Here is a 65,943-nt window from a genome sequence, read left to right on the forward strand (position 1 = left end):
CGAAACGTGGTCGACTGTCCCTCGAACACGGGATTGAATGCAGGGGAAGCTGATGACATTGCTTGGGGAACCCATTGGAAGGTGGTCGGGGTCTGGGCTACCAGTTGTGGAACCGGAGGCAAAGCTGGCTGTTGCTGCTGAGGTCTTTGCTGTTTGAAGGACTTGGCTGGACGGGAGGAAAACCTTGACTTCTTCGCCTTTCCTTTCGGCTGAGGGCCCTCATCCGGAGAAGACTTCCTCTTAAGGGACAGGCCCCACTTCAGGAGAAGATTGCGGTTCTCAGTGGCAGCCTTGTCCACGATCTCTTTGACCACGTCCTTGGGAAAGAGATCTTTACCCCAGATGTTGGATGAAATTAGCCTCTTGGGTTCGTGCCTCACTGTGGCCGAGGCAAACACAAACTCCCTACAGGCTCTCCTTGCTTTAACAAAGCAATAGAGGTCCTTGGTTACTGTGGCCAGATGGATTTTGGCCATAACCATGAACATCTCTGGCATCTTGGGGTCGCTAGCCATCGTCTCCATGTTGGTCTGGAGAGACATCGAGGCTGCCAGGCGCTCCTTTGTGTCCAATTCCCTCCGTAGAAGGAATTCCGACAACTTGGGAAGGTTTTCGCCGAACTGCTGTCCTGCAATGTCGGCGTCCAACTTCCCAACCGAGAAAGTAAGGTGCACCTCCTTCCAGTCCTTGTTATCCATTGGCAATGCCAGCGATAGAGGTTTACATTCCTCCAAAGACGGGCACGGCTTGCCAGCTTCAACTGCCTTGATGACGGCCGCAAACCCCTTTTGCATAAAGGGGAAGGCCCTAGCCGGGGAGGAAACAAAGGAGGGGTGTTTCTTGCTCAAGGCGGCAACCTTCGAGTTTGAGAACCCCCTCTCCTTTAAAGCAGCTGTCAAAGTGGCTTGAGCCTTGGAGTGATCCAGGATAATCACTTCCTTTGGTTCCGTCTCCTCCTTCGAAGCCGGCTCCTTCTTCAAACGGACATAGCAGTCCGGGTAGGCCCCTCTACTGGGCCAGAATTCCACCTCCTCAAGGGGAACTGAACCCAGTTTCTCCGACATGACGATCTTCCCAATCGTCATCGGCATGTGCTCGGCATATCTCCACGGGTTGGCATCCGAGCACAGAGGAAGGTCCTTAACGTTGAGCTTCTTTGGAGGTCCACGTGATGCTGTGATCTTCTGCATCTGGAGCTCCAAAGTAGCGGCCTTCTGATTATTCTCCCTCTGCATCTGTTGGATCATACCAACGATGGAAGAGAGAGCCTGTCCAAGCTCTGCTGGAAGAGCGGACGAGGTAGAGGGGATAGGTTCAGGGACCTGAACCGGCACGTCTGATGATACGGGAACCTCTTCCTCCACAGCAATAGGATCTCGATCCTGCTCCTCGCCCTCTGCGAGGAGATCCTGCTCCGCACGATCAGACAAGTCGGACATCTTGTCGTCCAACTGGATGTCCTGCAAGGCGTCAGCGACATCCTCCTCCACTGGGATCTGGATCAGAGGGATCTCCGGCCGAGGCTGGGGAACAACAGCATCAGGGGAAGCCTTGGGAAAAAGGTATGCCCTCATCTTCTCGTTAGGAAGATAAGGTCCAGTGGTGTTTTTCTGAAAACCCCTTACCCATACACGAAGCCTCTCCCTCGCTGCATCTCTTGACTCCGCCGACCTAGGGGATTCAAAAGCCTCTGATAGCAGGTTAGTACATACAGCACATACCTGCGGATCCCAGTAACGATGTTCATCATTGGAGGCTGCACAAGCCGCGTGCCTCCTACACGAGGTATGTCCGCAAAAGTTCTTACTGCGGACATTGCAGAAGACACTATCACACTTCGGATGCTCCTCCTGTAAAAGAAGAAAAATTTCCATGAATATCAAGTGAATTTTAATTCACATGTAACAAATGAGTATTCAACAAAAGAATAAGGGAAAGACACCTACTTGTGAAACCCACACAAACACCTGTGGAAGCCCACCAGCCAAGTCACATAGTTAGTCTTTACTAGAATAACCAGAGAACGTATTTCCAAAGGAAATTAGGTGTAGCTCACACCTAAGGTAAAATAATACCATTCTGGCCAGGAATAAAAGAATTATCTTTTATCCTTGTAAGGCGACACCAGGTGATTATACCAGTAACACAAGTAAGATAGAAAAGACAGTGTTGTAACCTACTACATCATGAACTCCCTTGGTTGAATATACCACCACGAGAGGACTGATACAGTACCTGAGGGTGGTGTGCCAGCCGGCTATTGCCGCTCAGCACCCCCCCCCCTTTGTTTTCGAAAGGTAGATCTCAAGTACACAACATCAGATCACCTTTATTGGGGAGAACTCCAGAACCCATGCCTGAACCGGCCGGCAGTGGTTGCCAGACCGTAGCCACCCGGTTTGCACTGAGTTGCCGGCCATCATATTTAGTGGCCGGCTGACTGGGCAGTGTCGCGGGCCGGCCGGCAGCAGTAAACAAACCCTGCCGGCTGGCCCCCACACACTAGGCAGCGCTCGGCTGCCGGCCCCACTTGTAGTGGCCGGCAGATGAGCAATAGACCGGCCGGCAAAGGTATACACCCAACGCCGACCGACAGCAAGAGAACTGGAGAACACCCCTCCCCACCGACGGCCGGCCTGTAGGCCGGCAGACGGCAAGGACAACACATACTAAGACAAAAGAATGAGTGCCGGGTTAAGAGACTATAAGTCTCTGGGCCCGGCACCCGAAAGAGTGCCGAAAGGAAGGGGAAGACACTAAGTCAAGCTTCCTAACCGCTGCCTACTGAATTTTCAGACGGCAGCGATAGAGGGACCAAGAAAGGACCGGGCAGCACTCACAGTAATGGTCTCTGCCGGTCGGCACACTTTGCCGGCCGACAGGAGACCACGTCAGTTCCTCATCCCAACCTAGGCTAGGCAAGGATGCAGACGACTGACACAATGAACGGAAAAAGAGAAGGGAAGGACAGAGGGTCCTATCCAACCTTACCTTGGTTAAGGGTCATTCCCAACTAAGACAGTTCATCTCAGTTAGAGAAAGACCCGAGAGGGAGGCCGGCACTACTGGCTGCCTCCCACGAACCACGGCAAGGAAGGAATTGCCTTTCCAGAAAAGGGAACATATCCCGAGACCGGAACGGCAAGGACAGTCTGATGAGTCACCGAGTAAAGGGATCACTACTGGAACCCAACAAGGTGGACTAAGGGGGGAACCCTTAGTGCCCGAGTCAATCGGCAAGGGAGACTCTGCCCCATGCCAGACAAACCGGGCTCAGACTAAACACTGTTGTACTGTCACCCTCTGAACCAATACTGTTGGAACGGGAAAGTACAGTACTACTCCAGCATAGATATATTTGAAGATTAATTCAAATAAACCACTAGAGTTAAGCCTAAGGCTTAAACAGAGGGAAAGGGTTTGCCCCTTCCCCAAAGAGAAGGGAGCAAACGGGGAACAGATAATATTATAATGACCTAAGACAACCTAGCCTAGGCACTAAGAGAATCGATTACCTAATTCACCGAAACTCACATCAATACTATCTTGGAAGGTACTCGAAAAGGACTAATATGTATAACGTTGCCTAACGCTTAAAGCAATAATTTCACATTTGGAAGACTAATTATCATGCAGGAAGTACATAGGCCAACAACTAGCCTACGAAGACTAGTGTTGGAAGCCTGGTAATTTCGCCAGGCACACTATTATCGCATCATAATAGAATTCCTAAATAAGCTAAGTAGCTAATATTTAAGCGCAAAGGGGGCTGGGAACGTCGCTCTTGCTAACAAATAAATCCTATTCTAGCGAGCGACAGCATCCATGATGCCTCCAGCAGGCAACAGCTCTTGTATCAAAGATAACTCTTTTAATAACTTTAATTCTAACCAAGAGCCTACATTTATACATAAAAGAAATAATACTCAACTTATCCGAGGCAGAAGAAGTTGGAGAAAGCATTATTAACGAGAAAATTCCAAGATTGGGTAGTAAACAGGGAAAATACACCGAGTCGTAGAGCTACGCAAAAAGGAATACAGATGGCGCCGTGAGCGGCGCAGGGCACGCTTTCGAAACGGGGAGGAGGGATGCCTTATGAACGGCTCCCCCCTTTCTTATTGTTTTCGTTTTCTTGCCATTTTACCCCTACGAAGTGTTAACTCTATTCGGGGTATAGATTGCTATGAGGCGTGTCAAGAATACGTCCACTGATATTTACGATATCCCTAAGGTCTTTTTTAGGGATACTCGCTCCAGGAGTTAGAATTCTGGGTACCTGAAGGTAAATTCTCTGGGAATATCGCTGTAGTTGTAATATACCCTAGGAAGCTGCCTTTAAGGAACTTCCATCAGGACGACATGGCTTGAGCCCAAAAATTCCCTCTACTGGGGAAAATAACAGCTCATAACAGCTCACCAGTCAGCTTTTAAACTAATCAAAATATGCGCTGTGAAGAAACATTAAACAAATTTGCCTTTACTTGTAAATAATCCACAGGCAAAAAGTATTCTACTCGACTTGCTATACTCAATTCTCGTCGAACTGCGTAGACTAGGGAAGACACGGATGCAACAATGCAAATGCCTAACCTAGAATTATGAAAAAAAAGTGTTCATGTTTATATGCAAAACACTTAAAACAGGCTTGCTAAAAAAATTCATATAAAACACTGAGGAATTTTAAATCATGAGCTCCCGGTTTCGGCCTTGTGACGGAAGTGAATCATAAAATGTACAGTACACATTACAAAAAATAAAAGGGAAGAGAAACTAAATTCTCAAACAAAAGACACCACCAAGTACTCAATTTAAGCGGAAAAGCAGAAGTAGAAGCATCCATGATCAAAATCCACTAAAAATCTTTGTGAAAAACAAAGCAGAAACTCAAATGCGCCATCCAAAATGGCGCTGCAAATAGGAATGTCGATCAGCGTACATAATTACATTAACACACTGGTATCAGAGTTGTAATGGATCTCCCAGATTACCGATCCAATCCCATATCTTTCTAGACAAGGTTAACTCTATTCGGGAAAGTATAGCTTGTATTTAAACAATTCCCTGTTACATACACAATACCTTCCAGGATATTCACTCCGGGGGTAGTAACCCTATGATACCTCTACAGTACAGTTAACCCTTTTACCCCCAAAGGACGTACTGGTACGTTTCACAAAAGCCATCCCTTTACCCCCATGGACGTACCGGTACGTCCTTGCAAAAAAAATGCTATAAAATTTTATTTTCTTCATATTTTTTATTATTTTTTGAGAAAATTCAGGCATTTTCCAAGAGGATGAGACCAACCTGACCTCTCTATGACAAAAATTAAGGCTGTTAGAGCAATTTAAAAAAAATATACTGCAAAATGTGCTATGAAAAAAATAACCCCCTGGGGTTAACTTAAGGGCTGGAAATTTCCAAAGAGCCTGGGGGTAAAAGGGTTAAATTCTCTGGTATATCACTCGCAGAAATATCCCAAGTAGAACTGAATTAGGATATCTGGATGCTGAATGTAATGACAGGCCTTGAAAAATCTTCTAGTGCAATTTGAACCTCCCCTATAGAGAACATCAATGTACAGAAGGTCCTCAATTTACGAACTTCATAGGTTCCAAGAAGCTGTAAGTGAAATTTTGTTAAATTTTACCCTAGGGTAGACCTAACCTGACTCCTAAACCTACAATTCCCAGCTATAATAGTCAACGAATCGTCCGGTTTCATATGAAATATTGCAAATGATATTTTGCTTACTGTAGTAACCCTTTTACCCCCAAAGGACGTACTGGTACGTTTCACAAAACTCATCCCTTTACCCCCATGGACATACCAATACGTCCTTGCAAAAACCTATTTAAATTTTTTTGCATATTTTTGATAACTTTATGAGAAACTAAAGGCATTTTCCAAAATAATGAGACCAACCTGACCTCTCTATGACAAAAATTAAGACTTTTAGAGCAATTAAAAAAAAATATATATTGCAAAATGTGCTTGAAAAAGAAAACGGCTGGGGGGTTAAGGGTTGGAAAGTTCCAAATAGCGTTGGGGGTAAAAGGGTTAAGAGAGAGAAACTATGGAAAATTTAACGTCCTCACGTTCTAACTGGGATATCTGTACATCCAAAGTCATTCACATAGAGAAATAGGGGTGAATGTAGTTCGTTGGGACAGGGGTAAGATAAGAGTAGGGCAGTCTAAGGGGTGTCCGGGGGGGATTAGCCCCGAGTGAGTAAATATATAAGGATATGGTTCTTAGGTTAGGTGGAGAACATTAGGTTAGGTTATGTTAGGTTAGGTAAGGTTAGGTTGGTTTGGTTAGGTTGGGTTGGTTAATATAGGTAAGGTTAGGTTGGGTTGGTTAATTTAGGTAAGGTAAGGTTAGGCTAGGTAGGTTAGGTTAGGTGGGGAACATTAGGTTAGGTGATGTCCTTATGTCTGTATGTAAAATGTGGGTTTTCACTCTGTCCCAACAAGCTACAAAGGCTCCTAAATAATAAATAATATAACTTACTTTCTTTCACCATAATTTCTGTACATGTTTTATAAGATATTAGAAAAAGCAGCAATTAAAAATAGAAAAATAACCCACTAATATCACGATACATTACTCATATACAAAATCAGCACCGAACCTTATAAAGCACAAGACTATCGGCGGAAATAACTTAGAGCTAAGTTTTATGTATTTAAGTTGAGCTAAGTTATTTATATTTTCAAATAAAGTCCAAAGTCAGCTTATAAGATCATACACACATACCTTATTACCTTTTACACCCATTAATATGGCGCTGAATATATTTAAAAAGGTATTTTATGGCTGGACCAGACAGTTCTTCCTTCTTTAAGTTGACACGTGAAAACAGTTGTTGCTATATTGGTTAGTTACAAAATCCCCAAAACTCATGATAAAAAATCCCCAAAAAACCACGCAAAAATCCACATTTCCAGAAACATATTTCATTTCTGATCATGTAGGCCTTACTAATATAGAAATTGCTAACTATACTTCATGTAATTGCAAGCAAACTAATTGCAACAATATAAAGGTTTACACATCTTTGTTTCTTCATAGAAATTTGTACAGAATATCCCACGCCAGACACCCAAAATCCCCAGATCTAGGGATAAATCCCCATATCCGGCAACACTGCTGGAAATGACAGCTGAGAATGTAAACAAACTCTTCTTCTTCTTTAAATTTCCTTTAGGAATTCTACTCTTGAGGAAAAAATCCTCTATAATTTTTTTTTCTTTTTAGGAAAAATAGAGCCTTCATATATTGAAGCAATTTAATAGAGCCTTCATATATTGAAGCAATTTAATAGAGCCTTCATATATTGAAACAATTTATCTACTTCATCTTCTAGATCATGAAATAGAATTTTTAGATGATAGCATCTATTAAAACTAAGATCTATACTTTATAAAATATCTTTTTCTTAAACTTCCAAAAGATGAAATTTTCTCTCAAATCAATAACTTTCCTGTTTCATATTATCATAGTGTGAACAAGGTCTTAAAATGATAAAATTCTTTGGAAAACAAAATCCACATTCAAAACAATATTAAATTCTCAAAATGACAAAATTCTTCAAAATAATATAAAGTTTTTGATAATGAAATTTTTGTCCTAAAACAATAGCCTTCCAGTCTCTAATTTACTCCAATTATTAATGAACACCAAAAAGAAACAAATTACTCCTCTTCATCACTATCGGGAACTCTCTTCGTCAGCTCTGGGCAGCTCCAGTTACGCCCGCAGATGCAAGGGTCGACCGAAACCACGTGTTCGCAGATGCCGTCGCACTTGCACTCCTCGTCTTTAACGGGGCATGCAGGTCCAACACCTATTGGGTACAATGAAAAAAATTATAAAAGATGCAAACACCTGTAATTTAGAAATATCTCTTCCCCTCTCTTGGAGCCTTATCTATTCAAATGTGAACATCTACGTTATCTATTAAACGGCAAATCATAAGCCTACAAGTCAGGAGAACGTCTCTTAAAATTTGGGGCATATAGCAAAGTACCAAGGGCTGGGGAGACCATTCAACACTGAAATGGAACTGGGTAAAAATAGTTACCCTACCAAGTAAAAGTAAGAGTTTGGACATAAAGATAAAAAAGGGGGTGCACTCCCAAACACCTTGGACCATATCTTGTTTTCCATACTGTTAAAATATGTTAGAAGTATTTCATTTTCAAATGAATACGGTAACTTCAATCTTGTTAGATAAAAATGATATATCAACTTGGGCACCAGCCGCCCGTTGAGATACTACCGCTAGAGAGTTATGGGGTCCTTTGACTGGCCAGACAGTACTACATAGGACCCTTCTCTCTGGTTACGGTTCTTTCCCTTTGCCTACACAGACACCGAATAGTCTGGCCTATTCTTTACAGATTCTCCTGTCCTCATACACCTGACAACACTGGGATTACTAGACAATTCTTCTTCACCCAAGGGGTTAACTACTGCACTGTAAATGTTCAGTGGCTACTTTCCACTTGGTAAGGGTAGAAGAGGCTCTTCAGCTATGGTAAGCAGCTCTTCTAGGAGAAGGACACTCCAAAATAAAACCATTGTTCTCTATTCTTGGGTAGTGCCATAGCCTCTGTACCATGGTCTTACACTGCGTTGGGTTAGAGTTCTCTTGCTTGAGGGTACACTTGGGCACACTTTTATATCTAGTTTCTCTTCCTCTTGTTCTGTTAAAGTTTTTATAGTTTAAATAGGAAATATTTATTTTGATATTGTTACTATTCCTAAAATGTTCTATTTTTCTTTATTTCCTTATTTCCTTTCCTCACTGGGCTATTTTCCCTGTTGGGGCCCCTGGGCTTGTAGCATCCTGCTTTTCCAACTAGGGTTGTAGCTTAGCATTTAATAATAATAATAATAATAATAATAATGATAATATCTAATTTCATATTTTTCTGAAGTTTTTAATTTTTTCCCTAGATCTTTTAACATCCTGTGCTTATGATAAGTAACTATACTCAATTTTTTTTAATGAGGCACATTTGCACCGACTCACAGCGGTGCCTATTTAGCTCGGAAAAGTTTCCTGCTATCTGATTGGTTAGAATTATCTTGTCCAACCAATCAGCGATCAGGAAACTTTTCCGAGCTAAATGGGCAACCCTGCGAGTCCGTGCAAATCTGCCTCACTAAAAAGAACTGACTATAGTTTGACAATTTTAAGGGTATCGTCAACCATCGTTTTCACACAACCGTTAAGATATAATTGCACATGCAATAACCACTATAATTTAGACACCAAATTGACTGACAATCAAACTCAAACCAATTATGTAAATCTTTACTCACAGTTCTCGATCTCTTCCGTGGTGGTCTGAACATTACGTTCTGTCGTGGATAGGGCCATGGCCTGATCAAAGGTCATTAAGGCCACCAGCGTCACTGTGATGAGGGCCAGCTTCATAATGTAGTGTGGGGGTGATATCTTCAGGCGCCTGTGTTCAAGGTTAAACGTTATAAATAAAAAATTGATTTTTCTAAAATGTTCCATAATGAATCATTATTTTTTTCTAAATAGTTTAAGTAATTTGATAGACAAAATGGAAAATAATAAGGTGTTCTGAGAAAAATAAACATATATACATAAAATACAGATATTGGATTAGCTTTTTTAATCTTACTTTTCTTTATATTTTTTTCACAAAGGGACTAATTTACTTTATAGAAAATTAAATGATTTTTCTATATGAGAGAGAGAGAGAGAGAGAGAGAGAGAGAGAGAGAGAGAGAGAGAGAGAGAGAGAGAGAGAGAGAGAGAGAGAGAGAGAGAGAGAGAGAGAGAGAGAGAGAGTGTAAACATCAATAAAACCAAAATTAACACCTTAACATCTACATATCACTTAAGTTAGCATTAATATAAAAAGTAAAAAACTTTCTTGTAGAAAATAAATAAAAAACTTGGAAAATAAAGCTTATTTCTAATAAGCAAACACAAGAAAATGGCAAAAATCAATTTTAGCAACGTTATAAAAAGTGAAAAATATTAGAAAATGATTGTTAAAGAAAGGTCACTTGGAAACTGGATAAAAAATATCTTTAATAATAAAATATAAAATGCAAAATTAGATTTCGGAAAGATTACTAAAAATTCTAGCAATAAAAATGAATGGGGAACAAAACATTAACTCGAATAATGTCAAGCAATTTGGTTAGCATGAAACAAGAGACTTTTATAAGTACTCACAATACTATCTACGGCTCCGAGCGTTCTGTCAAATCCGGGACACAGCAGCTGACTAAACGAAGGCAGGTAGATGTCTCTTAATTCATGCAGATACTCTACTTAGGCCACCCCTCTCCCGTCCCTTATTTGGAGAGTGCCTGAAATCAGTATTGCAAAGGTGTTATGCAAATACACTGTCGCATCTCGGCTGGGATTAACCCGACTACTGATAAGATGACTCAAAGACACCAGGCAGTCCTCCCATGCTTACAAATGAGGCTTCATCTTCTATTTCTTTATTCGAGTCTTGCATCATTCGAGTCCTCAAAAGTAAAAGGTTGTGTTTACGAGGAATCGCTTCCACAGAAAAACAAGACGGTGCATTTATTCAAATGTATTCTATATAATCTATACAGTACATACACGTGTAGACTTGTACATATGTAATCATTCTGAGTACAGTACTAGTTACATAGAATGATATATTGTTAATTTATTCTTATCTTTTATCTATTTCCTTATTTCCTTTCCTCACTGGGCTATTTTTCCCTGTTGGAGCCCTTGGGCTTATAGCATCTTGCTTTTCCAACTAGGGTTGTAGCTTGGCTAGTAATAATAATAATAATAATAATAATACCGTAACGTGGTGAAAGGGTTTCTGTATCGCCATGACCGGCAAAGCTGTACTGTAATAACCAGGTCCAACCATACTGGGTTGGTTTGCTTCGAGTGATCGGGCAAGTCTCCCACAACCACCGATCTGCAGTTGGCCGGAGTGGTGGTGAAAACTGGCCAAACTCCCAGGCAAGTCTTCCACCACCACCAATCCACAGTTGGCCAGTGTGGTTAATCAGAAAAGACCAAACCCCAGATAAGAATAAGGACTTATCTGAGGCCTTTGTCCTGCAGTGGACTAGGAATAGCTAAATTTGTTGTTGTTGTAGACATGTAGCATATTACAAGAACACAATACTTGGTCAGTGTCCAAGCACCCCTCTCTTAACCCACTCAGGACCAGAGAGAACCAGACAATAGCTGCTGATAACAAGTTATTATATATTAAATTATGTTGGTATTTAAGCCCTAAAACCTGGCACTGATTTTGTGGAGTCTAATCAGTTTGAGCAAGGTTTAAAGGCCGCTCATGAATGGCAAGGGAAAGTGACATTGCCCTATCAAGCAGGACAATGCCCTAGAGACTCCCCATATATATGTACATATGATCAATGCCCAAGCCCCATCTCTCCACCCAAGCTGGGACCAAGGAGGGCCAGGCAATGGCTGCTGATGATTCGGCAGATAGACCTATAGGCTCCCCCTAAACCCCTCATCCTTAGCTCACAAGGATGGTGAGGTTGCAGCGACCAAAGAAATTAACGAGTTTGAGCGGGACTTGAACCCCAGTCTGGTGTTCACCATTCAGGGACATTACCATATCGGCAGCTGAAAACCTTAATAGTGATATCTGTGACAGTGAAGTTCAACTATATGATATTAATTTGTTTCCTCTTCATTTACTGTTTTTATCATCATCTCCCGTCTCAAACATTCTCGTCAGGCAAAATGATGCAACCCTTCTCCAGCCTAACAATACATTATGCAAAGGGCAAGAAATAAGGCGATAATGTCTTCGCCTAGTCAGTCGAAACTCGTTCAGAGCAGAAATTGTGTTGTGTAACTCACTCCTATGACCCCCACTCTCTCTCTCTCTCTCTCTCTCTCTCTCTCTCTCTCTCTCTCTCTCTCTCTCCCTATAAGTCCCGAAGGCACTGCTGGAATGACTAAGCAGCTGAAGGAACAGAGAGTAAACATCGGGAAATCCAAAAATCTTGTTTTCACATGTCACCTAATCAGGTATTCTATGCTATGTAATAATAACCAGATTGGCTTGTATAAACTAGTTACAAATTCTAAGACAAATTCAACATGGATTTCAATGCAAGACTGAGAGTTGTTATTTTCTTTGTTCATAATTTTGTATTCTGTTCCCGTAAGATTTTTCGACTTCGAATTACTGATTGGATTGAAGTTTGCGCTTCAAAATTTTAAGACTATTTACTATATTTTATTGTTTCCTATTTATTTTGATATTTGGACTTACAGAATTTTTTCCATATGACTCAGGACTATGAAATAATCACTGTAGTTAAAATGAGATTGGACAACACGATGGAGAAAATGAAATGGCTTAAAAGTCACAGCCCAAGTAGCTTCTACAATAGGTAGTAGGTTGCCCAAGGCACCAGCCACCCATTGAGATACTACCACTAGAGTTATGGCATCTTTTGACAGTTCATTTTCCCCTTGCCTACACATACACCGAATAGTCTGGCCTATTCTTTACATCCTCTGTCCTCATACACCTGACAACACTGAGATTACCAAATAATTCTTCTTAACCCAAGGGGTTAACTACTGCACTGTAATTGTTCAGTGGCCACTTTCCTCTTTGTAAGGGTAAAAGAGACTCTTTAGCTATGGTAAGCAGCTCTTCTAGGAGAAGGACATTCCAAAATCAAACCATTATTCTCTAGTCTTTGGTAGTGTCATAGCCTCTGTACCATGGTCTTCCACTTTCTTGGGTTAGAGTTCTCTTGCTTGAGGGTACACTCGGGCACATTATTCTATCTAATTTCTCTTCCTCTTGTTTTGTTGAAGTTTATATAGTTTATATAGGCAATATTTATTTTGATGTTACTCTTCGTAAAATATTTTGTTTTTCCTTTTTTCCTTTCCTCACTGGTCTATTTTCCCTGTTGGAGCCCCTGGGCTCATAGCCTCCTGCTTTTCCAACTAGGGTTGTAGCTTAGTAAGTAATAATAATAATAATAATAATAATAATAATAATAATAATAATAATAAGTCCCTCTAGGTCAGATATTTCAACTAACAGCAAATCTTTGTGGCCAGAACTAGCCAAGTCTAATGCTATTTTCCCTTTTGGAGCCCTTGGGCTTATAGCATGCTGCTTTTCTAACTAGGGTTGCAGCTTACCTAGAGGAAGTAATAATAATAATAATAATAATAATAATAATAATAATAATAATAATAACTTGACTCAGTGGTATGGCTAAACCACTTACTAAAGGGATTTTGACATAGGAAAAATCTATTTTTTGGGTGAGATAGCCATGTTGTCCTGATGGAAGTTTCCTTTGGCTGCTTCCTACTGTATAATATTTCTGCGAGTGATATTACCAGAGAATTACCGTCAGGTATCACAGGGTTCCAACCCCCGGAACGACTATCCGTAGATATCGTGTATAATCAGGGTCGTATTTGAAGATAACCATAGGTATCTGCACCCCCAATAGACTTTACCCAGTCTAATCCACTAAGGGGAAGGATAAGTGAGGAGCCGTTACATATCCCATTACCTTTCGGTGCTCTCACTAATAAACAAGAAATCTTCATGGCAGTTTTCATCTACGATAATAGTTAAAATACCTTGTAACTATATAGGTCTGGGCTGTAATTTAGTTCGGACAAGTGTCCTACTTTCATACCCTTGCCAGAATGGTTGTTGCTACAGGAAAAACCCCACGGCTGTATTATTATTATTATTATCTGCTAAGCTACAACCCTAGTTCAGGATGCTGTAAGCCCCAGGGCCCCAACAGAGAAAATAGCCTGGTGAGGAAAGGAAGAAAGGAATATAAAATATTTTAAGAAGAGTTAACAATATTAAAATAACTATCTCCAACATACACTATAAAAACTTTAACAAAACAAGAGGAAGAGAAACTAGATAGAATAGTGTGCTCGAGTGAACCCTCAAGTTAGATAACTCTAATTTAGGTAGATGTACAGCAAAATGGCATAAAGAATACAAGAACAAGGGTACATTAGAAAAGCTAGGGGACGAATTGATTATGAGACTTAGGTTTATGTGCTTCCAATGCAAGAGCCCGTGTCACATTTAATGTGGGGTAATCAAAGTACAAACTAAATGAAATTTAGGCTCAGCACACTAGAACCCAAGGGTTCACTTAGTAACTCGGTTATTTTACAAATAATTACTTTATCAAAGATATGTAAATTCAGGTTATAACTCCCTAATATGACTAACTTCACATAAGAGATGCATGAAGTTACTCAATAATCAAACAAGCATTAAGAGTTATAACAGCTATTATATTTGAATATTATTATAAGAGCCAATGACATTGGTAGGATCCACATTAAGGCTTCAGGTCTCCATCACTTCGATTACAAAGGCCTCGTCTTTGACGGGCTAGAGTCTTTATGGAAACATAATACCAACGAAAGGAAAATCTGCTTTACACTGATATAATTTCTCTTTAAAAGGCATCCGTGAGTACATTAAGTGACTTACCCTTAACAGGGAAAATAAAACTGCTGTAGCAGCCATAGGGGATTCAGCATTATGAAGCTTCATCTGTGGTGGATAATGTGGGAGGGTGGGCTGTGACACCCTAGCAGTACCAGCTGAACTCTGTTGAGTCCCTTGTTAGGCTGAAGGAACGTAGAGAGTAGAGGTCCCCTTTTTGTTTTGTTTCTTTGTTGATGTCGGCTACCCACCAAATTGGGGAAGTGCCTTTGGTATATGTATGTATGTATGTATGTATTAAATTTTAAGAGAAACTGATGGACAATGATCAATGGAAGGACTCATTTTCTCATACATTTTATTGCTGGCAAATATTGGAGAAGACCATGCTTACCATTTAATGGTGTAAAGGCCACGCACGAATGGCAGAGGCAAGGGACAGTCACACTGTCCTAGCAAACAAGACAATGCCCTAGAGATCAATCATATAAACATATGATCAGCACCCAAGCCCCTCTCTACCCAAGCTAGGACCAGGGAGAGCCAGGCAATGGCTGCAGATGAGTCAGCAGCTAGACTTATAGGCTCTCCCCAAAATCCCCATCTTTAGCTCACAAGGATGATAAGGTTCCAGACACTAAAGGAACTAACTAGTTTGAGCGGGACTCGAACCCCAGTCTGATAATCACCAGGCAGACGTTACAAATAGATAACATCAACACTAATCTAAGTTCTTTCACATTTGTATGAGGACCACGACTAGCTCCTTATGCAATGAGATCATGTCTAGCTAATAAGACTCGTAACAAATTCATCATTGAATTCGAGATACCTACGCAAATCAAGACCCAGCAGATATGGAAAAGTAACTTTTACACGATTATCCCAAGCCAATCATAAATTCCTTGAACAGGATGAAATAGGCATTAGCATATGCCATCAAATCACATGATAAAATTACTTCCAGGTAAGGTAGAAGCCGTCTCGGGAGATTTGGCCATGACAGTCCACTCTGCTGTATAACCAAAGAACAATCACCACAGATAAATAAACGGTTAATTCCACCATATAATATGCAACCACCAGTAAATATTTCTATACAGGAGGGACTAGCTTGTTCCATTGCAGTAAATATTTCTATACAGGAGGGACTAGCTTGTTCCACTGCAGTAAATATTTCTATACAGGAAGGACTAGCTTGTTCCACTGCAGTAAATATTTCTATACAGGAAGGACTAGCTTGTTCCACTGCAGTAAATATTTCTATACAGGAGGGACTAGCTTGTTCCACTGCAGTAAATATTTCTATACAGGAAGGACTAGCTTGTTCCACTGCAGTAAATATTTCTATACAGGAAGGACTAGCTTGTTCCACTGCAGTAAATATTTCTATACAGGAAGGACTAGCTTGTTCCACTGCAGTAAATATTTCTATACAGGAGGGACTAGCTTGTTCCACTGCAGTAAATATTTCTATACAGGAAGGACTAGCTTGTTCCACTGCAGTAAATATTTCTATACAGGAAGGACTAGCTTGTTCCACTGCAGTAAATATTTCTATACAGGAAGGACTAGCTTGTTCCACTGCAGTAAATATTTCTATACAGGAGGGACTAGCTTGTTCCACTGCAGTAAATATTTCTATACAGGAAGGACTAGCTTGTTCCACTGCAGTAAATATTTCTATACAGGAAGGACTAGCTTGTTCCACTGCAGTAAATATTTCTATACAGGAAGGACTAGCTTGTTCCACTGCAGTAAATATTTCTATACAGGAAGGACTAGCTTGTTCCACTGCAGTAAATATTTCTATACAGGAAGGACTAGCTTGTTCCACTGCAGTCTTGGAAAGTAACTAATTTTTGGTATAAATGTCAGGAACTACTGACGATGCCCTTGTATGGTTGTAGATCAACTGGTTGAAGTAATAGCCGAGGGAGGAGAAACAACGGTAGATGATAGCCCTTCCACCAAGCCTTAGGACTCCCTGATCCAGTCCTTCAGGAATTGAGAGGGGCTGGCTCACATCGGAGGTAACGCTAGATTACCTTGATGGAATCTACTCCCCCTCATCTTGCCAGTAGAATCAAGCATTGGATATGTCTCCGTCCAGTTCAGAGTTGAAATAAGAAAATCCTCTACAAGTGGCATGGCCTGGATCACAGGCTACTGGCTGGACTGAGGTTTCCTCCACCTTCCCTTATGCCCCTTGCTAAGAGAGAAAAGGCTTTTGGAAGAATCTTCATCTTTTAACCTAGTTGGTCTCCCAACACTAGCAGATCATACAAGGCATCAGTTAACACTTCTGGTTGGCTGAGACTATGTAAGGGTTCTATTCAGACATCACGAACTATACTAATATAGCGTGTATCTAATGTCCGTCCTCATACTGAAAATACCGTTCCTTTTCCTCCTGAAAATAGTCCCATCAATCTTCTCAGTAGAGTACAACCCACCATCAACTTACACTCCTTGGTTTAACAATGAGACTACCTTTATACACTTTAACTTCCTAGATGGATCCACAAGCACATCCAGGAGGGCATTCAGCAAAGCTTGGACTTAAGGCACTTGTTTGGTACAGTGCTGAATATGGTCTTCTGTAACTTGACATACTCCATCAAAATTTACTAGTTAGAGTGGGGACTGACAAGGTGCTCCCCCTTTCGGGAACTTCCTACACCTCGCTCACCCTCTGCAACAAAGGCTTGAGTGAGATTTTTGTAATTGACAGTGCATACAAAACCACGAATGGTACACAGACATGTAATTTTCACAAACCTTTAGTAGTATGTAAAAAATCCATTAGCTTTCAACTGCAATTTTCAGTGTCTGTCTTTATTCCTTAAGCCCCTTCCACAATAGGGGCAAATGCATGGCGGCCAGGCACTTACCAGTTTTGTGGTATGGGTGCCAATCGCGATTACATATGATGTCATATACGAGAAATCCAAGGGCAAACCAGCGAAGTGCCCGCCATTGAGGCCCCGGATGGACACCTGACTACGAACAACACTGCCAGGCACAACACACTCCAATTTGCCAGGCATCTGGTCCAAGTTATATGTTCGCCTGCCTTGGGCTGTTTGATGCGGTAACACTGTTCCAAAGTAAGAGAACTGCGAGCAACTTAAAGAGTACCGGTCCAGCACTTGTTCCTCGTGTAAAATGGGCTTCAGTTACATTGTCAAGTCATGAGCCTGACAGCTATCACAAGAGGGTTAACATGGCTTCTTTGATAAAACGTTGCTATAGGATAAAGCTTTGTTTTAGGTGAAGTTGACTCGTAGAAGCAGAGAGCAAAGTTTTGTATAGGTTTTTTCGTACGATTACCGAAGTAACGAGAGCTATGCTCGTCGATGGTTAAGACATGGGAGGTGTCATTACCTGACTACGAAGTTGCGTTTTTCACAAATGCCAATACGATATGACATTTCCATAACATCTACTGTAAAGTATAAATGTCAAAGTTTTATTGGTCTTGCAAGGTAACTTTAAAAAGTTGTGTAAACATCACCCTATCAGTCATTGTAATGCAAGGGCCAATGTTCAGATCATGATGCAAGAGTTGCAGCAATCTCTAAAATAACTCAGGACCTTAATATCAAATGTTACTGAAGAAAATGTGAAGCAAAAAGCAGCATTTCTCCACATTAATAGACGAAAAATATCTCAAAATAGCAAGTCGAAGAAATTTCTTCTTTTAAGACTCTATAGTTCTCTGCAAGTTTTGGGTATAATCTTATGCTATCTTTGCTTGGAAATCCTTGTTGTAATGTGTATCTAAGGTCTGTAGTAACATTCTGTTGACAGATTTCGTAATGTTACTTGTAACACGGCTTCAACACAAACTTCTCGTTATACATATTCTGTTTGATGATTGTAAGTTCCAGTTTCGAGACAAGATTGTAAAATTTATGTGGATTCATTCTCAGTAATTTTTGAAATCTTGTTCAGATTCACTTTACAACTCCTGCAGTATATTGTAACTTGAAAAATTTTCTTGCCTTTGCATCCGCTTTGTACTAACTTGTCTTTTTCTAGCACATAATAATACAAGAGAATTTTATATTTCCGTGCAACTCCATTTTCTTGTCACTCTTACAGCAATCCATCTTGCTGCCGTCACCCAGCTCTTGCTGCTCAACTGTCATCACTTGGACGGTACAAACAGCTGGGGCTGTGGCTGTGGCACCCTAGCAGTACCAGCCGAACTCGGTTGAATCCCTTGTCAGGCTGGGAGGAAGGTAGAGAGGATATGTCCCCCTTTTTTTTCATTTGTTTGATGTTGGCTACCCCCCCAAAATTGGGGAGATGCCTTTGTATATATAATATATATACAAACAGTGTTCGTAGGGAATTTAATCCTATGCAACATAAGCAGGTCTTCCAGCTAAGTTCAATCCAAAATTAAATAACTGTTCTCTAGTCGTAAGTAGTGTCAGAGCCTCTGTACCAATCTTCTTCCATTGTCTTGTTATAGTTTTCTTGCTCGTGGGTACGCTGAAGCACATTATTAAACTTGTTACCTTTCTTCAATGGGCTTTTTCTCATGTTGGAACCCTGAGCTTATGGCATCCGGCTTACCCTAAGAGGGCGGTAATTAGCAAGTAAAAATAATAAGTATATTTTTGGGCTCAAGCCATGTCGTCCTGATGGAAGTTCCTTAAAGTAGCTTCCTAAGGGATTTATGTACTACAGTGATATTCCCAGAGAATTTTACCTTTAGGTATCCAGAATTCTAACTCCTGGCACGAATATCCTTAAATTTTCTCTCAAGGATATCGCATAATATCAGAGGACGTATTCTTGACACGCCACATAGCAATCTGCACCCCTAATAGCGTTTACACTTCGAGGAGGTGTGGCAGAATAGAAGGGGAGCCGTATCAAGGTTACCCCCCCCTTCTCGTACTACTATTGAGTATGACAACAGCGCCACCTCCACGATGGCGGACATTCCTTATTTTGTAGTGATTTCGCTGGGTGGAATTCCCTGTTGATCTAACTTTGATCGTTTTGCAAGGATTATAATTATGCTTTCTCCATCTTCTTCCGTCTCTGGAAAGTTGAGTATCAGGTCTTTACAATGAGTATATTTTAGCTCCTGTTTCACAATGAAATTAGAGTAATTTATTGTGCCTAAGAGCTAGGCCTGTTACTGGAGGCGCCCTGGGCGCCGTTGTTCGTTAGGCATGTGTTATTTAGTTAGCAGAACGACTTTCCAGTTTTAAATAGCATTAATTAATTATTTTATTTAGCTATTTAGGCAATTATACTTGTAAAGATATTGATAATGTGCATAATTTTCCTTTCCATGTTGATCGTATGGTTAGAGTTTCGGTGATTTAGGTAACCGAGATCTCGACTCACCTAGGTAACCTAACCTAGGCGTTTTATTATACGTTCAGACATTTCCCCGGTTACCCTCGTGTATTGTTTTTCAATTCAAGTGGAGACTGATACCTCCTAGAATTATATGAAACATTACACGTCTCCATGGAGATTTAAGGGTGTAATCTCTTTTCCCCTCTGAGTGTAGCTTCAGGCTACAACCCTAGTGGTTGTGCCATGAATTTTATTCAGACATGACTAGCCTAGGGTTTTTCCCGTCTCTTCCCTTAATCGCTGGTTGTGGTATACCAGCAGGTTTTGGTATTCAGTCAGAATCTCAGTGTACTTAGTCTTGTGTCGGCGACCTGCCGGCAGGGTGAATGGGTTGTAGGATACCATCATTCCCCTGCCGGCTAGGCTGCCGGCATTGGAGGCTAGCCCTCCCTAGCCGCACTTGAAGTAGTGGTAGGATACCATCTTCTCCTTACGACTAGAAGACTAGTTCTGTGCCGCAGTCCCCTAGGCTGAAGAGTAGTATTCTTCTTTTGCCTAGGATGACGCGACACTGGAACTCTGTTTCTCCCTTGTTGAGAGGAGGTAGCAAACCATCCCCTTAACTGTATTGGCAGTCTCTAGGTTGGAGAACTGAGACTCTCCTGTCGCCTAGGATACTGCCAATACTGAAACAGTTTCTTTTAAAGAGGTGGTAGGGCTGACAATTTTGCCAGTTCCTTTCACACGCTATACAGGACCCTGTTCCCTACCCCTCTGTCCTCTTTAGATGGCCGAGCCATTGTCTTTCATTGGGCCGGCATCCTGCAACCTTACCGTTGCCGATGGGTTGCCGGAGCCGGCCAGACTCCCTCTCTAAACCTCTGTCCGGCTGCCGGTGGCTATGTTAGCTGCAGGCAGCCATGACAACTGTCGGCAGCCATGTTGAATGTCAGTAACCATGTCTTTCAACTGCCGGCGGCAATGCATACTGCCGGTAGCCACATCATCTATCGGCAACTATAGTCTCTGCCGGTGGCTGGCACCTGGCGGTTGCCGGCGACCATGATGGCGGTGAGTGGGAAGTCCCTTCTGTCACCAAGGTTCTTCAGTTCTCCCTTGGACTACTAACCACAGGTTCTGTTGCCGGAATACCGCCGGCCAGGCCGGCACAGATAAGTGCTGACTCAGATGGCAGCACGCAGACTGTACTGGTACTGCCAGAGGCTAGCCTGCTGGCAGTGTATCGGCAATAGTACTGTACCTGGATGGAAGCCTGAATGGTACATTCTCCCCTTCCATTAGAACCTTCTCTCTGGAGAAAGGCAGTAAAATTAGACTCTTCCATCCTTAATTACTGTATACATACACAGTAAGGAGTAGCCTTTACTCCATGCTATCTCTCTCTCTCTCTCTAGCTAGCATGCTGGATATGCCGGCAACATGCAGGCTGAACTACAGTGTATGTTATACAGGTAGCCAGTATATCTGCAGTATAGAATATACTGCAGATAGAAAACTACTATATATATCATACTAGTAGTTATTTCCAATATATCTTGGGTATCCCTACACAGGTATCTGCTGAACCCAATCCCATATTGAATGAATATAATTTCTTCAATATCCTGATTAGAAATCAGTCTTTGGATTACCCTACAATGTTAAATATCATCAAGGCAGGGGTGTTACAATCCTAACCCTTAAAGGGTAGAGCCTTTATCCTCGAGTCGCCCTGATCAGGAAACTCTATAATTTAATATTGTAAGGAAGGCTATGGCAAATAGGCTGAGTGGGATACACAAATATATGTCTATTTTTCCTAGTCCAGCTGGACCGTGCTGTCAAAGGCAGCATACTGACTGAACTACAATATATAATTGTACATTAACCAGTAATTTGCAATATAGACATACTGCAAATAGAAAACTACAGTACCATTATACAGTAGTAATTTCTAACATACCTTGGGTACCCTTATGCGAGCATTCTGCTGGTACCGCTCCTACATTGAAAGAATAGCGTTTCTTCAATATTCTGATTGAGAATCAGTAATCCTGACCCTACAGTATTAACAATAAAAATGGACAGTGAATTAGTACTTCTCTACCCCTAGGGGTAAGAACCCTTCTAGTTGGATTTCCTTGATAGAGGAATCTCCATATAGTTAATACCAAGGGGAGGTAACAGCATTTTCTTGCAGGGGGTACACAAGTATGTCTCCTACTATCCCTCTGTAGCTTACTATCCTATGCTATTCTGTCATAGATGACCTTTGCCTATTGATTATCAGGGAGATAATCCTTTGTATACTCATTCTGTTTTCCTTTCTTTACAGGAGGAACTCCAGATACCTTGTGCCGCAGTCTCCTGCAAGGCCAAGAGTAGGTGTTCTTACGGTCATAAATAATTGCAGGTTTCATGCCCACTGCAATATTATTTCCGGATCCCTACATTATTGGAACCCGCAGGTTTGCAATATATGTCGGACATTTATGTCCGGAGGTTTCGAGTATCCCAAGTCTACAGAGACTAGAGATACAGCTCAATACAAATTACGCAACTGGGTGAGAGGCTTCCAGAAAATCTCTCCGGGACCTTACCTACCTGATGATAGGATGCGTAAGCTACTATTTCCGAAAGCAAGTAAGGAAATAGTGGTGCCTCAGGCACCAACTACATCCCCTGACGGCCAGATAGCCTTTGGGAAGGAGGGCAAAAAGTGCCCCAGGGTAGAAGAGGAAAATGTCGAGTCGGAATTTCCTCCGCCTTATTGCCATAGGCTCTAGAGCCATCGACGTCGACATCTTCGTCTTCTGCCCCTCTATCAGATAGAATGGAATAATTATGTATCCAAGTGAATAATCAAATAGAGAGCTTGCGTAAACAAAACGAAAAGCAGGAATTAAAACGCAAGATAGAGCCTCGCAAAGCTTCTCTTGTCGTTTCCTAAGGGTCATTCAAACGACCCATGGATCAAGACCTAGCAGCATGCTCTCAAACCAATCCCTGGAGGTTTGCGGAGCTGATGCCAATTTTAAATGGCAAACTCTACATCTTGGAGAAAATGGATGCTGTTCCTTTGGACAAAATTCAATTTTGGCCAAGCTTTGATGCTTTCCCTAATTGTTTTGTTCGACTGAGGTATGAACCTAAGTCAAGAAAAGGAACGGAATCAAAGGAGATAGTTTCCACTTTTGCAAATTCGGCTTGCCAGTTCATTTAAAGATGGGACTAACTCGTTCAAACTATTCTACCTTGATGGTCAAGAGCAAAGCGCTTCAACCTCAACTGGAAGTCTATTGGATCCTTCCTTCTAAAAGCCTAGTATTTTGCCGAGGCTACAGCAAACAGCCATATTTCAAATGCTATGAATTCAACAAAATATATTCTGCAGTGAAAAATAAGGGAGGAACTTTAAATTATACTGTGCAATTTAACTGGGAGGAACGTAGAGAGGAGAGGTCCCCTTTTTATTTTCATTTGTTTGATGTCGCTAACCCCCAAAGTTGGGGGAAGTGCCTTTGTATATGTATGTGCTATTTCACCTTTAAAAATTATTGCAAGAACCTTAATACTTAGCAATAAAAGGATTAAATATAAACAAAATTAGACATCTAAGACATTTATTGCAGTCACCAAGTATATAACTTAAATTAATCACTAGGGAGACTGGCAATTACCGTATATCCGGAAGTTGGGATCGGGTAAAAGCTAGGCATGGCAAGCAAGCTTACCTGACCCACCGTTACATTTATCACAATATCTTCGTGTACTCTTACACATTGGTACTATTCAGAATCTAAGTCTAATGTCATTTTTGCCTGTTTTTCATCTTTTTCTTGGCCTTTCATTTATTTTTAAATAAAGTTGAGAAAGTAGAATATTCAGAAATTAAAATCTTGTCTTGTACTCTTACATATTGGTACTTATCAGAATCTATGTCCAATATAATATTTGGCAGATTTTAATCTTTCTTGGCATTTCAATTGTTATGTCAAGTTGAAAAAGAATATTTAGAAATTAAAATCAATCCCATTTAGCAGTAGAATACATTAAATACTCCACGACTATTTATCTTTATACACAGCAATATATTTTTTTTTCTAAGATCGGTACCATTTCTATTATGAGTGGCGAGCTGACAAAGTTGTTGGATTTGTGGCCTATTCCGTGTGGCAACATTACTGTCTGGACTCGCACCTAGGTGGCTCCAGCAAAAATTAAGTCTGTAGTCCCCATCACTTGCAACATTTGTTTTTGTGTATGGGGCCATCAAGAAATTTTATCAGTCCTATTTCCTCTTGATGTCTCACAGGATTATAATACAGGAGAGGGGGTTCCCAGCCCGCTCGTCCCGTCCCTTTTAGTCACCTCTTACGACAGGCAGGGATAAAAGTATACATGGGTAAGAGTGGCAAATGGACGAGTGGTAGAAAGGGCGTTAATGGATTGTGTGTTGATAACTAAAAGAATGTTTGGAAGATTGAAAGACGTGCAAGTGTTTAGGGGTATGGCTAACGGTATGTCTTATTTTTTGGTGGAAGGAAAACTAGTTTTAGCAAGAGTGGGGAATAGAGTAGGTGGATGTAAAAGGGAGCTAGTGAGGGTTGAAGAGCTAATAAAACCGGGGGTAAAAACTAAATATAAAGTTGAAAATGGCATATGACGAAGTGTAAGTAAGAGAAACTGGTAATTTAGGGGAGGAGTGTAAGTTAGTAAAAGAAAATTTTGTTGGGATTGCAAGTGATGTGTGTGGCAAGAAGGTTGTTGGAGGCAGCAAGAGGAAGGGCAGTGAATGGTGGAATGAAAGAGTGGAAGAGAAAAAGAGGGCTTTTGAAGAATGGCTGCAGAGTAATAGTGAAGAGAAGTATGAAAGATAGAGAAAAATGTGGAAGTAAAGCGCAAGGTAAGCGAGGCAGAGGGCAGCTGACCTGAGGTGGGGTCAGGAATTGGGTCATTCATATGTAGAGAATAAGTATTAGTTTTGGAAAGAAGTGAAGAGAGTAAGGAAAGCTGGTTCAAGAATTGAGGAGTAAGGAAAGCTGGTTCAAGAATTGAGGAGTAAGGAAGGCTGGTTCAAGAATTGAAGAGTAAGGAAGGCTGGTTCAAGAATTGAAGAGTAAGGAAGGCTGGTTCAAGAATTGAAGAGTAAGGAAGGCTGGTTCAAGAATTGAAGAGTAAGGAAGGCTGGTTCAAGAATTGAAGAGTAAGGAAGGCTGGTTCAAGAATTGAAGAGTAAGGAAGGCTGGTTCAAGAATTGAAGAGTAAGGAAGGCTGGTTCAAGAATTGAAGAGTAAGGAAGGCTGGTTCAAGAATTGAAGAGTAAGGAAGGCTGGTTCAAGAATTGAAGAGTAAGGAAGGCTGGTTCAAGAATTGAAGAGTAAGGAAGGCTGGTTCAAGAATTGAAGACAGTGAAAGATGGAAATGGAAGGTTGTTAAAAGGAGGAGGCAAGGAAAAGGTGGACGGAGTATTTTGAAAGTTTACTGAATGTTGAGGATAATAGGGAGGCAGATATAATTGCTGTTGCAGGTGCTGAGGTGCCGGGAGATGAGGATGAGAGAGATTACAATTGAGGAAGTGAGGAGAGCACTAGATGAAACGTGAGTAGGAAAAGCATCTGGTATGGATGGTGTGAGAGCCGAGATCAAAGGAAGGGGGTGTGACTGTACTTGAATGGTTGGCGAGATTGTTTAATGTGCGTATTGTGTTGTCAATGGTACCAGTAGATTGGGTTTGTGAGTGTATTGTACCACAACAAGGGTAAGGGAGATTTACACGAGTGTTGTAATTCAAGGGGTATTAGTTTGTTGAGTGTACAGTAGTTGGTAAAGTGTATGGTAGAGTACAGATTAATAGGATTAAGGATTAAACAGAGAATGCAATCTTTGAAGTACAGGGTGGTTTTAGAAGAGGTAGGGGTTGTATGAATCAGATTTTTACAGTTAGGCAGATATGCGAGAAATATTTAGCAAAAGGTAAGGAGGTGTATGCTGCATTTATGGATCTGGAGAAAGCATATGATAGTTGAGATAGGGAAGCAATGTGGAATGTGATGAGGTTATATGGAGTTGATGAAAGGTTGTTGCAAGCAGTTTAAAGTTTCTACTAAGGTAGTAAAGCATGTGTTAGGATAGGAAATGAAGTGAGCGATTGGTTTCCGGTGAGTGGGACAGAGACAGGGATGAGTGATGTCACCGTGGTTGTTTAACTTCTATGTTGATGGAGTGGTGAGAGGTGAATGCTCGAGAGCTTGGACGAGAATGACCATGAATGGGAGGTAAATCAGTTGTTTGCGGATAATACTGTACTGGTTGAAGACGCGGAAGAGAAGCTTGGCCGATTAGTGACAGAATTTGGAAGTGTGTGAGAGAAGGAAGTTGCGAGTTAATGTGGGCAAGAGTAAGGTTATGAGATGCACGAGAAGGGAGGGTGGTGCGAGGTTGAATGTCATGTTGAATGGAGAGTTACTTGAGGAGGTGGATCAGTTTAAGTACTTGGGGTCTGTTTTTGCAGCAAATGGTGGAGTGGAAGCAGATGTACGTCAGATTGAGTGAAGGATGCAGTGTGGGGGGCAGTTAAGGGAGTAGTAAAAAATAGAGGGTTGGGAATGAATGTTATGAGTTCTGTATGAGTGATTGTACCAACTGTGATGTATGGATCTGAGTTGTGGGGAATGAAAGTGACGGAGAGACAAATAGAATGTGTTTTAGACTTTATGTCTAAGGAGTATGGCTGGTGTATCTCTATTAGATCAGAAGTAGGGGATTCAGCATTATGAAGCTTCATCTATGGTGGATAACGGGGGAGGGTGGGCTGTGCCACCCTAGCAGTACCAGCCGAGCTCCTTGTCAGGCCGGGAGGAACTTAAGGAGACGTCCCCCTTTTTTTATTTCATTTATTTGATGTTTATCCCCCCAAAATGGGGGAAGTACCTTGGTATATGTATGTATTTCCTCTTGACACCTTAATTACTCAATTCTTTAAACATCAAATAAAATTTCTTTCCTTCAATAAACCTTACCATGTTACTTTTTCAAGTACTGTATAAAGCCCCACCTAGACAATGCGGGGGAAACAGTTCTAAGACCTTTGAAGAAATGTTCTAACATGCCAAGGAAATAATTGCTAACGGGTGACAATTAATCTCAATCACTCAACAGAAAAATAAGTCTTCGCCGACTCACTCAGACAATCGTTCAGCCACAATCCTCTTCAGGTACACTTTCAGCCGTGGGGAACCTCCAATATAACGTAGACCGTAGCCAGTGAAATATTCGATCCCTGGGGGAAATGAATATGGTTAAAAAAACCTTAACACTTAAAACACTTCCTTCTAATCTTAGTCCTGCCAATTCTAGCAATACTGTAAAACTGACTTATCAGAAGTTCCTTCCAGACCAAGTAGACAAAACCCAAGTCTGTAACATAGTAAAGTATTCTATAGCCTGGATAAGGTTTGACTTTCTCGTACTGAATAACTACCTTTAAATTAACCTCCTATTACCAAGTCAACACACCTACATAAGCAAACTAAGTTGATGACCGTAAGATTACAACTTGTCTAAGGGGCTCGACTCCAGGAAAAACAGATGGTCCACCTAAGTATCTATAGCCTGGATAAGGTTTGGCTTTCTCGTACCGAATAACTACCTTTAAATTAATTTCCTATTACCAAGTCAACACCCCTACATAAGCAAACCAAGTTGATGACCTTAAGATTACAACTTGTCTAAGGGGCTTGACACACCAGGAAAAACAGATGGTCCACCTAAGTATCTATAGCCTGGATAAGGTTTGGCTTTCTCGTACCGAATAACTACCTTTAAATTAATTTCCTATTACCAAGTCAACACCCCTACATAAGCAAACCAAGTTGATGACCTTAAGATTACAACTTGTCTAAGGGGCTTGACACACCAGGAAAAACAGATGGTCCACTTAAAATTCCCAACTGCATTGTAGATAACCATGCACACTCCTCTTACTTCTCTGCAAGTTACAAGCAACCACGACCTAACTTATTTCAAGAACTGCCCAAAAACCCAGACGTTATCTTTAACCTTAGCAGCTACCACTTACCCCAGGATCTAGACAACCATCCTGGACGAGACCGCACCGATTAAATGCCTCCGCCTCCTTTTTGTTCCACGTTGCGGACCGCATCGCCGGATTCCATTCCGGTTTAAGGCTAGGGCCTGGTTTGCATATAAAAACAAAATAATTATGCCGATTGAGTGGTGCTATGTGGTGAGTAGGTCTTAACCTAGAACAGCCTTGTTACCAACTAGTTTTAGTATATGGATGGTAAAGGAAGGTAGCCTTCAGGATTAGACTGTTGCCAATACTAGTCTCGTTTGTTTTAGTAGCTTTCAACTCTTGGAACCATGAGATATAAGTGTATATCTTAAATAAACCACTAAGAAACATAGAAAAAATATTAGGTAATAAAAAATCAGATTTATAGAAATTTTGTATTTCAAATTAAATTACCAACAACTTGCACCAAGTGTTGGGTTTTAAGACTTTGGTAAAAAAACTGAACAAAAATAAAAATTTCTTCTTAAACAATTGGTTCCCAAGATCAATAAAATCTCCAATATAATCCGAACATCAGATCCCTCAAAAAATTAAACATTGTACTTTCAACAAAAGCGTTTGTTACTAACATTTTTAACAGCCATACACGAATGGTACCTACTGCCAATTTATTTACCTATTTACGTTGTTAATATTGATCCTTTATGGACAGTAGGTCCAGCTTCTGTGCGAGATACGGCAATGGCCATCCTAGTACTCGTCGCCTTCGTCTCCCTCCTCGCCTTCGGCGGAGTCCATGCCCACCTCTTCGTAGTCCTTCTCGAGGGCAGCCAAGTCCTCGCGGGCCTCTGTGAATTCACCCTCTTCCATGCCCTCTCCGACGTACCAATGGACGAAAGCACGCTTGGCATACATGAGATCGAACTTGTGATCGAGACGAGCCCAGGCCTCGGCAATGGCGGTGGTGTTGGAAAGCATGCACACTGCTCTAGACACCTTAGCTTGATCAGCACCAGGAACAACAGTGGGTGGCTGGTAGTTGATGCCAACCTTGAAGCCGGTGGGACACCAGTCGACAAACTGGATGCTACGCTTGGTCTTGATGGCAGCGATAGCGGCGTTGACGTCCTTGGGGACGACGTCTCCTCTGTACAGGAGGCAGCAGGCCATGTACTTGCCGTGGCGAGGGTCGCACTTTACCATCTGGTTGGCGGGCTCAAAGCAGGAATTAGTGATTTCAGATACGGAAATCTGTTCGTGGTAGGCTTTCTCGGCGGAAATGACAGGAGCGTAGGTGACCAAGGGGAAGTGAATTCTTGGGTAAGGGACCAAGTTGGTCTGGAATTCAGTCAGATCAACATTTAAAGCACCATCGAATCTCAGCGAAGCAGTGATGGAAGAGACAATCTGGCCGATGAGTCTGTTCAGATTGGTGTAGGATGGACGTTCGACGTCGAGATTCCTGCGGCAGATGTCGTAGATGGCTTCGTTGTCGACCATGAAGGCACAGTCCGAATGTTCCAATGTGGTGTGGGTGGTGAGGATAGAGTTGTATGGTTCGACAACAGCTGTGGCAACCTGTAAAAGGGGAAAAATTATATTTTTTTCCCTCCCTTACACATCTATGGGTTTGCAAACTACTGTTGTTCCTATACACAACTAGAAACAAAGTTACTATGAAGAAATACCCTATGGAAATCTGGTATCATCGGCTGGGATTTTACACATGATCCAGTCCAAGCAACAATTACTTATTGTCAGCAAGTAGTTCAATGTAAAATTGGCAACATATCTGACAAGTTATTAAGTCTTGGCCAAGATGTTAAGGAATGTTAGCAATTTTTGACCAAAACTACTAGATTGAAAACCACAAGAAAGAAAGACTTCTAGATTATTTTCCAGTAACATTCTTACCGATTTGAGTTTCCGCTGTAAGCATTTTGAAAATTAACATTCTGAAATCTTACCAATATACAATACTCTAAGCAGTTTTTAAAATTTTCACAAACAAAATACTCTCGCAACCCTGTCTAAAAATGTCAACATTTTTCAGTTACATTAAATTGGCAAATTTAATTTTAAAAAAGCTTGGCCAAATTCCTGTTATATTTAACTACTGAATAACATTTTTCAAAGCTTTGTCTAAAAATTGTTTATACAAACTGGTAAAACCAGTTTTCCCAAGATTTGTCATCAAAACTTCAGAATAAAACAAGCAAATTAAATTCTTTTCAAGACTAGCCTTCTATATTTAATTGCGTTAAAACTGGTTAAAGGAATTTTCCAAAGATCTTTAGACAAAACTTTATAAACTGGAAATGCAATTTCAAGATTTATCAAAATGTTTATGGCAATATCGAACCTCACAGTGATCTAACTCTCTCAGGGTTAACTTAGGAAATGTTTATAGTAATATCGAACATCTCCGCTAGTGATCTAGCTCAAACAGTATTAACTTAAAGACACCTACCTGAGGAGCGGGATAGATAGCAAACTCCAACTTGCTCTTCTTTCCGTAATCGACGGACAAGCGTTCCATGAGGAGGGACGTGAACCCTGAGCCGGTGCCCCCTCCGAAGGAATGGAAGATGAGGAAGCCCTGTGAAACAAAAGTACCGGTAATGAACCTTTGCTAAAACTAAAATTCAGATTTCACCAAATATAAATAAGTGATTTTCTTTCACTAAAAACTTGTAGCATAAGAGCCTAAAAGAAATTAACAAAATAAATTACATAATTGTCTTGAAGATAATTCATTTTTAGAGTTTTTAATGAGGAAAAACAAAGTAAAAAATACTGTTTAGTAACTCAATTTACAAACATATATTACTAGAACAGCACGCACAAAAAAATTTCACCTCGATAACGTAAAATATTGTACAAAATACATTACATTACATAATTATCTTCAAGATAATCCATTTTTAGAGTTTTTAATAAGGAAAAACAAAGTAAAAACTATTCTTTAGTAACTCAAAATTAGATTTACAAATATATGTTACAAGAACAGTACACTAAGTTCAATTTAACATCGATAACTTAAATGTTTCATAAATATTTACCTGAAGACCTGTGCACTGATCGGCTAACTTGCGCATCCTGTCCAAGACGATGTCGACAATCTCTTTCCCGATGGTGTAATGGCCTCGGGCGTAGTTGTTGGCGGCATCTTCCTTTCCGGTGATCAACTGCTCGGGGTGGAACAACTGGCGGTACACTCCGGTCCTGACCTCGTCTGTAAAGAGGAGTCAAGGTCATTCTAGTATTAGGGGAACTAAATTATGTACATTCAATTCCCAAGGACAGTGTACACAACTCGAAGTGTACAAACTACAATATACACAACTCAACGTACATCCAAGTACGGGATTCCAAACTCACCTACGACGGAGGGTTCAAGATCGACGAACACAGCTCTGGGCACGTGCTTCCCGGAGCCGGTCTCGTTGAAGAAGGTGTTGAAGGAGTCGTCGCCGACTCCGACTGTCTTGTCTGATGGCATCTGGCCATCGGGCTGGATGCCGTGCTCGAGGCAGTAGAGCTCCCAGCAGGCATTGCCCATCTGGACTCCAGCCTGTCCAACGTGGATTGAGATACACTCACGCTGGAAAGAAAGAATTTTTTATTAACACGTGATGAAATAAGTTGTAACTATTAAGGCTAAAATTTTTGGTCCATATGAAACCTTCTGTAGTTGCTATTTAATAATCTTGTAAGGACACAAGACCAATAATCTAACTAACAGAAATTAGATATTTTCCATCATAAAAGGGGGACTGACAGGAAAAATCTATTTTTGGGCTCAAGCCATGTCGTCCTGATGGAAGTTCCCTTCGGCTGCTTCCTACTGTATAATATTTCTGCGAGTGATATTACAAGAGAATTACCGTCTGGTATCATGGGGTTCCAACCAACGGAACGACTATCCATAGACATTTTGTATAATCAGGGACGTATCCGTAGATAACCATAGATATCTGCACCCCCAATAAACTTCCACTAAGGGGGAGGATAAGCGAGGAGCCATTACATGTCTTCGCGCCTTACAAAATGGCGACATTTACCGTTACCAGTCCTGAGTTTCAATGTCTGGCTTGCGACATTTGTATTTTGTACCAAAACAAATTAGACAAATAAATTGTATTATGAAACCAAATAATTTTGTCTATAAGACCAGGATCTTGAGAGGGCTAAGTCAAATTTATGATAAAAAACTGTTTGGGTGATAAAAAACAAATTTATTATATTCTTTTGTTAAAAACAGCCCAACGAGATCAAAGCTAACTGAACCCTTTGACAACAGAACGACTTTCTACCTACAATTACTCATAGGATAGATTAATTTTCAATTTCAAGTCTAAAATATACAAGAGGTTATTGAAGGAAGCATCAGACCAAAAAGTTGGAACGGAAAAGTAAAACTATAACTAGATGGGACAGTAGTATTGAAATAAGTTTTAAATTTGCAATTAAAAGTTTCTACTAGCTCATCCCCTTGGCAGCTTAAATCTTTTTTTCCTTCAACGTCAAAATTTTTTTTATTCAGTTTTCAATACAAACTAATACAGTTTTAATGACAATATCAGACATTCCCGCTGTAATCTTAACGAAATGCCATATTTGCCCAAGAAAACTAAGTTCAATCTCCACAGTGGTACACCATTTGCAAATAAAGGTCCTGTACCAAAAAGCAGTACATGAACGTACTTGTGCACACCATCTATGCGAGTAACTATTGGAATATTGATTTCCTATAATTCAATACATTCCTCAGATGGTCTTCGTTGTACTGTGGCTTGCTCTGAACAAAAAAATTCACACCACTCCTTTGTTCGGGTAATTGTGACGTTTTAAACTTTTGAGAACCTATCCTACACACTTTGGTCAAGAAACAAGTCGCTGACCTATTAAGGAACGTTTTCAAAGTCTAGATTCATAGATGCCTCTGCATGCTTAGGTAACACTACTGTGGTGTGAAGGTTAAAAGGAACTATTTTCCCTATCCCTTGAACATTAATTTGCGGGAAAATGTTACCGAGAAAGATTGAAATTTGGCCTTTTGAGAAGTCTAAACAAAACCTTACTAATACTTTTTAATAATTTTAAGATATATAACCAACTCGCAAATTATCACCAGGAATAAAACTAGGATGGAAACTGCTAAACTGCTTTTATATTAAAGTTTTTAACCGAATGAAAAAGTGCCAGATAAAATTTATATATACATTACCAATATTAATATACATTTATGCGACGGCTTAATATCTGCCCTGCACGGAGAGGAATCAACTTTACCCTCTGAATATTGGCGAAAAAATTACATCGCCCAAACAAAGAAATTTGTATCAGACCTAATCTATGTGTACAGAAAACACAGGTGCGTATGATTGAGCAAGTAACGTTCATGGCCCAAGAGTATTACTTTTTTACAAATAACAAATTGTGATCTAATTTCCATATAAAACTAAAGTTCTGACAAATCATACTTAAAACCAGCAAGAAAATATAGATGAAAATTTTAAAATTTACCATGACAAATTCATATACTATATATGTATATATAAATTTGTCATGGTAAAAGGGAAATCTCTTATCTTTTCGCACTTTTATACACTACTCACAATTACATATATAAATTCAGTTTCTGGCCTCGAGCCAAGAGGTATAACAGGTGGCATATGTGGGGAACTAAAACTACACCAGATGACATTTCCGAACAAATTTAAGGGTTTTGACAGATGTTGCACATTAAATAGCTCAACCAATGAAGTTATGTCATATTTTTGCCCGTTTGTATGTATGACCAGCTTCCTGGCCACAATTCTAATAATGAAACTTGCAGGGATTACCCGTTATGTAAAAAGTTGGAAAAATATTAAATTTTGATAGATCATGATCATAAACAAAATGTCCAATTCACGTAATCAGCCATAAGTTTGGACGTTAAACTTAAATATTGGTTCATATTCTTAGAGTATGAAAATTCACGTCAATCAATACATGTTATGGTCAAAGGTCGAGGTTGAGCAAACGCGGAAAATGTGTCACGGCAGAGGTCTGCACTACCGAGTGACCCTTAAATTCCGATATAGTTTAACGGAAAAATTTTACTATAGAGAAATGGGGTTTAATATTTTTTCCTAGCAGTGTGGGCTTTTGCTAATAATCACCTTAAAATTTGTTGCAAAGATAATGTTTGTATGTCTTTACGAGAGGCACAACTAGCAAAACTATTTGACCGAATCTCATAACTTTTGGTGGGTTTTGATTAGGTTTAGCAAATGGGTTAAGGCAAATGTCACGAAAGTCGAAACCTTTGCCGTATTGAGGTCAAATTTTATCTGATTTGCATGAAACTAGTGTCAAAATGTGCTTAATTTAATTGTCGATCTTATGATATAAGACATGATATTGGCAAAGGTATGCTCTCTCCCCAGTGGCAGTTTTAATTATGATTGTCAAGTACCATAACATTTGAATCGGCTTATCAATGCGATTTTCAGTTATCATCGTACATTAGTCGTGCTACAAAATGTCGAAATAAGTCAAAAGACGTGAAATTTATATATTGATAAAAAACCGCTCGATGTCAATCAAATTTATATAAATTTTTATGGAATAACAGATCAGCCATTTCAGCTAAATTTTCATGTCTTGAAATATTTCTATTTCAACATACCTTTTTTGACAATTTTTTTTTTCAATACTTGAATAAATTAGAAAGTCACAATAAAATTTTCAACGGGTTTGTAAATTTTGATAAACAAATTTATGAATCTCAGATTCTTAACTGTAGCCAAAATACTTAAGCCTGATAAATATCTTACCACGGCAAAATTTTACGAAATTTTTTTTAACCCGGACGAAAATTTTGATGTCTTATCAGGAATTTAATTGCATTAAATGATACACTTTTCGAAACATGGGGGAACAAAATTTTTTTTTTTTCAATTATTCCAAAAATTAAAGCATAGATGTCTGGTTTCAGTTCCACCAGAACGTCAGCCGGTCATGTCGAAAGCCACCCCCCCCCAACCCCCCAGCAGTTGCATCCCCCAGGTAGGAATCGATCTGCTGTCATGCAAATGCAAGGTTAACAAGTTAGCCAGAAGGAGAGGTACCCCCCCGGGACACCCTGCCGTTCGAAAACGCCCAGTTATGACAAGGTCTAACATCCAAATTGTTACAACACTCCAAAACAGTATGGCTCCTTCGATGTAAATTAAGGACATAGGACAGACCTAAGGACGCTACCAATCCTTCCGGACAGTATGGATCCTTCAATGTAAATTAAGGACAGACCTAAGGACGCTACATATCCTTCCGGAGATAAGGACAGGATTTTGAAAAAAAATATGGATCCTTCGATGTAAATTAAGGACAACAAGGACGCTACCAGTCCTTCAGGAGATAAGGATAGGATTTTGAAAAAAAAATTCAATGGTTACTTTAATATATAAAAGATTTCCGGTCAAATGAAAGCAAATTTTTATTCTAAATTGCTAAAATTGTTTTTCTGAATTGCTAAAATTGTTTTTCTAAATTGCTAAAATTGTTTATATAAACACGAACTTCCCAAACGTAAAAATACCGTTAAATTGGGCGGGAAAATTTGATTTAACTCATTTCAAGATATAAACCAAACCTTTAGTAATTTAATACATAAAAATTAAAACCACGAACAAATTCTAATCAAAATTCAAGTATTTAATAAAATATTAAGAAAATACAAAAGAATTTTCAAATAAATCGGAGAAAATATGATTTTCGAGGTAGCCATTGTTCGACTCGGCCGGATTTGTTAAATTTGAAATTATTAACCGTTTAAATATTTTTATTTTATAAAATACATAAATAAAAGATAATAGATTAAAGTATGTTATAATCTGTAAGAATCAATCAAATTTTATACGAAAAATACGAAAATAAAAATCGTTAACTTTCTCTTTTCGTTCCAACGGTAAAAAATTTATAAAAAATATATTTAAAATACAAATTATCGTTTCTATTATATCGATATATTTAAATTCAAAATAATAATGAATAAAAAACGAAAAATATATTTACGAAATATATCGAAATTGAATAAATTCTAATTTATTTATTTTAAAATAACCTTGACATCACAATACGATTAAATAGCGATTATTTATTTAAATGGAAATATCTAATAATAAGAAAACAAAAGATTAATAAAATATTAAAAAAATAAGAAATTTAAGGCGTGTCACAACCGGATATTTCCACCCCGTTGAAATCGGCCGGCTGTGGCAGCCATTCCCGAAGTATATTTCCCTTATTTTACACAAAATAACGTACATAAAACATAAATAATAACATACAAACATCAATAAATATATCCCCAGTCTCTATTCTATACTCACCATTCTGGAAATGTAGTTTAAGCACTGGAAAAGGAGTTAAATTCGGGGAAAGTATATCTTCCTTCTCACAGGATCACAAGTGGTCGAGCCCGCGATTGGATGACGTCTGAGAGCTGAGCAGGATGTGGGGTTCCAATATTACTTCCATTGGGTTTATCGTACATGAGCGTTAAAACTATCTTTTCTTTAAATAAAATTATCTTACACGCTTTAAAAATGATTATTTAGGCGTTAAATGATTAAATTATTACAAAAAACTTTATAATAAATGTTTAATTAAACACATACTCATAAATAAACACGTATGTATATGTATAATACATCATACCAGACCTAAAATAATCATACATGTATGATAATTATCGTACATATGGCAACGTCTGAGAGCTGAGCAGGATGCGGGGTTCCAATATTACTTCCATTGGGTTTATCGTACATGAGCCTTAAAGTTGTCGTTTTGTCAACTAAAATTATCATACACGCTTTCAAAATGATTATTTAGGCGTTAAATGATTGAATTATATCAAAATAATTTAGTATAAATGTTTAATTAAACATATACTCATACATAAACACATATCTATATGTATAGTACATCGTACCGGACCTAAAATAATCGTATATGTATGATAATTATCGTACGAGTGGCAACCCTGGCAGGATGACACCCACTTCATCGAAGATTGTTCGAATTAGTTCGTTTCGTTCGAAATAGTTCGTAATCCTGGAAGGTTTTAATGGATAAATAAATTATTAGTCAATATATCTTAATTAAAATATTAATTTATTATATGTAGTATATATTTCTATACATATTAATCATTTATAACTTTCCATATAGCTTGTATTATTTTCATTTCGATCATGGCTGTTCGAAATACTGGAAGGTTTTAAGGGAAATAATATATTATTATTTTAAATATCTTGATTATTTGGCTGAATAATAGTATATTGTATTTATTTTCAAATAAATAAATCATTTATTACTTTCCATATGGCTTGCTTTATTTTCCTGGAAATGCTTTTAGAATGTTCAAGAATCCTATACATCTTTTAAATGAGTAAGGCCTTATATATTACTCCTTATATACGTAAAACACATAAATAACTTATTATATATAATATTTTCTACTATATAAAATAATGATTTATATAAATATTATTAAATATTCTTTTAAATTCTTATTTTTTCCATTTAATAGCTTTTAAAATATGATTTTTTCTACCGGGAGTTACCGCCCAAAATTCCGTCTCGTAAGACATGACTTTGTTTGGAAATTTTGGAAAAGGGAAATTACGTGTTTCTAAAAATAACTGATGAACAAAATCCACCTACGTAGAAATTAAATAAAATTATTAATTACATTTATAAACTATATAATAATAAAACTGCAATGTATTGATCCTATGCGTCCTTTAAAAGTGAAAGTTTCGTTTAAGGAATGACTAAAGTAAGTCTAGAATTCTTCTGCGTCGTCATAAAGACGATGTATTTAAATGGATAAATATTAACTTATTGTTATAGTTAGGGTAATAAAACAATTTATTTATCAATTAGGTCAGATTTCATGATGTTTTTAACATTACCAAATATGGTTTTATGTCAGCCAAACGAGAAACAGGTCCCTTTCTCTTCCACAATCTTCATCCCACCAAGATCTGCAATGGGGTTAATATAGCTTTCTCTCTATCTACGATTTTAGAAAATTCACAGCCTTTCCCTGTATATATTATCTAATTAAATGCTATAGAAATCTATTATCCTCATATTCCATATCTCTGTACATCATTTGATAAAGAGGAACCATTTATGAATAATTAATGAAAATGTCTGCTGCGGAGTGCATGCACCGTCGTAGCTAGGCGAGAGGCCATGTCTGTCATGCACTTATTTGGACATTTATAACTTGATTATTGCAATATTCTAATAATTATTTTATGCTTTCAGATAACCACTATCATATGATGTTGACAATGTACTTGTCTTATCTATGACAACCCTTTTGTTCCTAAGTTCAATTGTACTTAGATGAATTCAAGCAAAAATTTAACATGAGACTACGACTGTATTTAAAAAATAGTTTGTCCTTTTAAAATTTGGTCAATTTACTGATATACAGTGGAAATTCTTGTTTAATATAGATGATTATCCAATAAAATACTTAATGAAATGCTATTTTATATATAATAACGGCTATTTCTGTAACAGACTCAATTTTCGACAGAAATCAAACCGTCACTTTCCAAGCATTGCATGATTGGCCATATTTTAACCCAGCGTTGATTCCTCTCCAGGATAAATGTATTCATACACTTGCTTTAAATAAAAAAAACCTTAAATCATCTTAAAGTTTATTATAATATCAGCAACTGAGACGTGAACTTTAAAATCATCAAAATAAATCAACAATGATTCATGCAATTTCCTGCCATTTTGTTCACCGTGATTCAACATTTTGGTGCATTTTGCAATAATAATATGAATATGCAAAATAAAGGCTGTATTATTTTTGTATATATAGAAATCTTAATACGATAATTAAGTATCAATTGAAATAATTTACTTAAAACCATTATGAACCTAGACCTAGACGGTTATATTCAAATAGATTTGCTCGTACAGATATTCGAATTAAAAATTACTTCATATATGATAATTAATTTAAATGCATTTACATATATGCATTGCTAATATATTAAGTAATTTTATTATTACATTAACGTGGGTAGTCGACAGTTCCATCGGCTCAATAGACCAAAAAGAAAAAGAAAAAAAAGAAAAAGAAAGTGATATGCATGATGGAATGCTCGAATCCATTGGAGAATATAATTTTATAATTAATGACAATATAACTGAATATGGATGCAGAAGCTTAAATATATGAATAATAGAAGCATATATGATATATATATTCTAAAATAAAGATATTTACGAGTCTCTTAAGTGAGAAATGAAAGAATTAAGATATATTTCTAAAGCGCTATGTCCGAACAAGTTCCTTCGATGCCATATTGGGAATTGATGGAGCATTGAAGCATATGGTTAACTTGGGATAGAAATAATGATGATATAATGCTTTAATTCATTATATTATAAAAACAAGATAATGAATAAATAATTAAAGAGATAGAGAAAGATGAAAATTTAGTTAGAAATATGAAAAATTAAAAAAAGTAAGAGATTAGGAAAAGCAATAATTCAGAAGGTTTAAGAAAGAAAATTGGATAAAATTGAATATAGAATTAAATAGAAAGGGTAAAATTGAGGTTTTTAAGTGGAAATGGTATATTAAATTAAAGATTGAAGAATAGTAAAACTTAAAATTAAACAATTTATGTAAATTGTGCTTAGAAATGTAGATATTTTTCCCATTTTCTAAGACAGTGAAATTAGAATTTTATAATTCAATTGTGTATATTGTGGTTATGAATTTAGTAATTTTTCCCAGTTTTTAAGACAGTTTTAGAATTTTTATAATTCAAACAAGCAAAGATGTCTGTGTAGGCGTAGTAATTCGTATCTGACGACCTTTCTGTAAAATTTACACCCACACAAGCTTAAGCTTAAGTGGGTTGCCTTTCCTACCCACAGTTCCAACCCCAAAATCGTTTGAACGCCCACATACTTTGTGTATTTTTCTGTATCTTTCTATACCACGGGTGTATTTCTAACCTAATTTAAGTATTTTAACTTAATATTAATCATTTTCTTCTTTCTTGTCCTTAAATACGAGCTGGTTCATGATTTATTTATGATGTTCTTCCAAAATGTGGTCATGAAAATCGTTTGAACGCCCACATACTTAGTGTATTTTTCTGTATCTTTCTAAACCACGGGTGTATTTCTATCCCAATTTAAGTATTTTAACTTTATATTATTAATTTTCTTCTTTCTTGTTCTTAAATACGAGCTGGTTCATGATTTATTTATGATGTTCTTCCAAAATGTGGTCATGAAAATCGTTTGAACGCCCACATACTTAGTGTATTTTTCTGTATCTTTCTAAACCACGGGTGTATTTCTATCCCAATTTAAGTATTTTAACTTTATATTATTAATTTTCTTCTTTCTTGTCCTTAAATACGAGCTGGTTCATGATTTATTTATGATGTTCTTCCATAATGTGGCCATGAAATTCGTTTGAACGCCCACATACTTTGTGTATTTTTCTGTATCTTTCTATACCACGGGTGTATTTCTATCCTAATTTAAGTATTTTAACTTAATATTAATCATTTTCTTCTTTCTTGTCCTTAAATACGAGCTGGTTCATGATTTATTTATGATGTTCTTCCATAATGTGGCCATGAAATTCGTTTGAACACCCACATACTTTGTGTATTTTTCTGTATCTTTCTATACCACGGGTGTATTTCTATCCTAATTTAAGTATTTTAACTTAATATTAATCATTTTCTTCTTTCTTGTTCTTAAATACGAGCTGGTTCATGATTTATTTATGATGTTCTTCCAAAATGTGGCCATAAAAATCGTTTGAACGCCCACATACTTTGTGTATTTTTCCGTATCTTTCTATACCACGGGTGTATTTCTATCCTAATTTAAGTATTTTAACTTAATATTAATCATTTTCTTCTTTCTTGTCCTTAAATACGAGCTGGTTCATGATTTATTTATGATGTTCTTCCATAATGTGGCCATGAAATTCGTTTGAACACCCACATACTTTGTGTATTTTTCTGTATCTTTCTATACCACGGGTGTATTTCTATCCTAATTTAAGTATTTTAACTTAATATTAATCATTTTCTTCTTTCTTGTCCTTAAATACGAGCTGGTTCATGATTTATTTATCCTACCCACAGCACCAACCCCCAAAAATTCGTTTGAACACCCACATACTTTGTGTATTTTTCTGTATCTTTCTATACCACGGGTGTATTTCTATCCTAATTTAAGTATTTTAACTTAATATTAATCATTTTCTTCTTTCTTGTCCTTAAATACGAGCTGGTTCATGATTTATTAATGATGTTCTTCCAAAATGTGGCCATGAAATTCGTTTGAACACCCACATACTTTGTGTATTTTTCTGTATCTTTCTATACCACGGGTGTATTTCTATCCTAATTTAAGTATTTCAACTTAATATTAATCATTTTCTTCTTTCTTGTCCTTAAATACGAGCTGGTTCATGATTTATTTATGATGTTCTTCCAAAATGTGGTCATGAATGATCGGGTGTTCTAATGGCGTCTTAAGCTTACCCTAAAATTGTGGGTAAGATTTCACCCCTTGGGTAGAGATCTGTTTATTTATCGAATTATATTATTAAGAATTAGATTTATTAATAAATTTATAATTTATTTCTTATATATCTTAACAAAGCATGTAATTTTAACAATGATATATTAAACCAAATCTTGTACAAAGTTTAAACCAAATCAATAGACCTATACTATCTGAAATTGAGAGTAGCAACATTTATAATAATAATTTTGTATATATAAAACATACATAAAACATATATAACAATAAATAAATTTATTATCAAGTTATTCCATTTAATCTATATTAATTCTGGCTATTTAATCATTTTGTAGTTATTCTAAAGCTTCAACCATCTTAAAAAATTGTGGTTATAATAAAATATATAATTACAAAATATGCAATGATTTAAACAGATTATAATATGGGAATCAATATTAATAATCTTAATTGTAATTATAATCTTTAAATTTTCACATAATAAACGAATATTAATGATAATATTAACAATTTAAAAAACGTAGGCCTACATTCTATAAGTAAAAGTGATCCAAACATTATTATTATTATTATTATTATTATTATTATTATTATTATTATTATTATTATTATTATTATTATTATTATTATCATTATTATTATTATTATTATTATTACAGCTTTATAAGATGAGAATAATTAATGGTGACTCACCACTGCAGACAGCCGGTGACAGCACAGTCGCCAAGTCGAGGCAATCAATTTCAGTTGATGCGACACACACACACACACACACACACACACACACACACACACACACACACACACACACACACACACACACACACACATATTTCTAATCCACTGCAGGACAAAGGCCTCAGACATGTCCTTAGTCATAGCTGGGGTTTGGCAATGTTCACCACCACGGGTGGCTCAAGTAAAAAGAAAGATATTATTATTATTATTATTATTATTATTATTATTATTATTATTATTATTATTATTATTATTATTATTATTATTATTAGCTAAGCCACATCCCTAGTTGGAAAAGCAGGATGCTATAAGCTCAAGGGCACCAACAAGGAAAATAGCCCAGCAAGGAAAGAAAATAGGGAAACACACACACACACACACACACACACACACATATATATATATATATATATATATATATATATATATATATATATATATATATATATATAGCTTTTTTTGAGTGGGAAAATGAAGTCTTTCTTAACTCGAGTGCAAACTGATACTGATTATTCAAGGCTGGGAGCGAACCACGGACCTTTCATTAGATGTATGAGCCCCTTTTTCTTAAAACGGGTGGCTCAAGTAAAAAGAGAGATATTATTATTATCATTATTATTATTATTATTATTATTATCATTAGCTAAGCCACAACCCTAGTTGGAAAAGCAAGATGCTATAAGCCCAAGGGCTCCAACAGGAAAAATAGGCCAGTGAGGAAAGGAAATAGGGAAATAAACTATATATGAGAAGTAGTTATTTAAAAACTATAGACTATTTTAAGAACAGTAACAACATTGAAATATATTCGTCATATATAAACTATGAAAACAGACTTATGCCAGCCTGTTCAACATAAAAACATTCGCTGCGACTTTGAACTTATGAAGTTCCTCCGATTCAATTGCGAAGTTAGGACGATCATCCCACAATCTGGCCGCGTCTGGAATAAAACTCCTAGAATACTGCGTAGTATTGAGCCTCATGATGGAGAAGGCATGGCTTTTAGAATTAACTGTATATATAGTATTACTGTGTAGGATGGTACAGTCTAGGAAGACCTGAATTGCCAGAAATTGCAACCTTGTATCCGTGTCTCGCCAAAGGGAAAATAAAACAATAAGAAATTGAGAAATAGATGCAAGAATTTAATTTTGAAGTCTTTTAGTAAATACTCTCTTGTTTACCAACTAATATTTGTAAACATATCAGTAAACAAATTATTAGAAACATATTCTAAGTTGGTAGGCTACATTTATTCTTCTTTAATACTCGCAAAAAGACAGACGAGCAAATCAAACGAAGAAGTGGTCGCGGACCCACTCGGGCAAATGTTCGGCCACAAGCATCTTCAGGTACAGATCGAGCCCCATCGGGATGTATCGAGCCTGCGGGAACCTCTGCGTGAGCGCGTCGACCATTGCCTCTATTGCCGGTGTTACGTCCGTCTCCTGGGGGACATTTGAAAAACAGAAACACCGTCAAGATTACATTAGTTACTCGTCTAGTTATTTAAGACTTAGGCTTACTTGTAGCCTTCAATGAGATCTAGACCATTTCAAATATTCACCAATTATACTAATTTCCCTCTATCAAAATCTGCACTTTGTTCTCAGCACTCACAGAGGTTCTAGCTATGTCCTATCCCCTTTGGTAGTCCTGAGTCTAGACCTGTACTATCCTCTTCGGTTGCCCTGTTAAGCAGGACAATGCCCTAGAGATTGACCATATTACATATGATCAGCGCCCAAGCCCCCTTTCCACCCAAGCTAGGACCAAGAGAGGGACAGGCAATGGCTGGTGATGATTCAGCAGATAGACCTATAGGCTCCCCCAAAGCCCCCATCCTTAGGTCCCAAGGACGGTGAGATTGCAACGACCAGAGGAACTAATGAGTTTGAGCGGGACTCGAACCCCAGTCTGGCAATCATCGGGCAAGGACGCTACCACTTTTCGTATTAACCCCATCTATCCAATATTCGGCCGTCGTTACTGGCATTCATGGAGGTCTAAACCTATTCTATCCCATAGCCTAAATATCAACTTCTCGTATTAAGCCCAGTCTATACAACTACCCGCAGTCTCAGAGGTCTAGACCTAATCTATCCCCTTCAGTAGTCAATAAGCCCTAAATATCAACCTCTCGTATTAAGCCCTGTCTATCCAACTACCCGCAGTCCCGGAGGTCTAGACCTAATCTATCCCCTTCGGTAGTCAATAAGCCCTTTTGCATTCTACATATCAATCTCTGGTATTACCCCGCGTCTATCCGACTTCCCGCCATCATTCCTGACGTTCACCGTAGATCTAGACATATGACACTCTTCCAGCCCTCTATTATTATAACCGCTCGCATTCTAGATACCAAGCGCGTGCACTGACCCCGGACCTGTTGACCAACATCCTGGAGGAGACGACGTCGTTGAAATGCTGCTTCCCGTAGGTCAGCTTGACGTCGTCGTCCATCGCGCACCACATCTCCTCGGCGAAGCGGACCACTGCCTCATCCGTGTTGAGGTTCGTGCCTGGTTCGCACATACGCAGGAAGAGTAATTAGGCTTATAGATATTATTATTATTATTATTATTATTATTACTATTATTATTATTATTATTATTATTATTATTATTATTATTATTATTATTATTATTATTCTAAGCAAACAACTTTTAGATCTAACAAAAACATCAAGATATTCTGCCTATGATTTAACCATGACGTCAAAATAGCTGTTAAAATCTTCAGTTAAAAATTTAAATAAAGTTCTGACGAGGTGAATTTTAAGAAATATTTCTATAATTTAAAATAAAATATAATTAAGTGAAAAGGTTGGAATTTTCAAAATTGAAATTATTACATTTTTTAGTAAGTAAAATGTCTGTATTTTATGTTTCAAATGGTTATTTTAATGAAAATAAGTTTAATATTAGTTAAAATATGATTTTTTTATATATGTAAGCAACTGTATTTATACATTGTAGAAGAGTTGTCAAAATAATTATATTAGTTATCCCTATTATATGACATTTTCTATGATTATTAAGACACAAATAGTCCGTGTTCTATACTCCAAAATCTTAGCCTAACTTAAATAAAAAAAACTTAAGGGAAAGTGCATCACGTTTTAGCTTATATATTAACAATTTGGAAACTGATTGATTGTTTAATTATGCTTAAAGATGTATAAAGTATTAAAGATAATAATTATATAAGCCAAAAGCTTATATTTATCCAGGAAAAGAGATATTAGTGAATATATTCAGTTAGTTTCTGTGGCCATTTCACCCATCTATATGTAGTCATTTTACATTTCTTATTCATGGTTCGCTAACTTTATGTTGATATATCGTGATTTTATTATATTTAGTATAAGCCAAGCTACAACCTAAATAGGAAAAAAAGAGGGTGCTATAAACCCAAGGGCTCCTGCAGAGAAAGCAGCCCAGTGAGGAAAGGAAATAGAGAAAGAACGAAGAACACATATGAGAAAAGATAGGAACTGAGGTCCCTGACTTATTTCTTCTGTGTATATATGGTGTGTGTGTGCCTATGCTTTTAGTGCGTGCGCGCGTGCACACACACACACACACACACACACACACATATATATATATATATATATATATATATATATATATATATATATATATATATATATATATACTGCATATATATATATATATATATATATATATATATATATATATATATATATATATATATATATATATATGTGTGTGTGTGTGTGTGTGTGTGTGTGTATCTGAAAAAAACTACTTTATTTTTGTTTAATAACCAATATGTATTATTTATCTATGAAAAATATGAAAATTTTATCCTCTAAAGATAACTGAAGGGTACTTATGAAAACTTCCATATGTAAAAGGGCTACTTTCAAAATTATTTATATTTCTTAAATCCATAAAAAATTAGGATTGACAAGAAAAATTATATGAAAGTTTAACTGATAAAATTATCTTTAAAATACTTTTTAAATCATGAAAATCGGTTGACAAACAAAAAGGTAGATTAAGTTTGAAATGACCACAAATCAACATTGTTTCAAAGGGACAGAGTTCCATCCTTGGAGCTTCTTGAGACCCCCAGGGTGAGGAGGAGCATCTTGGGAGCCACAGATCCTCCCTAGGCCAGGGGGAGCTTCCTGGAGGCCCCAAGGGCTCCCCAGGGCTGGGGGAAACTTCCTGGTGAGAGGGTATAGTTAAACCAGACATTAGCCTATATTACCTGCAGTAAAGTTTCCAGGTTCGACGAGACAGACGTTGACGCCGAATCGTCTCATTTCGTGTCTGCAGAGACGAATAGATGGTCGACGTGTAAGTACGTACTTGTGTATGCAAACTAACGTACGCGTTTATTACATGGAGGTTTGACAAGCTGTTCATAAGTCTATTGTGAGAATTATAGGCAATGCAGTTGAAAGTCAAGATTAATTTTTAGATATATTAGCATATTTCAAATTTATTGCTTTGGATCCGAAGGGGGAATAAATGAAGTTTTTTAATCCCCTTGTGGGATTTAAACTAATCTCTATAAGCTTTGAATCCAGAAGGGAAATAGATGAAAGAACTGACCTCAGAGAATCGCTGAACCCTTCCATGGCGAATTTCGTCAAGTCGTAGGCAGAGACGAGTGGCCCGGCCATACGTCCCTCCACGCTGGTCACGTTGACTATGCGACCTGTCGGGAAAGGAAAATGTTTGGAGAAAAGTGATGAAATATCATTATTATTAATGTTATTACTTGCTAAGCTACAGCCCTAGTAGAAAAAAAAGCAGGATGCTATAAGCCCAGGGGGTCCAACAAGAAAAATAAATCAGTGAGGAAAGGCAGTATGGAAAAAGATAGAATGCCCGAGAGTACCCTCAAGCAAGAGAACTCTAACACAAAACAGTGGAAGACCATGGTACAGAGGCTATGGCGCTACCCAAGACTAGAGAGCAATGGTTTGATTTTGGAGTATCCTTCGCCTACAAGAGTTGCTTACTATAGCTAAAGAGTCTCTTCTACCCTTACCAAGTGGAAAGTAGCCACTTAATAGTTACAGTGCAAAAGTTATCCCCTTACATGAAGAAGAATTTTTTGGTTATCTTAGTGTTGTCAGGTGTATGAGGAAAGAGGATAATGTGTAAAGAATAAGCCAGACCATTTACTGTATGCGCAAGCAAAGGAAAACTAGAGAAGGATCCAATGTAGTATTACGTGGACAGTCAAAGGAAACAATAACTCCTAGCGGTAGAATGTCAATGGGTGCCTGATAAATGAACGAATAAATCCATTAAAGATATTGTTGCTGATGGTGTGCATGGAAATGGTCACCTCAGCGAAATGGGTATAGAAGGCAGAAGGTCAAACCGGAAGAAGAAAAGACTTGTCGTAGTTCGGTCAGGCTAGGCTAAGTTGGGTCAGGTTAGGCTAGGTTTGCTTACCTTTCGATTTCCTGATAAGAGGAAGGAAGACCTTGGTCACAGATATGTGCCCAAATATATTGACCTCTGCCAGTTTCCTGTACGTGCTCATGGGCACCCACTCCACGGCACCGAAGGTCGAGAGCCCGGCGTTGTTGATCACGCCCCACAGGACTTCTGCGGGAGACACGATTGGATGAAGCTACTGTATACTATCATTGAAACGTATTTATACTGCAATAGAATCTAAATAATCTATTTTGGAGGCATTATCAAATTAGCTAATTATTGAAGAGAAAAGGTCAAATCTTTCTCTCAATATGAATTGGAAAGTGAATAATTACTATCCTCATCACTGAAATAAACATGAGTTAAAAGTGATCCTTGAGATGATAGGTAACACTTTAGGTTGTTATCATCATTATTAATTTTAGTAATAATAGAATTATGACTAAAAGTAGTTGGAGCATATGTAGTTTAGTATTCTTATAGCTTACACTACGATTTGATTATTGGCGCCCATTTTTTTTTTTTTTAAGAAGACCTGTACATGCTATCGAGATTTGTAGCAGACCAAAATAACCATCTAGTGCAATTGAAAATCGGTCACAATGAGGCCTTAGAAGGCAATACAATGAGTGAATAAGCAGCTGCAATAGGCTAGTAGTAGTAGCCGGCTAGTAGTAGTAATAGGCTACTAGCTATCTATCTATTTAACAAGGCACTTAATCCAATTTTGGGTGGTAGCCGACATCAAACAAATGAACAAAATGGAACCTTTCCTATCTTTGCTCCTCCCAGCCTAACGAGAGATTCAGCCGAATTTGGCTGGTACTGCTAGGGTGCCAAGCCCACCCTCCCCCGTTATCCACCATGGGTGAAGCTTCGTGCGCTGAATCCCCTACTGCTGCTACATCCGCGGTCACCAAGGCGCCAAAGGAAGCACCAGGGCCTACCGGCTACTAGCAGTTACAAAAAACGACACGCGAAAATCTTATTTACCAGACCCGGGTAGAATTCTCTTGATCTCGTGTAGAGCACCGCTCACTTCCTCCTCCTTGGTGATGTCCAATTGCAGGACGTGCATGCGGTCGGAGAAGAGTCTTCGGAGTCTCTCGGCCCCTTCGCCGGCAGCATCCGCCTTGAGGCACCCGGCGAAGACGCGAAAACCCTTTTGGGGAGGGGGAGGAAGAATAGTTTATTAAATCTAATTTTAGTGTTATGGCGATGTTCGCGGCTCCAGAAGGTGTGAGCCTTCCAGAGTCTTCCAGAGTCTTCCAGAGCCTACCAGTTTTCAGCTGGTCTTTTGTTATAGCCTTATTAACAATATGTTCTTGTGATTTAGTTGTTACACACCATAGTTGACTAACTGTCAAACAGGCAATTTGATACTTAGACTATAAAGGAATAGATGGGTTTAACGCAATAGGTATACTGTATAGCGTTTCTGCTCATTCGGTGATCGAGTATACTATGTTTCAGTGGTTGTACATGTGATCGATTCAATGGATTATTATTATCATTATTATTATTATTATTATTATTATTATTATCAATAACAACAATATTGATAACAAGAATATCCTAGAATCAGCTACAAGATCACCGTTAACAACAAAGTGAAAATAATGTGCGAGTATACCGCGATGCAAACGAGAACTTCAACTCTAGAAAAAAAAAACGGTGAAAATAACCTGACTTAAGGCCCTGTGACTTACGAGTTGACGTAGACGTATCGCCAGACCTTGTCCGAAGCCGGAGTCGCATCCCGTTACCAGGACGGCCTTTCCGGACTCGGGGACCTGGAAATAGTATAGAGATATAGTATAGAAATTACGTGTGGGTTTGCTTCTGGACGATCTTTGGAAGATGATCGTCTTCTTGGTTCGTTCCGGAAGAATTTGAGCATTCTGAATAATAATAATAATAATAATAATAATAATAATAATAATAATAATAATAATAATAATAATAATAATTATAATGATAATAATGATAACAATAATAATAATAATAATAATTATAATAATAACAATAATAATAATAATAACAACAATAATAATAATAATAATGATAATAATAATAACAATTATAATGATAATAATAATAATAACAATAATGATAATTATAATGATAATAATAATAATAATAATAATAATAATAGTAATAATTATTATTATTATTATTATAATAATTATAACAAGAGAGAAGTCACACGCTGGAAAATCTTTTCGATATTGTTTTATGAATTAGAATTGTATAAATATTTCTCAAAATAGAAACATGTATAACATTATATATATATATATATATATATATATATATATATATATATATATATATATATATATATATATATACAGTTAGCTATTCTATTTCATAGATATAAATGTATTTTTATTAACCACAATGACCTTCTATGATTTCTACTTCCATGTACATTATAGCGACTATTTTTACTACTAAGCCTTTATCCCAGAATAGAACAAATGAAGACAATCTAACCTTACATAGGAACTTGGTTTTATTCTCTCCTAAAAGTGGAAGTTCAAAACATTAGATGTTACTGTTTCTGTTAGAATACACAAACGCACGCATGCGTGAATACCTCGCGAAATCGACTTACTCTCAAGTTGGCGACGATCGCGTAAAAGCACGTCGAGAGGAGCCAAGCCCCCGGGAAGAAGAGACGGGCGTCGGCCAGACCCAAGAAGTGTAGGGGGACAGAGACTGCTAGGCTTACCACCCCACAGAAGAGGATTCTTATAGTCCTGTCCAAGTTAAGCATGGCGAAGTTGTACCGTAACGCTTCGGTGTCGATTTCTCGTCTTTGAAGATTCAGTTAAATATATAAACTACTACATGAATGAGTTATTTATTTAATTGATTTGATTATCATTTATGAAATAAAGCGATGGATATTCAGCTCTATAATCTTGTGATATGATTAATCTATTGTCGACTTTGTTTGTAAACAAATTCACCCGAGTTGTCAATTTGTCACAAGGCAGTATTAAAGATGTTGCTATGCGGGGAGATCATAAGAAGCCAATAAACACTGTACGTGTAGGCCAAGACGATGCTGCAAGGGACATTTAGAATTGCCTACAGTAGATCTCTCAAGGCACACAGTAGGAAAACAGAATGAGTGCAATAACCAAAAACCGAAAAGCGTATATCGAGTCTCTTGTCAACGAGGTATGCAACACAGCGATCCTTGATTCGACGGTTTTACGAGACCCGTTGAACTGTCGATGGTCGAACACCCCTTTTTGCATTTTGCTTATCGCCAGAGTTTTATCTCTCTGTTTGACAGTCACGTCGGCCTTTCAACCGAGAAGAAGAGGTTCGTTTATCTTATCTGCGTTTGATAATGCTATTGAAGAATTTCCTTCAATTATACACATTCTTTTCTGCTGATAGAGTTGATAATTAGACTTTTGGTTCTTACAAAGTCTATTTTAGACTAATAATGGTAATTCATTTGCCCTTTTATCCATTTTGGCTACTATCCACCACATTCAACCAGCTACCAGGGATATAATCTAATTCTTAGATCAGATGATGTCCCTGTTCGATTTAGTAGATCAGCTTGCTTGTGATTTTAATTCTAGGTCTCTAGGGCACACACACACACACACACACACACACATATATATATATATATATATATATATATATATATATATATATATGTATATATATGTATACACACACACATATATATATATATATATATATATATATATATATATATATATATATATATATAACAAATGCAGCCATTTCTAACTCAATCCTGAACAAAACCCTCAGACGTCAATCTCATGTCTGGGGTTTGGCCAGTATTCATCATCATGCTGGCCACTGCGGATTGGTGACGGTGGGAGATTCTCGTCTGATCGCTCACAGCAAACCACCCTAGCAGAGGTGGCCTCGACTCGTACAGCTTTGCTAATCATGGTGATACGCAAATCCTTCCACCACGTTGAGGTATACCCACTTAGTAAGATACTAGATCATGATTTTAGGCATCCCCATACTAGGAAAAGATTTGATACAATTTAATTTTAGCAGAAGAAGAAGAGGCAAGGAAAGATTGCATACTGCCTATTCCCTAACACTGTAACCTTGAATACACCCATTTATTGGACACAATGATAAACGATTGCATTATTTCCCATTCAAACATTCTTCCAGTGGGACGTAGTTTGCCATTGTTTGCAAGCGATTTTTATGGCTTTGATAAACAATGCGATGGAGATCACGCGCAATCATTCGAGCGATCAGTTCATCCTGATAAGCGGTGTAAATGGCAGTTTATGATCTTTCGGTGCCTGCTATAAAGATTAGTATTGTTATCATCATAGTGAAGTTAACTTGAGTGAGGATTTTTGTTGCTAGTTATCAAAGGGTTTGCAACGGGACGTTGCTTGGAGCTTCTGGACGGCCCATTCAACGTGGCACGCAGTAATCAGCCCCCACTGCTTATGAGGTAAAAGAGTCAATAGTATGTATGAAGCATAGAAAGAAGAGAAAAAAAAACATTTGTGAGGGGGGACAGAGAGAGAGAGAGAGAGAGAGAGAGAGAGAGAGAGAGAGAGAGAGAGAGAGAGAGAGAGAGAGAGAGAGAGAGAGAAGAATAGTAACAGGACAAAGAAGAAGAAAAAGATTCTGGGAGGAAAGTAGGGAGAGCAGTAGAGATATTTTGAAATACTTCCGAATATTGAAAATGAGAGAGAGAGAGAGAGAGAGAGAGAGAGAGAGAGAGAGAGAGAGAGAGAGAGAGAGAGAGAGAGAGAGAGAGAGAGAGAGAGAGTATGTGCATGTAACCCAATGTTATTCATTTATCATAATTCATAAAATACTGATAAGTTTGGTATCTGATAACTTTTCTGTTTATCTTGTCAAGACTTAGCTTCATTCTACTTCCTAATCAGTTCTATTAGCAGTTTTTCCTCTGAGGCTGAAGATTCTCATGTAGTTCGAGAGTCAGTTTTGGATCAGTGAAAAGAAGAGGAAGAAGAAGTGTATAGGAGGAACTAGGAAAACTTAAACAAGTGAGTAAACTCCGACAAGTGTACCCACAACGTCTATGTTTACAGTCGAGCTTGTGAGATAATAGCGTTCATAGAGCAACAGATAGGAGTCAGTTATCAAACCTTCTATTGTTCATAGTCTTCTATAGAAGAGGTTAATAGGGCCAGTAATGAGTTGTTATAAAAACAAAGGGGCGTGGTAGATCCTCAGCCTCTCAGGGGATGGAGGATCGTAAGACCAGGGACGTGAAAGCTCCGAAGCTCGTCGTAGAGAGGATGGACCTTAAGCCTTCTGGCATCAATACAGTACAGTTAGACGCAGGAATTCCCAGCGCAACTCGCTGTGCGGTGCGTAATTTAAACAGATCCTGTAGGGAGAGATCGCAGAGCTGGTGTGTGGGGCTAAACGCAGGAACTCTCCGCGCGGCAAGGGTGTGAACGGGTGCACTTCCTTAGAGCGAGTTGTGCCAGGTACTATTGTGTCCAAGTGTACATTTTAATTAGAGAAGCTATCTTTACGTAATATTTTTCTGGTGCGACACAGCTGACCATACGGTGGATTCTACATCTTTTTTTCTACTGGGGCCTATTCCGTCCAATTGAAGTCAGGCATTTAAAACCGTAAGTGAGGTATTTCCACCGTATTGTATAATCCCATGCGTGTCTTAGTAACACCTGTATCTCTTCTACTGTATTGTGTATTTATGTTTTTTCTATGAATCAGATTTTTTTATTTGTAAGCTTAAAGAATAGTTCGTATATGTAACCGTTATGTCACTTTCTGAGTATATATGCTTGCATGCTCAGTTTATAGATTAAGGATCTGATAATGCCGCGGCTTAATTTGTGTATAGCGAACTTTTCGGCATATGTGTAAGTTATTACGAAACTTTAGAGAGTAATTATACCCCAAATGAGGAGTGACTATAGTAAATTTTATTTAGCGAGGCAGATTTGCACCGACTCGCAGTGGTGCCCTTTTAGCTCGGAGAAGTTTCCTGATCGCTGATTGGTTGGACAAGGTAATTCTAACCAATCAGCGATCAGGAAACTTTTCCGAGCTAAAAGGGCACCACTACGAGTCGGTGCAAATCTGCCTCGCTAAATAAAATTGACCATAGGTCTTAACTGATTTTAAGATCACTCTTACATAAATATTTAAAGTTTTTAAGGCCGCTCATGAATGGTAAAGGCAAGGGACAGTGACATTGCCCTAGAAAGCAGGACAATGCCCTAGAGGTTGACTATATATCCATATGATCAGTGCCCGAGCCCCCTCTCTACCCAAGCTAGGACCAAGGAGGGCCAGCTAATGGCTACTGATGACTCAGCAGATAGACCCTAGCTCAAAAGGATGGTGAGACTGCAGCGACCAAAGAAACTAATGAGTTTGGGCGGGACTCGAACGCAAGTCCGGCGTTCACCAGTCAGGGACGTGACCACATCGGTAAACTTATTAGGATAGTCAAGTTTGTTATCATGAAGTGAATGGTAGAAGAAATAACATTATGCTGAGCTGTTAAAAATTTGCATTAAAAGAACGGTAAAAATCCTGGAATAAATGTTGCCAGGCATTTACCGTTTTTGAAATCGGATATATTGACGTAAAGGAGTGATATTACGGTCACAAACCCGTAGCAGATAATAACGAAGTAGGGTGAAAGTTACGGTCGCCTGTGTTTTACTGAAATACGGCTGAGAATTTCCGATTAAAATTGGAGTTACAAAACAAAATGGAAGATTATTTTTATTATAATTATTAGATAGGCACATGTACAGCAGAGAAAGGAATCAACTCATATACCTCTTTATGGCTGGAGGCTCAATTCAACCGTCTGCGTTTATTTCTGCTCGGTGCTAAGGTTCGAATCCTTGCTCGGGAAAATATACTTGTAGAAAGATTTAAAGATTTTCCTGTGGTTCTGTGGCTTTGTGGAAGAGTTAATACGATATATATATATATATATATATATATATATATATATATATATATATATATATATATATATATATATATATGTATATACATATATGTATATATATATATATTTATATATATATATATATATATATATATATATATATATATATATATATATATATGTATATATATATATATATATATATATATATATATATATATATATATATATATATATATATATATTATGATAGAATATATATATATATATATATATATATATATATATATATATATATATATATATATATATATATATATACAGTATATATATAATATTTATACATATATATATATATATATATATATATATATATATATATATATATATATGTATATATATATATATATATATATATATATATATATATATATATATATATATACATATATATATATATATATATATATATATATATATATATATATATATATATATATATATATATATATATATACATATACATATATAACCAACAATGGTATATTAATCCTTTTTTATATTTCCAAGAACAATCTAATAAAGAACATTAATTCAGAATTCACCACATTTAAAAAAAAATCCTTCTTTATTCAAAACACAAACCTAAAAATTAATAATAAAAACATTAACACCTTTTACTTAAACCATTTATTACCCCTAACTGGTTCTAATCTATCCTATTTTAATATTTTATCTTTTTTTTTTTTCCAGTATGCAACAGTTTCCTCAGTACGGTTCCCACCACTACCATTCTGAGGACGGAAAGTCTTTGGCCTACCATAGGAATGTCGTTCTGGGTTTGTCAATAACGAGCTTTGTAAGTAAACACCTTCTTCTTCTGGGAGAGAGAGAGAGAGAGAGAGAGAGAGAGAGAGAGAGAGAGAGAGAGAGAGAGAGAGAGAGAGAGAGAGAGAGAGAGAGAGAGAGAGGCTCAATCTTTGGAGCTAATGTAAATTTATTATCATTATCATTATTATTATTATTAGTAACTCTTCTCATATAGTTTATCTATCTATTTCCATATTTCCTTTTCCTCACTGGGCTATTTTTCCCTGTTGGGACCCCTGGGCTTATAGCATCCTACATTTCCAACTAGGGTTGCGGCTTAGCTAATAATAATAATAATAATAATAATAATAATAATAATAATAATAATAATAATAATAGCGAAGCTACAACCCTAGTCGGAAAAGCAGGAGGCTATAAGACCAAGGGCTCCAACAGGGAAAAATAGCCCAGTGAGGAAAGGAAATAAGGAAATAAACTAAAAGAGAAGTAATAAATAAAAAAAATATATTTTACGAACAGCAACAACATTAAAATAGACATTTCATATATAAACTATATTAATTGATATATTTTTATATAGAGAAAATATTTCATGAAATTTTTAAAGATTTCATATTATATTCAAAACAAACTTCCGTTGTTTTTATTTTAAATTGCAAAAATCATTGCATGGAATGTAATATCTTCACGACATTTAAGTGGGTTTAAATATTAAATTTAATTATTCTTCTCTTTTATATTAATTTCAAAGGTGATTAATTTGTTTTTATTAAATTAGTTTTAATTATAGAAGTAAAGTTAATCGGCACCTTAGATTTCTTCACAATTCTTTTATTTTCTTTTCACATTTTTCCTCATTTGATATATATAATATTCTCTATTTTCTATTAATTCTTATTTAAATTAAAAGTTTCTTATTATCTTCTTTCCTTCTTCATATTATTGCTACAATTATTCTATTTTTCTTCGATGCTGTTATGTTTGGAAAAATGGCAGTATCTGGCATCTCTTCCAGGTCGAGTTGACAACAACTACATTTTTAAAAATAAGATATTTTAAAATGGTTTAAATTTTGGTAATTAAGCTTTTATAATTAAATTAAATTTACCTAAAATTAAATTAATATATTAATATGGCTTTTATATTTAATCCTTAGATAATAAGCTTTTAAATATGTCGGTATCTGGCATCTCTCTCTGGTCGAGTTGACAACTACATTTATAAAAATAAAACATATTTACAATGGTTTAAATTTTGGTAATTAAGCTTTCATAATTAAATTAAAATTACCTAAAATTAAATTAATATATTAATATGGCTTTTATATATAATCCTTAGATAATAAGCTTTTAAATATGTCGGTATCTGGCATCTCGCTCTGGTCGAGTTGACAACAACCTCATTTTTAAAAATAAAACATTTTACAATGGTTTAAATTTTGGTAATTAAGGTTTTATAATTGAATTAAATTTACCTAAAATTAAATTAATATATTAATATGGCTTTTATATATAATCCTTAGATAATAAGCTTTTAAATATGTCGGTATCTGGCATCTCACTCTGGTCGAGTTGACAACAAGTACATTTTTAAAAACAAAACATTTTACAATGGTTTAAATTTTGGTAATTAAACTTTTATAGTTAAATTAAAATTACCAAAAAAATAAATTAATATATTAATATGGCTTTTATATATAATCCTTAGGTAATAATGTTTTAAATAAGCATCAAAATTTAGATTGAAATTTTGTACTTCTACAGCGGCCATGATATTGCATAGTATATTTAGGCCTAGATAATGACAAAAATAACTGCTTTTCCTTGTTTTCTCCAATAGATTTTCTGGGTTATATGTGCCGGAGTGCCTGCAGGCATTTGCTTCAATACAGGTGAGCTAATTATACATTTTATAATCATATAATAAAAGAAGTTTTTCATATTTATTAGGTAGAATATTTGAAAATATCTTCCTACAAAATGGCCCCACTCTGTAGGCTATAACTGTTTTGTGAGTTAATGCATTATTTATAGTATATATATATATATATATATATATATATATATATATATATATATATATATATATATATATATATATATATATATATATATATATATATATATATATATATATATATATATATATATATATATATATATATATATATATATATATATATATATATATATATATATGTACAGTGAACACTTTCACATTGCGTTGCATAAAGTAACTCTAATAAGCATCGTGAAGTTACAGATATATTGATGGGAAGTACAGAATATTGTCTATAGTCAATTCTTTTTAGCAAGGCAGATTTGCACCGACTCGCAGCGGTGCCTTTTTAGCTCGGAAAAGTTTCCTGTCGTCTGATTGACTAGGATTATGTTGTCCAATCAATCGGCGATCAGGAAACTTTTCCGAGCGAAAAGGGCACCGCTGCGAGTTGGTGCAAATCTGCCTCGCTAAAAAGAATTTACTATGGTGAATGAAATAATCGTATCGGGAACATTGTACCGACATAACGACTCGCCTTGGTTCTTTCAGCTTTTGTAACGACGCACTTCAACGGATTCCTTTTAGTAGGGGTAAACTCTGCCTATATCATCTGCACCTTCTACATTCTCAGTCTTATCACAGTGAGTATCGGATTCAAATTACGTCTTATTACAAGTTGGGCTGTTAATTTTCGCGGCTAAATCGTAATACGATAGACAGTAGTGTATTCATGGATAGATAAAATAACCAGGTTTGATATGTCATTGTGGTTGATGTTAGTAATATTGCCCATATCAGAGGTTAAGGAACAGTTTCTGAACTGTATAAAGCTTGTTGAATATCAAAGGAGTCAGGAAAAACACGTATAGACAAATGTACATACATGTTTGATGCATATAGTTGTAATGCTGATAAGGTGGTGATTTTTGTACGGAAGAGCCGCAAGTTCGATGATACAGGTATCATACGAAGTGTCTCACTGTCTTGTACGATTCGCTGAGACGTGCAATGAGATATCTGGAATGAAACTTCAGGTATCATACGAAGTGTCTCACTGTCTTGTACGATTCGCTGAGACGTGCAATGAGATATCTGTATCTGGAATGAAACTTGTGTCCGGATAATTATTGAAGTTTCCCTTTGTGCAGAGCGACGAGTTCCCTACGCCCGGCGGCCTGAAGAGTCTCCGCAGTCTGATCACCCTGTTCCTGTCAGCCACAGTAATTGGCATAGCCATCTTCATCTCTTCCACAATACATTATGCAAGATTTATTGAAATATCCCCATTCGACTGGGAAGGAAACTCTACTGCGTTTGGATGCAGTTTCACGTGCTTTTGGAATTTCTCCATGTTAATTGAGCTTTTCTTCTATTACAGAAAAGTAAGTGCTACGCCATTGGTTTTCAAACTCAAACGACAAAAGCTGGTGTCCAGTTAGAGGCCAGTGCTGCGTGCATGTGTATATCGCGTGTTAATTTTTTTGTCTTTGGCAATACCAGACCTGCAGAGGTTGCCTCGGTAGAACTTAGAAATTAGATAATAATTGATTAACCCTTTTACCCACAAAGGACGTACTGGTAGGTTTCACAAAAGCCATCCCTTTACCCCCCATGGACGTACCGGTACGTCCTTGCAAAAAAATGCTATAAAAATTTTTTTCTTCATATTTTTGATAATTTTTTGAGAAACTTCAGGCATTTTCCAAGAGAATGAGACCAACCTGACCTCTCTATGACGAAAATTAAGGCTGTTAGAGCAATTTAAAAAAAAATATACTGCAAAATGTGCTGGGAAAAAAATAACCCCCTGAGGGTTAAGGGTTGGAAATTTCCAAATAGCCTGGGGGTAAAAGGGTATCTCCCTTGGTTAAATGCATATTCCCCAGTCCCTGAAGTAATGATAAGTCCCAATTACAGCTTCATATTTAGAGATGACAACCCAAGCATCCTGGGTCAAGGTAAAGCCTAAGAGGTAAACAACGTGAAGAAAATCCTCCTTAAAGATGACGAGAGAAGATTAGGCCTATGTAGGTTAATAAGGAACGTAATCTTGTTTGGTCTGAAATTTACAGTAGATTTTCTGACACAAATAACTTGTAGATAGTTTGATTGGAATATTTGTTATAGAGTAATAAGTATCTATTAATCGCTTGGATCAACGTGGTGTATTGGCGGTGAATAGTCTGGTATGGTATATATTGTTTAGATTATTCATTGGCGTGCCTGTATTTTTCATGCTATACACTGTTTATTTTCTAGTTTAACAGATTATAGATGTTGGAACATGTGTACAAAAGATAGAATATCATGAAATAAAGATTAGACATTGAAAAGTCTCATTCAGCATAGAGATATAAGTGTTTGGTTCAGCACAAAATAGCTCTGAGAAAAGGGCATTATACTTATCTCCTCATAAATGCTAATCTAGTCAGAAAATCTCTCTTGTGCGTCACCTTTTTTTTTCAGACAAGTTTGAATGGAAGGTTTTATCTCAAGGATAAACCCTTTCTATCTCTGTTAAATCCTTTTGCTTATAACTACTCAGCCCATTACAACTGGGATGTATAAAATCCTTGATACTTCACCACCTGGGCCTCCCAATTTAACTCAACTCATAGCACCATGAACCTTACTATACCTCTTTGTCATTTAGGACTGTAGTTTCTCTCGTAAGGCGAGCGCAGTGATTCTGGTGTTTTAAAAGTCTCTAACTTGCCAATAGATCTGAATTGTTCCCATGATACAATCATTGATGTCTTTACAGTGTCGCACGGTGCTGGAGGGGGCTGCGAATTTCGGCAACGGCCCAACTGCCCTGGAGAGCCTTGGTCATTCTACTGCAAACTCTCATCCTATGACATCGAACGAAGTCACCCAAATACAGATGCTGACTGAAAGCCAACAGCATCAGCTACAGCAGCAACAAAATTTAACAGAAATCCAACAGCATCAACTACAGCAGCAACAAAATTTAACAGCAATCCAACGGCATCGACTACAGCAGCAACAAAATGTAACAGCAATCCAACGGCATCAACTACAGCAGCAACAAAATGTGATCGTGGTGCCAAACAGCACCCAGCAAGAAAACTACTACTCTAATGAAAATGCCGGGTCTGAGATCAACCCGTCTCGTTCATTCGTTTATGTCCCTCAGAACAAAGAAACATGATGAGCAGCTTCAAGAGCAGCATGGTTGCAGGATATAGCATGAGTGGTAGCGTAGTACTGATAGTCTAAATGTATTTTTTTTCAAGGTTTCTAATGTATAAAATTGTAAGTTTTACCTGTGTTTAAATCACTAACACCAATAGCTATATGTAAATCCCTATAAATCTTGATTTACTTTCTGAAATCTATAGAAACTAGTGAGACTTTATATTCATTCAAGGATCTTTGAACCACAACATCACTCTGAAAACCGGAGTTTTATTGTCGTTGAGATTGTGTCATGCCGAAACTCGTTGTTCCAAGTGTTTCTTTTGTATGTTGTAAGATAATACAAAGTACTGGGTGTTTCTCTGTGTCCGTTTATCCTTCTGGTGAACGGTATAATACTGTCTTTTGGGCCCTTTTACCCCCAAAGGACGTACTGGTACGTTTCACAAAACTCATCCCTTTACCCCCATGGACGTACTGGTACGTCCTTGCAAAAAAATGCTATGAAAAATTTTTTTTTTTCGTTTTTTTGATAATTATTTGAGAAAATTCAGGCATTTTCCAAGAGAATGAGACCAACCTGACCTCTCTATGACAAAAATTAACGCTGTTAGAGCAATTTAAAAAAAAAATATACTGCAAAATGTGCTGGGGAAAAAATAACCCCTTGGGGGTTAAGGGTTGGAAATTTCCAAAGAGCCTGGGGGTAAAAGGGTTAGAAGAGGTGGAAATACAGATTAATTTTATGGGAGACGGCTGTGAGTAGGAAAAGGAGGTGGTGAGTGGGGCTTCATCCTAGAAGAATCTACATTGCAATTCGTGCGTCATTCCAAAAACTTGAGATCTAAGGCCAATGTGTTCGAACGCTTCTCACGGCTTGATAGATACTTTTGAGAAATATCACGGCTCTCTATCCCATAGAACCGAGGGTTTGGGCGTGCGGCGGTATATAGGTGTACTATCTGCCGAATCACAGGATTCTATCGCTTTGCCGTCCTTTGTAATAGCTAGGGCGGAGAGGGTGTTAATGTCTGACACGGACCTCGCGCCTGTATTCAGTTTATACGACATTGTGCAACTACTACATGACCTATCCCTTGCCGCTACCCTTCATAGGTAGCCTTTAGCTTTTGCCCTTTGCAAACTAGGCCTAACTTCAATTAGTTCATTATGCATGTTGCATAAGATTTTTCATAACTCTGACCATCCTTTACATTCAGATCTCCCTGGACAATTCTATCCTGTTCGTAATACTAGGCAGGCAGTTAATTCTAATAGCCAGGCCTTCTCCATCAAGAGGCTCAATACTACGCAGTACTCTAGAAGTTTTATTCCAGCTGTTACCAAATTGTGGAATGATCTTCCTAATCGGGTAGTTGAGAATCGGTAGAACTTCAAAAGTTCAAAGTTGGAGCAAATGCTTTTTTGTTGACCAGGCGGACATGAGTCTTTTTATAGTTTATTTATGACATATTTGTTTTTGATGTTTTTAATAGTTTATATATGACATGTCTGTTTTGACGTTGTTACTTATTTTAGAATGATTTATTGTTAATTTGTTCTCTTCATTTATTTATTTCCTTATTTCCTTTCCTCACTGGGCTATTTTTCCCTGTTGGAGCCCCTGGGCTTATAGCATCTTGCTTTTCCAACTAGGGTTGTAGCTTGGATAGTAATAATAATAATAATAATAATAATAATAATAATCAGTTTATACGACATTGTGTAATTACGACATGGCCTATCCCACTACCATTCATGAGTAGCCTTTAGCTTTTGCCCTTTGCAAACAAGGCCTACATTTCTAGAAGCGCTGGACACGTCTCTTCGAGACATTCGAAACATGACATTTTCCCTGAATATGATTCTCAATAATATAATGTATGAACGTAAATATTTCAGCTTCATGTTGCTATAAATTTCTGTCAGCAAATATCACCATGGATTTATGAGATATGCTATTTGTCTTAGAGACGGACTACTGTATATATATATATATATATATATATATATATATATATATATATATATATATATATATATATATATATATATATACACTAATATTATTATTACTTACTTGCTAAGCTACAACCCTAGTTGGGGAAAGCAGGATGCTATAAGCCCGGGGGCTCAAACAGGAAAAAACAGCCCAGTGAGGAAAGGAAACAGAAAAAAATGAAATATTCTAAGAACAATAACAACATTAAAATAAATATTTCCTATATAAACTATAAAAAAAAAACTAAAAAAAAAAACAAGAGGAAGAGAAACAAGACAGAACAGCGTGCCCGAGTGTACCCTCAAGCAAGAGAACTCTAACATAAGAGACAATGGAAGACCATGGTACAGAGGCTATGGCACTACCCAAGACTAAAGAACAATGGTTTGATTTTTGAGTGTCCTTCTCCTAAAAGAGCTGCTTACCATAGCTAAAGAGTCTCTTCTACCCTTACCAAGAGGAAAGCAGCCACTGAACAATTACAGTGCAGTAGTTAACCCCTTGGGTGAAGAAGAATTGTTTGGTAATCTCAGTGTTGTTAGGTGTATGAGGACAGAGGAGAATATGGAAAGAATAGGCCAGGCTATTCGGTGTACGTGTAGGCAAAGGGGGAAAATGAGCCGTAACCAGAGAGAAGGATCCAATGTACTACTGTCTGGCCAGTCAAAGGACCCAATAACTCTAGCAGAATATCTCAATGGGTGGCTGGTGCCTTGGCCAATCTACTACTTATATATATATATATATATATATATATATATATATATATATGTAGGCCTATATATATATGTATGTATATATATATATATATATATATATGTATATATATATATATATACAGCATAAAAGCACAAGCTGGGCCCCTCATCACCCAAGATGGTCCCAGGGAGGGCCAGACAATTGCTTCGAATGACCCGGCAGGTAGGCCTAGATCTATAGGCTCCCCAGCTAATAGACCTAGGCCTATAGGCTCCCCAGCTGATAAACCTAGGTATATAGGCTCCCCAGCTGATAGCCCCAGTCCTATAGGCTCCCCAGCTGATAAACCTAGGTATATAGGCTCCCCAGCTGATAGCCCCAATCCTATAGGCTCCCCAGCTGATAAACCTAGGTATATAGACTCCCCAGCTGATAGCCCCAGTCCTATAGGCTCCCCAGCTGATAAACCTAGGTATATTGGCTCCTGAACTGATAGACCCTAGGCATATAGGCTCCCCAGCTGATAAACCTAGGTATATAGGCTCCCCAGCTGATAGCCCCAGTCCTATAGGCTCCCAGCTGATAAACCTAGGTATATAGGCTCCTGAGCTGATAGACCTAGGCCTATAGGCTCCCCAGCTGATAGACCTAGGCCTATACGCTCCCCAGCTGATAAACCTAGGTATATGGGCTCCTGAGCTGATAGACCTAGGCCTATAGGCTCCCCAGCTGATAGACCTAGGCCTATAGGCTCCCCAGCTGATAAACCTAGGTATATGGGCTCCTGAGCTGATAGACCTAGGCCTATAGGCTCCCCAGCTGATAGACCTAGGCCTATAGGCTCCCCAGCTGATAAACCTAGGTATATGGGCTCCTGAGCTGATAGACCTAGGCATATAGGCTCCCCAGCTGATAAACCTAGGTATATGGGCTCCTGAGCTGATAGACCTAGGCATATAGGCTCCCCAGCTGATAAACCTAGGTATATAGGCTCCCCAGCTGATAGCCCCAGTCCTATAGGCTCCCCAGCTGATAAACCTAGGTATATAGGCTCCTGAGCTGATAGACCTAGGCCTATAGGCTCCCCAGCTGATAGACCTAGGCCTATACGCTCCCCAGCTGATAAACCTAGGTATATGGGCTCCTGAGCTGATAGACCTAGGCCTATAGGCTCCCCAGCTGATAGACCTAGGCCTATAGGCTCCCCAGCTGATAAACCTAGGTATATGGGCTCCTGAGCTGATAGACCTAGGCATATAGGCTCCCCAGCTGATAAACCTAGGTATATGGGCTCCTGAGCTGATAGACCTAGGCATATAGGCTCCCCAGCTGATAAACCTAGGTATATAGGCTCCCCAGCTGATAGCCCCAGTCCTATAGGCTCCCCAGCTGATAAACCTAGGTATATAGGCTCCTGAGCTGATAGATCTAGGCCTATAGGCTCCCCAGCTGATAGACCTAGGCCTATACGCTCCCCAGCTGATAAACCTAGGTATATGGGCTCCTGAGCTGATAGACCTAGGCCTATAGGCTCCCCAGCTGATAGACCTAGGCCTATAGGCTCCCCAGCTGATAAACCTAGGTATATGGGCTCCTGAGCTGATAGACCTAGGCCTATAGGCTCCCCAGCTGATAGACCTAGGCCTATAGGCTCCCCAGCTGATAAACCTAGGTATATGGGCTCCTGAGCTGATAGACCTAGGCCTATAGGCTCCCCAGCTGATAAACCTAGGTATATGGGCTCCTGAGCTGATAGACCTAGGCATATAGGCTCCCCAGCTGATAAACCTAGGTATATAGGCTCCCCAGCTGATAGCCCCAGTCCTATAGGCTCCCCAGCTGATAAACCTAGGTATATAGGCTCCCCAGCTGATAAACCTAGGTATATGGGCTCCTGAGCTGATAGACCTAGGCATATAGGCTCCCCAGCTGATAAACCTAGGTATATAGGCTCCCCAGCTGATAGCCCCAGTCCTATAGGCTCCCCAGCTGATAAACCTAGGTATATAGGCTCCCCAGCTGATAGCCCCAGTCCTATAGGCTCCCCAGCTGATAAACCTAGGTATATAGGCTCCCCAGCTGATAGCCCCAGTCCTATAGGCTCCCCAGCTGATAAACCTAGGTATATAGGCTCCCCAGCTGATAGCCCCAGTCCTATAGGCTCCCCAGCTGATAAACCTAGGTATATAGGCTCCCCAGCTGATAAACCTAGGTATATGGGCTCCTGAGCTGATAGACCTAGGCATATAGGCTCCCCAGCTGATAAACCTAGGTATATAGGCTCCCCAGCTGATAGCCCCAGTCCTATAGGCTCCCCAGCTGATAAACCTAGGTATATAGGCTCCCCAGCTGATAGCCCCAGTCCTATAGGCTCCCCAGCTAATAAACCTAGGTATATAGGCTCCTGAACTGATAGTCTTAGGCCTATAGGCTCTGTTCCCTTAGAAGGCTCTATCTCCACCTCTCAAGGAGAGAGAGAGAGAGAGAGAGAGAGAGAGAGAGAGAGAGAGATTATGGTTATTTGTAGATAAATAATCTTTAATAAACAATAATAATTAACAGTGAATATTTACAATTCAAAATAACAGATGAAAAAGCAGTTTTTTTTTATCCTGCGTGACTGACTCTCGAACTCACAATCTTCC

At 37.9% G+C, this 65,943-nt stretch overlaps 3 protein-coding genes and 1 long non-coding RNA gene across 8 annotated transcripts; 1 reads left to right on the forward strand and 3 right to left on the reverse strand.

The window, feature by feature from the left end:
- Positions 1 to 7,280: 7,280 nt before the first annotated feature.
- Positions 7,281 to 27,033, reverse strand: LOC137626480 (uncharacterized). Of its 2 annotated transcripts, none has more exons than XR_011041039.1 (4): positions 27,015 to 27,033; positions 10,232 to 10,368; positions 9,337 to 9,482; positions 7,281 to 7,852 (listed from the first exon to the last, which is right to left on the reverse strand). It is a non-coding gene; the product is annotated as an uncharacterized lncRNA (long non-coding RNA). The 2 variants fall into 2 exon arrangements; XR_011041038.1 differs by having other exon boundaries at positions 10,232 to 10,533; positions 27,015 to 27,029.
- A 1,254-nt stretch (positions 27,034 to 28,287) lies between these two features.
- On the reverse strand, positions 28,288 to 36,387 carry LOC137626481 (tubulin alpha-1 chain-like). The gene is made up of 5 exons (XM_068357500.1): positions 36,252 to 36,387; positions 31,249 to 31,471; positions 30,930 to 31,102; positions 30,338 to 30,466; positions 28,288 to 29,445 (listed from the first exon to the last, which is right to left on the reverse strand). The coding sequence occupies exons 1-5, from the start codon at positions 36,252 to 36,254 to the stop codon at positions 28,618 to 28,620; spliced, it is 1,356 nt and encodes a 451-aa protein (XP_068213601.1). The 5' UTR covers positions 36,255 to 36,387; the 3' UTR covers positions 28,288 to 28,617.
- A 7,059-nt stretch (positions 36,388 to 43,446) lies between these two features.
- On the reverse strand, positions 43,447 to 50,900 carry LOC137626672 (D-beta-hydroxybutyrate dehydrogenase, mitochondrial-like). Of its 3 annotated transcripts, XM_068357685.1 has the most exons (8): positions 50,272 to 50,898; positions 49,364 to 49,447; positions 48,648 to 48,816; positions 47,667 to 47,822; positions 46,812 to 46,917; positions 46,465 to 46,526; positions 44,602 to 44,744; positions 43,449 to 43,670 (listed from the first exon to the last, which is right to left on the reverse strand). In XM_068357685.1, the coding sequence occupies exons 1-8, from the start codon at positions 50,431 to 50,433 to the stop codon at positions 43,515 to 43,517; spliced, it is 1,038 nt and encodes a 345-aa protein (XP_068213786.1). In that variant the 5' UTR covers positions 50,434 to 50,898; the 3' UTR covers positions 43,449 to 43,514. The 3 variants fall into 3 exon arrangements, with proteins under 3 accessions (XP_068213788.1, XP_068213787.1, XP_068213786.1); XM_068357687.1 differs by lacking the exon at positions 47,667 to 47,822 and having other exon boundaries at positions 43,447 to 43,670; positions 50,272 to 50,900; XM_068357686.1 differs by lacking the exon at positions 49,364 to 49,447 and having other exon boundaries at positions 43,448 to 43,670; positions 50,272 to 50,899.
- Positions 50,901 to 51,973: 1,073 nt separating this feature from the next.
- LOC137626482 (uncharacterized) lies at positions 51,974 to 60,724 on the forward strand. 2 transcript variants are annotated; one of them, XM_068357501.1, is made up of 6 exons: positions 51,974 to 52,140; positions 55,360 to 55,465; positions 57,277 to 57,328; positions 57,988 to 58,079; positions 58,587 to 58,820; positions 60,203 to 60,724. In XM_068357501.1, exons 1-6 carry the CDS (start codon positions 52,136 to 52,138, stop codon positions 60,608 to 60,610), a joined length of 897 nt encoding a protein of 298 aa, XP_068213602.1. In that variant the 5' UTR covers positions 51,974 to 52,135; the 3' UTR covers positions 60,611 to 60,724. The 2 variants fall into 2 exon arrangements, with proteins under 2 accessions (XP_068213602.1, XP_068213603.1); XM_068357502.1 differs by lacking the exon at positions 51,974 to 52,140 and adding an exon at positions 52,551 to 52,705.
- The last annotated feature ends 5,219 nt before the right edge of the window (positions 60,725 to 65,943 follow it).

This window comes from Palaemon carinicauda, chromosome 34 (genome assembly GCF_036898095.1).
Source record: "Palaemon carinicauda isolate YSFRI2023 chromosome 34, ASM3689809v2, whole genome shotgun sequence".
In the NCBI taxonomy this organism is placed as follows: domain Eukaryota; kingdom Metazoa; phylum Arthropoda; class Malacostraca; order Decapoda; family Palaemonidae; genus Palaemon; species Palaemon carinicauda.

Coding starts and splice junctions, on each gene's coding strand:
- LOC137626481 (XM_068357500.1), bottom strand. Junction 30,467..30,929: donor ATCAGTGCACAGGTCTTCAG/GTAAATATTTAT, acceptor TTTGTTTCACAG/GGCTTCCTCATCTTCCATTC. Junction 29,446..30,337: donor CTATCTATCCCGCTCCTCAG/GTAGGTGTCTTT, acceptor CCCCTTTTACAG/GTTGCCACAGCTGTTGTCGA.
- LOC137626672 (XM_068357685.1), bottom strand. CDS start 50,433: ATGCTTAACTTGGACAGGACTATAAGAATCCTCTTCTGTGGGGTGGTA. Junction 48,817..49,363: donor CGATACGTCTACGTCAACTC/GTAAGTCACAGG, acceptor CCTCCCCAAAAG/GGTTTTCGCGTCTTCGCCGG. Junction 47,823..48,647: donor GAGAATTCTACCCGGGTCTG/GTAAATAAGATT, acceptor TGTCTCCCGCAG/AAGTCCTGTGGGGCGTGATC.
- LOC137626482 (XM_068357501.1), top strand. Junction 58,080..58,586: donor ACATTCTCAGTCTTATCACA/GTGAGTATCGGA, acceptor CCCTTTGTGCAG/AGCGACGAGTTCCCTACGCC. Junction 58,821..60,202: donor TTTTCTTCTATTACAGAAAA/GTAAGTGCTACG, acceptor ATGTCTTTACAG/TGTCGCACGGTGCTGGAGGG.